We start from the raw sequence: 72,089 nt of genomic DNA on the forward strand, positions 1-72,089 counted from the left end.
CTACAGGTGGGGAGAGAGAGAGAGAGAGAGGACCTATTTGTTTATGTTCTTTTATTGAAAAGAAACTAGTCATCAAGTCCAAGCCTAGGTTTAGGCTTTACAAGTTTCAACATAATAGTGAGTTTGTGAGCAAGCTATCTAATTAGTATGAGGAATTGAGGATCAATTTAAATATGCAGAATATAATATGTTTATATGTATATTTATAATAAAACTATATACTTATAGTTGTTATTATTGATATATTTTTCTAATATTGACTTGTATATATTTAGAAAAGTAAAGTGACGTTTGTTATTTATACTATTTAAAATTGATTAATGTTTCATAGTTTTTATTGCTAACCTTCTAATTTCTAATTTTTTAATATAAATTCTTGATCTAAAATGTGTAAAGAATATTAATTATGATTAATATGATTTAAAATATAGTTCACATATTACAAACTAACAAGATATATATATATGTGTGTGTGTAAATTTTTTTTACTTTATATATTGTATCAAAAAAAAAAAAAATTGTTATATATACAAACTAGCTTATGTTTTGGATTAAATATTTTTCATATGACAGCTTAATCCTCCTAAAAAGAGTTGTGGCTTTGCTATATATGAATAATTATAGGATTATGCACTTTTACACAACTTTTGTCACAATTGTTCTATATATATGAATGACTGTAAATGGTAAAGAAAAAATTGTGGATTTATGTGAGAGTGACAGACATTCAATCACAATTTATCACATAAAACAATTATAACAAAGTGTGTGTAACCCTAGAATTATTCCTACTATATTAATATGTTTATAATTGCATCGAAAATTTCATAGAAATGTTTTACATTGTTCCTTTCTTTAAGTTGTGATATACCCGAGTGATATGAATGAGTAATTATTTTCGATGTTGATGGTGACATGGTAGGTAGACGGATGATCTTGATCAACTGGTAAGGTGGCACCCACGGCACATATTATATTAATTAGCAACATGTCAAAGAATATTTTTGTGTGTGGTGACATTAATGTATCCCTCTTTCTAGCTTAACATTTTTATTTTTTTTATATAAGATAGAAATTTTACTTTAGTCTAATCTAAGTATATATTGTGTGAAGTTTTAACCTGGAGACTTAAACCCCAGTCTTTGTCTCCTACATCCCACAAACACTTATACTTATGAAGTGACTATTGCACCAAGAATGTGTAGTGATAATCCCTTCTAGCTTATGGCTGATCGGTTAGTAGAATTGAAGTAATTAAATGTCAATTCATTGTTAGCTAACATGTGGAATTATAATTATTTTTTGTGAGGTCACATTAATGTGCCCCTCCTAGCTTATGGTTGATCGGTTAGCAGGATCAAAGTAATTAAACGTCAATTCATTGTTAGCTAACAGATCAGATGGAGTTATAGTTATTTTTTTGTGCACGTGGTGTCACCCTCTTTCTATTATGTGGGTTGCCTTAAGTGCTAAAAACAGGACACTGTTTTGACATATTTTAGTTTTGAAGATTCAAAAACTAATAAAAATAGTATCAAAAACACAGAAATCAAAATCTCAAAAATGTCACTGCCTTCAATTTCACCTGACTAAATAAGCTGAATTAGAAGAATCCATGGGAAAAGCTCTACTCTCAAACATAAGATTTCCATCCATTGTAGTATGAACTGGAACCTTCCGTTAGAGTTGTTCATTTCTATGTAACGAGCAAAAGGCTTGCTTCTTTTTCTTTTTTTGTTTTCTTTATTTATTTATATTTTTTAAGAAAACGAAAAATAGAGAAATGATAAAATATGGCAGTCTTCTCAACTCTCAAAACTCAGCATAATCCCTAAAGCCCACTTCTTCTTCACTCTTTCCCTCTCATCCTCCTCATACCCATTTCTTTCCATGTAAAGATAGCAATTTGTGTTAACAGATCATGTTCATGTTGCGTTAAGGCTATTCGAATGCAAGACTCAACCCTAACCTGACCCATTTAATAATTGTACTAAAACCCCTCAACCCTATTACGATGTGTTTATTAAGTGGGTTGACACAACACAAACAATTTCAACCCGTTTGATAAACACATATTGGGTTAGTGTTGAAATGACCCATTTCAACCCATTTAAAAATTGGCCCAAAATGATTAACATGTTTTTATCTTTTGTAAGTACATAAATTATAATAATATTATAAAAAAAAATTCTACACAAATTCTTTCATAAAAACATCAATTAAAGTATTAATAGCATACAATTAAAAGGTTCTCATTTCAAACTAATGAAGCACCACCCAAATTTAGAAATACACAACTCAAAAAAATAAATTGAAAAGAGATTTTTTTTTAAAATAATTTTTAGCTAAAAGGGTTAGGGACTTTATAATTTCAATGAAAATTTATCCATATAACCATTAAATTTTTTTAATCACTCAAATTTATTTTGGATAAAAATGAAATTTATTTATATGATTTGAGCCATTTTGGATTAATTGTAGGTTAATTAAGTCAACACGAAATTGACACGAACTCATTTGCATTAAATACTAATATGGGAAAAATTGTGTCATTTAGGGCGGAAACAAGGAGGTCGAGAGAGGCAATTGCTCTGCTGGCCCTCCAAAAAAAAAATCAAAGCTAATAGCCTGATTGGTACAAAGCGATAATAATCAAGCTAAGTAAGACAAGTAGCTAAAACTTTGAGCAAGAGAGAAAAGTTTATGACCCTAACATATTATATTTGTTAGGGTTATAATTTTATGTAATTGGCTAATCCTTTGACAAAATGTACTTTACTTGTAATTGGGTAGATCTAAGTTGGGTTTAATACATCAAGAAAAAGATCAGTGGTGGCTTCAGAAATTTTGTTTAGAGGGGTCACTAAAAAACTTAAATGAAAAAATTTTTAGTAAAAAGAGAACTTGAATATATCGAGTTATCAACAAAAAAAAAAAAAAAAAAAGAAATTTACAATTTCCTTCTACAAGTTTTCAAATTTTGAATTGTTACATTATAGTTCATTATAAGTATTTATTGCCATTGTGGGTAGCTTTGACCATTTTATTTTATTAAGTTTGGCTAACATTTTTATTTTTATTTTATACAGTTGTTATTATCTATTTGTCTTTGTTTTTATAAAAATATTTTAAACTAAATGAATAAACTCAACTCATTGGCTTTGTATTAATTATTGATGCACACAACCACACTTATTCATACATAAATAATACACTACATGTCTACTTAACCAATCAAATACTTGAACAATCACTAACTTTACAATTTTTTTTCTTGAATTTTTCTGACTTTATAACAAAAAGTTATTTATAACATGATAATAATACACACACATGCAACAAACCCTCTCTATTTCCGAATTACTAAATTATATAAATTTATATTATATTTAAGGTCATGTTAACGGATGCCCTTATGACAATTGTTATATTTCCCATGAAAGTGGTGTCAAAACATTTCCCTTATGTCTATACTGTATACACAAACTTTCACACACATCATTATTTACACAAATTACATTATAACAAAAAGTAATGCACACAATCAATATTAGACACACTCACATGTAATATAAATTTATAATAAAGAATGACGCTTTCAATTCACAAATACTTACTCTTACTTTTAAAGTTGGAAATATTTGTTGTTAGGTTCTAAGTACTTAGGAACTAATGTATTAGAACTCTAATGTATATTATTGGCAAACCATGATCAAAACAGTTCGTTTAGTTTTGTTTAGACTTGCTCAAAGTTGTGTCTTTTATGTAAAGTTGGAAACAAGCTTTTGCAAAATTAAGTGTGCATTTTGGCCTGGCTTGATCGATCGAAGCTTAGACTCGATCGATTGAATCTTGGGCAGAATGTTTTTTCTGCAGAATTTTTCCAACTCAAACCTAGCCTATTAAAACGTGTAAAGTTTTATGTTTTGCCTTAAGTATAAAAGACAAAACCTAGCCACGTTTTTGAGGTTACTCTATTTATTGTGTGTGTGAATCTCTTGTGAGATCTAGAGGTGGTTGCCTTCACCCATGCATAGGATTATCAAGAAGGAGATTTGATTGAGAGTTTGATGATCATTCAGTTGCTACACTAAAGAGCTTAAAGAAACACATGCGGGAGTGCTTGTACTTGCTGGAGAATCCAAGAAAGAAGGAGTTCGTGATCTCGGAGCTTGCACATGGTCGTGTCAGTAAGTTTCTACTGGTGGCAGGGACGAACGCAGGATTTTAAGCCGGGGGGGGGGGGGCAGAGATAAGCAAAAAAAAAATTTTCAAATACGCAGACATATAGTATTAATAAACTATCAACTAAGACAAATACCCAAAAATCATTGTTTCTTAATATATTAAGATACAATCTACTAACAAAAACAAAAGATGTGAAACACTATTGTTTCTTTATACAATCATCTATTAAAAGGGAACTCGACGCTCTTTCAAATCTTCAAAATCATCTACTATTGAATCCAAACTAAATGTCGAAGCTATATCCTTTTCAATGTATAACATCAAAGAGTCATTCAAAAAGTCATCTTCCATTTTGTTTCGAAGTTCAGTTTTGACAAGTTTCATAGCTGAAAATGCTCGCTCTGTAGTAGCAGTAGAAACTGAAAGAGTAAGCACTAGTATCACCATTCTATAAACAAGTTTGTAGTGATTTGAATTTCCAGTTCTCACTAACCATTGAGACAACTCAGATAAACTTTTCAATTTTTTGAACTCTGGATCTTGGACTACATTATGCTCAAAATGATAAAGCTCCTTCTCCAACACTTGTTTGTCATAATCTGTGAAATCTTGTGGATAGAAATTCTTTACCAACAAACAAAGATCACTAATTCTGAAAGATTTTAATGCCTCTCGAGGTTCTAAAACTGAGCTAAGCCTAAGCAACTCCATTGCATCTTCATTAAACCGATAATTTAGTTCCTGTAGTTGAGAATCTATTGTAGCATAAAAAATATTTACTCGATAATGATGCTCATTTGTAACGTTATCTGGTTGATTACGAGCTCGACCTCGCCTCGCAACATAACGAGCATTCATATCCAGGACATCAATGCGATGCTTCTCACAAAATGATATCACAGTGGTGAGTAAGCCATCCCATCCATCATCTCTAAATTTTTGGATAAGTGCTTTAGTAGATGAAACTAAATGCATGACATTTAAAATGTCTTGAGATTGGCTTTGCAAAGCTTGACAAAGTTTATCAGTGATCTTCATAGTTTCCTTCTCAAGATGCAAGATGAAAACAAATTCAAATGAAGTTAAACCTTCATAAGCTGACTCTCCTTCTGCCCGATTTTCTCCATCAATTGCACCATCAATTATATTTTGTAAAAATTCAACAATTGAACTAAACATCCTTAATAAGCTAAAAACTGATCTAAAATGTGAACTCCAACGTGTTTCTCCAGGTCGTTGTAAAGTGCCAATTTGATTAAGTCCACTTCCAGTCTCAAGCTCTTCAAGATCAATCAAACGTGCTATTTCATTAGCATTGGCAACTTTCAATTGCTCATTGCGCTTGCATGAAGCACTAACAATTTTGATCAGAAAAAGCAATGTAAGAAAAAAATAACTAATGGGAACAACTTGTTTTGATACTTTTACTAATGTCAATTGTAAGTGATGTGCAAAACAATGGATATAGTAAGCATATGGACAATCATTCAAAATCAAAGCTTGTAATCCATTCCACATACCTCGCATGTTGCTTGCTCCATCATATCCTTGCCCTCGAATATTTTGTATATCTAAGCAATATTGAGATAACAAAGAATATATCCCCTTCTTTAGAGTCAAAGCTGCAGTGTCAACAACATGAATAAGCCCAAAAAAACATTCTTTCACAAAGCCTTCTGCATCAACATATCTAAACACCACAGCCATTTGCTCTTTCATGGACTCATCACGAGCTTCATCAACCATTATGCAAAACTTTGCATCACCAATTTCTTCCTGAATGGCCTTCTTCACTTTGGCTGAGAAAACATGTAGAATTTCCTTTTGAATCCTAGGTGATGTGTAGGTTACATTTTTTGGAGCTTTTTCTATTATTTCAGCAACCTTCTCATTCCAAAAAGTCACAATACCCAATGATTCATGAAAGTTCCCACGATTTAATGAACTAAAACTTTCATCTCGACCTCTAAAAGCTATAGCTTGAAAGGCAAGATATCGCACAATAAAAATTGTGGCCTTCAATTGCAACCGATTATTTACAATTTGTTCAGTAGTGAAATGATCAACTACCCTTTGCAAATGCTGCGATTGGTTCATCAAATCCTTACACATTTGCTCAGCAACTCTATGAGCTGAGTTAGGATCTTTTCCTATATGAACTTGAAAAGAACAATCTTTGCCCCCAACCTTTTTCCAATTTCTAAATCCACCAACAATAAATGTATTTTGTCCCACAACCACATTTGGATTATGAAAGACAAAGCAGGGTAGACAATAAGCTACATCTGTTGTAGGAGAATATTCAAGCCATTTTGAATTATTTCTATACCAAGAAGCTTGAAAGCTACGATTCTGCTTTCCACTTTTTTTGAATGTCTCTAGAGGAGGTTGGTGCGGACCTTTTTTAATGTAAGCTCGTCGAATTTCATCACGTTGATTAACATGATATTCCCATATTTGTTTGCGTGTTCCGGGATCATAATCCAAAGAATCAAGGTCAATTCTTTGAAATTGTGTTTGAAAGATTGGAACATCCGCATTTTCTGGAATTGGAACATCCACATTTTCCGGAATTGGAATAGCAACATTAGTTGTTGGCAATTCCACATTGACTTCGGAAGAATTTGAAGTTGAACCTTTTCTTTTGAAAAAATCAAGCATTGTAGTTGATTTTTTCATGATCTACAAATAAAATAAAAATTATATAAGAATTACCGTTATTTTTTTAAATCTGTGTGATAATTTCTTATATTATATGATTTATTTTTTTCTTTTTGTCTTTGGTCTGCCTTTAATGTCTTTGTGTTTAAATTGCCTTTATTTATGTCTCTGTGTTGTCTCTTTATTTATTTATATCTTTTATGTTTTTTGTATCTTTGTGTTGTCTCTTGTCTTCATCTTCCTAATTTTGACCCACTAACCCAAATATCCAATGAATCCCACTACAGACAGTCAAGCACTACTAACAAAAACTTTTCTTAACTTTACCTTTTTTTGTTTTTTTTTTTCTCCCTTGTCACTTGCCTTTGCCCAACAGCAACTCCACTTTTCCCTATTCCCTATTATTATGTCCAACTAATGTCCAACTACCGGTCAACAAAGAAAAAACCATCTGACTATCACTAAAATCTCTACTCTCTCTATCTATCTCTTTTATCTATATAATGCAAGAGCCACAATACAAACACAGAGTCACAAAGCCAAAACCCCCAAAAAAAAAAAAAAAAACACAAACAGTTCAGCCGCAGCACAAAGCACCAAACCACCAAATCAGTTCAATAACTTCAGTTCATCAGTAAAAACACAAACAAGAAACACTTAAAACACCACAAGCACAGTTTCTTTGATTCTCAGAATCTCAGATCACAGATTCACAAGGTTTTGAAATTTGAAGGAAAAGATAAGAGTTAAAGAGTAAATACCTGTGATTTTGTGAAGGCTCGAAGCTGGGCTGGGCAGATCGGGAAACGGCAACCGGCGGCAGCGGCGGCAAGTGGATCTTGTCTCGCGTGGCGGCGTGGGTCTTGCTCGAAGCTGGGTTCGCACTTCGCACTTTCTCGCTCTCTGTCTCTCTCCGTCACGGCGTCACGACGACACCGCTGCGGCGCTGCCTCTCTATCTCTCTCCGTCTCGCTCGTAGCTCTCGCCTCTCGGTCTCTCACTTTCCTTTCTTTTTTTTTTCCTTTGGTTTTTGCTTTCTCTGTTTGGTTTTGGACTGCTAAGGGCTAAAATTTTTTTTTTTTTTTTTTTTTTGTTGTTGTTGTTGTTGTTGTTGTTGTTGTTGTGGATTGACATGGGTTATGGGCTCTGCTCTGAGCTGGCCGGATGATGGGCTAGGGGAAGGGGGGCCGGAGCAAAAATTTCAGGGGGGCCCAAGCCCCTTTTTTTTTTTTTGAAAAATTTTACTTGCTAAAAATTTTTTTTTTTTGGGCCCAGGGGGGGCCCGGGCCCCCTTAGCCTTGTACCTTGGTCCGTCCCTGACTGGTGGGTAGCAATAAGATGTTAGTGGTCTAAGTCGCTATTGTAAAACTTCGATTATTTCATAGTGGATTCAGGTTTACCTTGAGAATTACTAGGTTAAATCCTCCCCAGGTTTTTATCGGTGTGGTTTCCTGGGTCATCATATCATTGTGTTTTTTATTTTTCCGCTACTTTGCATGATATGATTATATGATTGTGTTAACCTAGATCTGAAACTTGGACTAAGTAATCACTTGGCTAATTTACTAGGTTAATTCAGTTGTGTTTTAAGGGGTCTAAAAACAAACATTTGTAATAAGGGTGTATAAAATTTAAGTAAGGGTGTGCAAAAATAATATTTTTAAGAATAAGTTAAAGTATTAAGCTAACAAAAAAAAAATTATATATAATATATATAATATATATATATATATATATATATATAAATTGAAGCCAGGGGTTCATTTGAACCCCTTGAACAAAGTGTAGCACCACCCTTGAGGAAGATTCAGCCAAAAAAAAAAAAATAGACAAGGAAGGTGCAAGTGAGAGAGAGTCACCTTAGGTCTTATCACTCTCTTTCTGGCTTGTTTATGTCATAATTTCCTTCATTTCAAGGACATAGTCACCTAGAGGAGGGTACCCAACAACTCGATTCGTACATTTAGCCCAAACCACTAAATTTTTGTGAACATTTTTCTCACCTTGTTCTTGTGAATTTACAATTTAGGACATGTGCAGCCCACAAATTAGCTTCTTCTTCGTCTTCTTTTTTAGTAAATGTCTGTGGGCTTCTGATATATTTGCTGACCTCTTATTTTTTTTTTTTACAAGATAGAAATTCTACTCTGACCTAATCTAAATGTATATATGTGTGAAGCTTCCTCCTAGAGACTTGAATAATTGAATTCCGGCCTTTGCCCTCCACACTCTACAAGTACTTAATATATATTGAGTGACTATTACACCAAAGGTGTGCGGTGGTTTTATTGACCACTTCTTGAAAAGGAGATGTGAACTTGAATAATTTTTTGATTGAGAAAGAAAAACTTAGAGACATTTTTGCGCATTAGAGACATTTTTGCGCATGGGCCACTCATAAATTTAGCAACTTTTTATTTTTTCCTTTTCTTATTAGAAAATTTTGTGCATGGTACCTAATCCAATAATTTACCATTGACTTCTATAATTTGAATGTTAGGTGGAGGATGTGCCATGCATTGTGGTCGGACGAATAGTTGATAACTGGTATGGTATAATTATTAGGGATTTTTTTCTATGTTTAAAAAAAATTAGTAATTTTCTTTTACCAACAAATACATTGGATTCAAAATTTGCATAACTTATAGAAAAAAAAATGCTGCTGAAATCATATGGAGGCCTAGGGGTGTGCATGAGTCGAACCGGGTCAGGTTTGTGCTCGACCAAGACTTGATCCAAATATTTCGAGTGGGTGAAAAACAAAACCAAAACTGACCTATAATAATGGTTGGATCGTCCGGTCCAAGTCCATTGGGTTTCGGGTTTATGCCAGTTGGTTTTAGGTTTGCCAATATTTTGACAGATTGGTCGAGATCTGGCCGATATTTGTCCGGATCCATCGAATCTGGACTAGATCTCAATGAGATCTTGCTAGATCTGGTGGATTTCAAGTAGCTCTTCGTCGGAAAAGCAAAAATATTGCCAATATTTGTGAATTTGTTGGAAAACATTTGAATGTCACCGGATTTTGTTGATTTTATGGTTGGGTCGGGTGGCTCGAGTTTTTGGGGAGGAAACCCACTAATTGACCCGAAAGTATCAGGTTCTATGGTTGGCGACCCACCGCCGACCGTCGGATTGGTCAGTTCGAGTGGTTGCGGTTCGGTTTCGGGCGGGTCTGACGAGTTGGTTGGGTTTCCAAGTTCAGTGTGCACCCCTATATGGAGCATTTTGTTAGTAACTGGTATGATGTAATTATTAGAGATTGTTTCTATTAAAAAAAAGGGATTTTCTTTTACTAATAAATACTTTAATAAAAATTTGCATAACTTACCACAACAAAATGATGATAAAAACATACGGAGCAAAAAAAAAAAATCAATATTGTGGGTAGAAGACATAATTATGGTCTTTTTCTAAATCAATTTGAAAAATCGGGATGATGATGTTGCTTGAGTGCAACTATTTCATGTAAAATATTAAAAGCTAAGGTAAGATAAAGGGCGTTCACACGTCAATTTAGCTTAAGAAGCAAGTCAACTCGTCACCCAATACGATCAACCAAATCAAGTCGAATAATTTCAAATCACATTGTCATTCGAAGGAATGAGTAAAACCCATGGTTCCTTAGTTTCTTCCATAGATCTTCTACTTGAATTATTGAGGGAGTTGTACTTGTAATGTTGTTTGGATGATTGTAGTGTCTGAAGAATTATTGTAGAAATGGTGCTTGAGAAAGCTAAGAATATTTAAATGAAGCTAATTGAAGAGAGTGATGTCGCATTGAAGCAATCTAATATCTTTCTCAAGAAGCTCCCCCATAATTTTCCTCTCATCCTATTATCTAGGTATTTTTGAAATTATGTCCTTGTTGTCTTTCTCATCATGTTTTCTTTTATTTGTTGTATTTTTTTTGTGCCGAAAGGAAGGAAAAAATAATATGATCAAGATTTGAATTTTCATTTTTAAAAATATATATATTTGGCATGTTAAAAAAAAAAGGAAAAAAAAAAAAAAAAAAACTCACACAAGTCGTACTAGCTAATCCAACCATCAAAAGTTTGGATAAGGGTTACAACTTATTTTTGGTGACCCCTTTATGAGCCAAACTCAATCTAACCCAAATCTAGTTTGGTAAAATTTAAATCCTATCTACTAGACCATTTGTTAGGTCTACTTGTGAGGGAGACTAAGAGGGGTGGAAAATTGAGAAAATAGAAAATGAGGAAGCGATAAAAAAATGGGAGGATAAAAAAATCTAGTTCTCTCATATGTGTTTGGTTGGGAGGATGGAAAAATAGAGAGATGAAAAACTATTGAGAAGAAATTTACAATTATATCCCTATTAATTAAAACAAAAGGTAACACCTTTTTCTATTAAAAAATTGTGTAAGGACACTTCATTTTTATTTTTGTTTTTTTATAAAGAGCATAAGTCAAATGATTCAAAACAGATGGAAAAAAAAATTAAAAAAAAAAATAATTAAGAGAAGTACATAAAAAGAAAAAGAATAAAGAAGAAAACCAAAGGGAATAAAACAGTTGGGTTTAGAAAAAGACAAAAATTAAAAGAAGGAAAAAAAGGGGAAAAAACCCAAAGAATTTATTAAGCTGCACATGGGTTTTTTTGTCTTCTTCTTCATTGAGAGTTTTTCCTCCATTTATTTTATTTTATTTATTTTGGAGAGAAAACTTTTTGATGAGATGAGGGTGAAAACACCTGAGTCCTACCAAAATTTTTTTCCACTCCTCCCTTCAACCAAATACCCACTAAAAATATTTTTTCTCCACTTTTCTCTTTTTATTTTTATTTTTTATTTTTATTTTTTTGATTTGTCTCTTTTTTTTCCTCAAAAGATTATTGTGAAGGGAGATTCTAAACTATGTGTTAATGCTTTAAATTCAAGTTTAATGTCTGTTGAGTGGTCAATTTCCACCATGTTGAGTATGTGATTGAGCTTAGCAGAGGTTTTGTTAAGTGTGTCTTTAGCTAGGTTAGGTGAGATACTAATTGTGTTGCATAAGTCCTAACTAATTTCCTGTTGTTTATAAGTTTTTTGAATTTTGTAACAAGCACCCTCTTCCTCGTGCCATTTCTAAGCAATTGAGAAAAGATATTGCTTTTCTTATTAGTTAATGAAATTTTTTTTTTTTTTTTTTTTTTTTTTTTTTTTTTTTTTTATCAAAAAGAAAAACCAAAAAAATCAACTCAACTAATAATTATCAAGCAATAAAATCCCTTAATGATGAGGGCACCCTGATTTGTTTAATTATGAAGCCTTTTTATTTATATGCCATACACAACATACTAAGTTAGAGCTTGGGGACCATGGCATGTGGTAACCTTCCTAGAATGTTTTAAGTTTATCCTGCCAAAAAAAAAAAAAAGTTTGACACTATAAATAAGATGAAATTCTCAACAAAAAAAAGTTTCTCTTGCATTCAAGGATAATTTTAGTAAAATACATGAAAAGCTCCCCCAAAAATATTTATATTACACATGATCTTATATTATAATCTTTAACTATATATATATATATATATATATATATTTTTTTTTTTTCTAATTTCACTCCCCAACTTTATAATTTATCCATTCTACTATTTAAGGGGCTTTCCAACTAACTCCAAGATGTGGACTCTTAAGTCTTGAATATTCCAAAATATCCCCTCCCTAATCACGTACAGGATTTCAATTAAGGGGATAAATTTGTAAAATAAAAGTCAACAATTTAAAACCTCCTACTAAACCCACGTTCTTTATAGTTTACCACATCCTGATCTCTTATTCTTTATATTTTTTGAAATTGAACAGACGTACTATGTTTTATGTTCAATTTAAAACTCCTAAATTTTATATAATTTTTTGAGAAATTGTTTTCAAAAATAGTTTTCTAGTGTTTTCTCAAACTACAAAGTTGCTTGGCACTCATTTTCTATTACCATTTCTGTCAAACAAACAATTTAAAAAAAAAAAAAAAAAATTGCACAACCCATTCAAACCTTGCAAGACCAAACAAATCAAAGCTACAATCCAAATTCGATCAAAATGTCCAAAAGAAAATTAAAAGAAAAAAAAAATCTAATACAGTGGATATGGATTATGCACCATCAAGTCGAATCGGACTAAAGGACATGTGCCATTCGAATCAAACTTGAGCTTGGCGCCTCAACTAACCACTTCATCCTCGTGAGACTCAGAGGATAGGGTGGTTCAAATCTCACAGAGAGAGAGAGATGGGTTTAAAGAAATTATTATTTAAATAGACAGTGACTTTGAAAAATGATTATAAAAACAAAAAACACCTCAAAAGATGTTTTGAAATAGAGAAGTGTTACGTCTATAATATTTTTACAACAAATTCTAAGTTATTAATAATATGTTGTTATTGGTTCTAATTTGAACCTACCACTGAAATTACTTTTTTTTTCTATCAATAACAACCGGTAACAACTTGTCACTTAAGATTTGTTGTGTAAGTATTGTGAAAATGTCGTAAACATAACATTTCTCTTTAAAAAAGTCTGTTGAGTTTTGGAAAACATTTTTTAGAATTCAAAAACTAAACACATCTACCATTGGTAGGTCTCACCGTTTTCGATATTTAAATTCAAAAAGAAAAAAGAAAAAAAAATTCAGCTACTAAACAGGTCCGAAGAGTTTAGAGAGTTACAATATATTGCTCTCTCTATATATATGGAGTCACTGAGTCAGTGTGGCAATTTGATTTACAAAGCCTCAAGTGAGGCTGTTGGAGCTGGAATTTGAGTGATGCTCGGTAAAAAATTAAGAGTGAAAGGAAGGATGTTGTAAATGTTCTTTTAAGTTGCATGTATACGGTTTTTTTTTTTTTTTTTTGGACACGTTATTCATAAAGAAAGTTACACCATCCTGCCCAATTTAGGCCCATCGGGCCTGATCCTCTCTCGAGTGTGCTATCCCTTAAGATTTGTTTGGTCAAAGTTTCATGTTATTCCTTACTTTGGATTGGTATGGTTTTGAATTTTACCATCAATTTGTAAGTGTTATATATAAAATTTATTTGAAAGATCAAAAGACTTGGAGTTGTTCTTAATCTAGTTCATTGTTTCCTCATTTAATTTAACTATTATATTCTGTAAGTTGGAAAAATGTTTTACTTTGTATAATTTTTTTTATTTAACATAGACCAAGGAAAGTTAAATACTTAAGAGTCAAATTCACTAGTTTTGTCTTACCTATAATCAATTAAATTCATAGTACTAGCTTTAGAAAATCAATTCTTGTATTCTTATTGCTAGATCATCTGACTAAGATCATGTTTTCCTCATCAACCAAATCATAATTCATCTTCAATTAAATTAAAATTTTTAATTTTATTTTGTCATTTGAATTACTAATCAGTACCCTTTTCAGTAGATTCAACCTCGGACTCACTAAGTCATTATTTCACAACAATCATGCATTTGGGAACGTTATTGAAGTCACAGCATGATCAACAGAATCTCTGGTCAAAGGTGAGTTCCTTTTTTTCTCTTTAGATTCTGCATTTTATAAACAACTTCTTTCTTTCAAAGTTCTAGATTTAGTTCCTTTTTGTTCTTTGCAGGCTCTTTCATTTTTAGTCCAAAAGTTTTGTTCATATAACTTATAGAAAAGGCGTATTTGCAAAACACTAGTTTTCTCAATTCTCTTTCAATACATTTGTTCACATGTGATTTAGTTCACATTAGTTTAGTTTTCATTAATTAAGAGAATTCTATGGTTAGGTCAATTTTGATTAATGAATGATTTTTTTTCTCCCTTTTTCATCATATTTGATTGGTTTTGACTTTTAAAATTTTAACTTATTTCTTTTCAAGTTGTAGTGTAATCTTTCGTAATTACTAATTTAAATTGTTGACATTCTTTGATGAATAATGCTAGAGATACAAACTATTTTACAAATTTTTTTACAAATTACTAATGTGGTGAGTGATTATTGCTAAATGAAAAAGTGATATTATGGTGGACCTAAATGAAAACTAATAAGAGTTGGTCACATCAACATTTTGTAAAAATGTTATAAAATAGTTTGTATTTGTAGCATTACTCTTCTTTGATTTAATTTGATTTGATTTTTCATTTAATTTTGAATTTTATTTTTAAATATGTTTCCTTTTTTTTTAAATATGATATTTTCTTATGTATGTGTGTATTTATTGCATCAATGCAAATAATGTAAGTTCCTATTTGACCAAGAGTACATTCTTCAAGAGGGACCCTGGTCTGTTGATGGAGCTTTACTAGTTATGGAGCGATGGACCCCTAACCTCACACTTAGCCAAATGCATCTAACCTTTGCCACTTTGTGGGTACAAATACACAACCTCCCACTAGAATACCATGATACTGATCTTGCTCATTTTCTTGGAAATTTGTTGGGAGATTTTGTGTCTATTGACTAACATCCCACCTTTCCATGAAACATACGATTTATGAGAATTCGAGTTAAGATTGACCAATGGCTTCCACTGATAGTTGGCTTCATTCTTAAAAGGGATGATGGGCAATATACTTGGGTGGAATGTAGATATGAAAGAGTCTTCAAGATTTGCAAAAGATGTGAAATCATTAGTCATGCTCGCTCACAATGCCATATGGACAAGTTTGATATAGAAGAACTTCTGAGACCAAGCTTATTGAATCCGAGTTCAATACCCCATGGAGTTTGCTCTTGATCTTATGGAAGTAATGTACACTGATGACATCAAAGCATTTTGTAGGCATCCAAGCCGTAGGACCACAAGGGCCAGGTATGATTTTAGTTCTAATCCTAGTCCTACTGAACCCAACCAACCTTAAACACAACCAATACATCAGCACTCAAATCAAACTCAATCACAACCAGCACACCAATCACACCCACCCCCAAATCAACATTCCAATACACTACCACATCCTCCAAATACCACAACAGCCCACCATTACTCTACTCTTTCTAGTGTTGATAGATTTGTGGTAACCAATTTAGATGATTTAGATGTACATCACCCAGAAGCGAGCCACATCAATCCTAATAGTCCAACAAATGATAGCTTTTGGGGAAATAATCTTTTTATGGACTCAGACAATGAACTTGACCCACCAAACACCACAATCACCCATCCCATATCAACCCCACAACTGACCAAAATGCAAATCAATCTAAATGTTGGATGCCACTGGAAGTCTCTAATCTAAGATTTGTTGATGTTGAAGAAGGTTATAGTGGATGGACTAATGTAGAAATTATTAATATGGATTGGGAATTAGCAGCACCATGCAACATGGACTGTGATGACTGCTTAAATTTCTGTGTAGAGCTATTTCTAGTGAACAACCCAGAGGCTTATAAGGATTCAAGCGGGACAAGGTGGAATAAACATTCCCATTTTCATGTGGGAGAGAGTAGTGGAACAGCAAATGATCTGGATGAAATCCAAATCACAACTAGTATTCTTACTAGGATGGAACAAGCTATTCCACAGGAGAGCACTTGGAATCAAGAAATTACTACCTGGTAGAATTCACACAACAGAATGCATAATTTGGAATCAGAAGCTAGCAGGAGCATTGACAATCCATTTTTAATAGGAATAGAGATGATGGTATATCTATCTAATACACAATCCCCTGGCTACATTCTTAGTCTGGTTCAATTGCTTTCTCAGAACACTTTACAATCAATGGACCTATTTTTTCAATAACTGGTCCCTCTATTGTTGTATAACATCTATTCTACTCAACCTATCTACGACTCAAATCCAATAACACACTCACTTCTTGGAAGGCAAACAAGAATTGCAGTTGAAGACATTGTTCCAAGTAGGACTACATCAATGGAAGGATTATCTCCTTCAGCAACACAAGCAGATTATGGCTTAAGACCATCCTCCCCTAAGAGACAGCGTGAAGAGGAAGATGGAAAGACAAGCAGAGTTAATAGGAGAAGATTAAGTTAAGAGCAATGGAATTTTACCAACAGTACTCGCAACTTAAATGAAGATGTTGATCTAATAATTACCTCACTTCAAAACATTGAGTTTGAGAATAATGAGTTTAGTCTTAGACATAGGATCACAAGGCAATCATATCAATTTCAAGAGACTGAAGTTATCTAGAGCAGACTGAATGCAAGAATTGAACATCAACAGAATATAGTTACTAATCTAATACAACTTTTGTCAAACATAAGGCTTTTGAAGGCAACCCAAGAAAGGCCTCCGTAACAACCATGAGGACATTGGTAGGGAACTGTAGAGGCCTCGGCAATACCTCTGCAGTTTAGCTCATCTCAAAAATTGCTAAAACTACCAACCCTTCTATCTTATTTTTAATGGAGACAAAGCAGAAGAAAGGAAGGGGAAAGTATTGGACCCATTAGTGGAATTTTGAACAATCTTGTGAAGTAGAAAGAGTAGGATTATCTAGGGGGGGGGGGGTGCTTTTGTTATGTTGGAAAAATATCGTTTTGACTGTATTAGATGCCACAAAAAATTTCATCCATACTAAAATGAAACATCCTACTTTTGGTTTGTGTTATTTTACTTTTGTTTATGGCCATCTAAAAACCAGCAAAAGAAAGGAAGTATGGGACCAACTTGTTTCCTTCTAGGAGAATATAAATGGACCTTGGATTTGGATTGGTGATTTCAACCCAGTGTTATCCAATGCAAATAAACAATAATCAACCTCCCAAAATTGCCTAAGAGCATCAGATTTGCATACTTATTTACAAGACACAGAAATGATACCATTACAGTCAACGGGATTCAAATACACATGGAAAAATAAAAGAGGTGGGGATGCTCTAGTCCTGGAAAAATTAGACAGAGTGTTTATTCATAATGCATGGTTCCATAGTTTTGAACATTGCACTCTTGAAGCCTGGCCTATCATGGTATCTAATCATGCACCACTAGTTTTAGACATCAACAACATTCCCATCTACCGAAGAAGGCCATTTAGATTCGAAGCTATGTGTCTAATGCGCCCAAGATGTAAACAAATAATCAAGAAGGAATGGCAGAAAAAATCTTAGGTTCCCCTACTTATATCCTTAAATCCAAAATGTGCAATGTCAAGCAAGCTTGCATCAGTTGGAATAGAAATGGATTTAGAAATTTGCACTAGAAACTTTCCAAAATAAAGGAGGAGCTTACATATATACAAAACCATAGTGACACTCCAAAAATTGGCCAACAAGAACGACAAAAACAACAAGAACTCCAACAACTTCTAAATATGGAGGAAGTGTTTTGGGGACAAAAAGCAAGGAAGGGTTGGACAAAAAAAGGTGACAGAAATACTAGATACTTCCATGCTATTGTTCGCAAGAGAAGAGCAACCAATCGCATCATAAGACTTACGAACCACTCAGATCAATGGATAGATGAAGATTAGAAGTTAAGGGAAGATATACAACAACATTTTCAAAGTATCTTCTAATCAAAATCAAACAAAAGTACAGAGAGTATTATGGAGGTCTTGAATACATACACATAATTACCAGGACTCTCGCACCTACATCAACAAATATTGGATAGGGAGTTCAATATAGAGGAGATTAAAGAGGCTGCTTTCCAATTGGGTTCCTAGAAAGCACTAGGCCTAGATGGCATTCTTGCAATGCTTTTCCAGAATTGTTGGGATACAATGGGACAAACAGTAATACAAGCAACATTATGCTTTCTCAAAATATGCTACATTCTTAAGGAACTTAACAACACGTTTATCACTTTGGTTACTAAAAGTCTCAATCCAGAGGAAATTAGTGAGTACAGACTTATTAGCATATGCAATGTGGCATACGAAATTGCTGCCAAAGTTTTAGCAAATAGATTAAAACTAATCATTAATGGTCTTATCACTCCTCATCAAAATGCATTTGTTAAGGGTAGATTGATCACTGACAATATCATCTTGACTCACGAATTACTCCACACAATTAAGAGGAAAAAAAAAAGGGAAGACTTCATTTCGCTACACTGAAGGTGGATTTGAGCAAAGCTTATGATAGACTAAATTAGAATTTTATTGAAGCCATACTTCAGAAAATGGGCTTTAGCCAACAATGGACTCAATTGGAAATGCAATGTGTCAGCATAGTGATATACAACATTCTAGTCAATGGAACTCCCACAAAAAAATTCAAACCCAATTGTGGTATAAGGCAAGGTGACCCACTATCACCATACATATTCATTATCTACACAAATATTCTTTCATGCATTCTGTAGGATTTAGAAGCTAAATGCATGCTAAAGGGAGTGGAAATAAATAAAGGGGGGCTTCCTATTTCACACTTCATGTTTGCGGATGACATTATCATATTCTTCAAAGTTGCCAATCAAACTACAGACAAGCTCAGCCACCCTTCAAAGCTTTTGTGAAATGTCGGGTCAAAAGATAAATGGCACCAAATTAGTCATGGTGGTTAGTCCTAACTGCGATGAAGCTATAAAAGAAGACTTAGCCAGAAAGTTAAAAGTAAGCATTGCAGCAAAGATTGGGAAATATTTAGGGATCCCAGTGGACCTGGGAACAACAAGGAGAGAAATTGGCAACCAAATCATTGATCGGCTACATATTAGACTTCAAACTTGGAAATGTAAACTCTTATCATCTGCAGGGAAGCTAACTCTTATAAAATCGGTCATGCAAGCCATGCCAATATATTCTATGTCAATCCATAGATTACCAAAAGATACATGCAATAGAATTGATAGAATCATTAGAGATTTTTGGTTGGGAAACATTGCAGATGTAAGGAAATTACATACCATAGCTTGGGATACAATTTGCCAACCTAAGGAAGCAGGAGGTGTAGGTATTTGGAAGACAAAACAATTCAATCAAGCCCTCCTAGCCAAACAATACTGGAGAATAACTCAAATCCTCAATCATTACTAGCCACTACTCTTAAAGGAAAGTATTTTCCAAAAGTTCCTAACCTTTAGGGTATGGAAAGATGTCCAGCTACTGCATCCCAAATATGGAAAGGAATATGGAGGACAAAAGAAACACAACTCTCAGGAGCTAAATGGAAAGTAAGAATGGGTGATAGCAATAAATCAAGGGATCCGCTATGGTATAGACCTCGTAATGAAACAACATTGTTAGAATGCCGACTTGACAAAGACATAGTTCGAGATCTTATGGATTCTGAAATAGGTACTTGGAAAGTTGAGCTCATTGCAAATATATATGGCATAAGAGTTGCATGAGAGAGTATAAATACCCCACATTCAAAGTTTGGAGTCCGGATAAAATTTTATGGTCTCAGTTAAAAAAAGGGACATACAAGGTGGATGAAGGATACAAATTGATTACTAAGGAGCAAGATGGGATAGCTAATTATGTTATGAATGGAATGAGCTGGAAAAATCTTTGGAAACTAAAAATCCCATATAAAATCTGTTTGTTCTTATGGAAATTATTACACAATGGGCTATTGACTAGAATGAAGCTAATCAGAAGACAAATTATTGCTAGCCCCAAATGTGTAATGTGTGATCAAGAAGATGAAACATTGGATCATCTTTTCCTCAAATGTCCTTTTGCTAGAGCTTTATGGTTTGCCTCGCCTCAGAACATTCGATCTGATTCTATTCCATCTATTCGACAAATACAAAGCAGGTACTGGACAGGAAGATAACATTCTTACAGATATTAGTGCCACTCTTTGGGTGATTTGGACCAACAGAAATAAGGTTATATTTGAAAATAAAATTGCTGATGTTCAACAAGCCATTTCAAGCACTAGAAACCTCCTGACAAAATGGAAAGCAGATTTAGATGATTGTATCCAAATTGGTTCAACAATTGCTGTAACTATTGGAAACCAGATTCCATGCCAAAATCAGAATTGGCAAGCAATAATAATAGTTGACACAAAAAAGTGTTTGTGCAAAGCTAATTGGAATGGAGGTGCCTTTGTGATAAAAAATCGTTTAGGTCATTTCGTTCGTAAAGGTTGTTATTCATGGCACTCCTGCAATGATGAGAACAACCTGTTATCCACAACCAGAGAAGCATTATAATTAGCTTCACTCCTTGATATAATTTTAGAAAAAGGATTACCTCCCTGACACATTGCTTGACTAGCTTAGAGAACGTCCCCATCATGGAGGATATTACGACATTAAAAAAGATGATTAATATATTCACATCCAAGTTGCTCCTCAACTGGTGCTCCAAGAAGTTCAAGAACTAGCAAACATAGTGTTAATATGTTCTACAAGGCTCTCCTAGATGTGATTTTATTTGGCGGTAACCAAAAAAAAAAAAAATGCAAATAATGTGTAATAATTAGGAAGAGGGATCCAATTTTTATTTTAAATTTGCATGCCTATAAGGAATCCAGCTTAGTGGAACCTTTCTTAGAAAATCATTATGAGATCTGAAGTGGAGGCTAATGATCAACCAAGCTTGGTTGCCAAAACACTTGTACCCTAGCTAACTCCAAACCTATGGTCTCGTTAAAGTCAGACCTCGGCATAGGGGTTCGTTCATTATGGAATCTCCTATTGCAAAGGGAAGAGAAGAGCAAATTCAAGGAATGTGAGTGAACTTGGAAGAAGAAGCGAAACTATTGAGAGTTGAAAAGACAATGGGAACTGATGATGGTTAGTTAGGCATTTATGGAGCATTAAAACCATAAACATTTTCTAGTTAAAAAAAAGAAAAAAGAAAAAAAAAAGGGTTCAACCGATCATTGTAGGGTTTTTGCCTTGGGTTTCTAGCAACTAACCTAATCATAGAATTCTCTTAATTCTAAATTGAATTCTCTTGTTTAGTTCATAGAATTCTCTAAATATGATAAAAATGGAGAAACAATCACTCATTAATCTAAATTGAGAAAAATGCTCACACACACCCCTGAACTTTGAAGTAGTGGCCAAAACACCCCCTAAACTTTTTTTTTGGCCAATTTACTCCATAAATTTTACATATCTACCAAATAAGTACCTCAGTTAGTCTACCATTAAAAATCTAATGGAATGGTCACGTATATCTCACCTGAGCTTAAAAAAAAAAAAAAAAAATCAAACCCAAACCCAAAGAAAAGCAAGGTCTCCGTGATGTAGAAACCAAGTGGTTCCAATTTATATTGAGAGTGCCTACCCCATAGATATATTGAAATTGGTGGGCCTACATAAATATATAAATTCGTAGGCAAACTAACAAAATAGTTCAAGTATATTTAACAGGAGTTTGGATTAAGTCTAGTGTCCAGTAACACTAGACATGTTTGGATTGTGACACGTGTCCATTTTTGGACACATGTCACCATCCCAACGGGTCTAGTGCACTGGAAGCACTGGATCCAAACAGCCCCCATTTAACAGTTGCTTTATGCTAGTTTAAACTAGAATGAAGTTGTTTATTTTATTTTGAGATAGAAGCTGTTAAAATGTTGAAGGGCTTACCAAAGCTTCAAGATGCAAGAACTTGGTCTGGGTATGGTTTTTCAAGAAGCAATAAGCTGCTAAAATATCGAAACTTATTCACCTAATTGTGACCTTTTTCTTTAAAAAAAAAAAAATTGGGTATGGTTTTTCGATAAGAAAAACTAAAGACTTTTAAGAAACCAGGAACTTGGTCTGGGTTAGGCTTTTTGAACCAGGAAAAGCTTAAGATTGTAAGAAATGAAGAACTGGATTTGGCTTTTAGAGACCTTGCTTTTCTTTGGGATTGAGTTTTTTTTTTTTTTTTTTTTTTAAACTCATGTGAGAGACACATGACCATTCTGTTAGTTTTTTAATAATAGACTAATTGAGGTGCTTATTTGGTAGGTATGTAAAGTTTATGGAGTAAATAAGCCAATAAAAAAGTCCAAGGGGTGTTTTGGCCACTACTTCAAAGTTTAGGGGGTGTGTGGGTATTTTTCCCATCTAAACTAGGTGAAATAAAGTGATTACTTGGTTTTTGCGGTAATTAGAAGAATGTGTTACTTGGTACTAATATTAAGAAAAAAATTAGTCTTAAGTGTTGTAAAATGGTATATAATACATCCACACACACACATAAACAACCGCCATTCTCAAAGTAATTAAAAACTTGAAAACTCATTCAACCACAAAGTTTCTCATTTTTCTTATAATGGGGGAATTAAAAACAACATTAAGTTGCCTTGCGACAGGTTTTCCTCATTTGTCAACAAATCACAATGTCAATTTATTTTTTGTTGCATTTAGTTTAATTGGTGATTTGCTGGTGCCTTCTTGGTTTGCATGCAATTAAACCAAATTAATCAACTTGGGTAATTGAATTAATCAACTGGGGTCAAGCTATCTTAAACCAACAATATTAATTAGCAGCATGTTAAAGAATACTTTTTTGAGTGGTCACATTAATGTGCCCTTCCTTCTAGCTTATGGTTGATTGATTAGCTAGATCGAAGTAATTAATCGTTAATTCATTGTTCACTAACAGGTGGAGTTATAATTATTTTTTTGTGTGGTCCATTAATGTGCCCCTCCTAGCTTATGGTTGATCGGTTAGCAGGGTCCAAGTAATTAAACGTTAATTCATTGTTAGCTAACAGATGGAGATATAATTATTTTTTGTGTGGTCAAATTAATGTGCCCCTCCTTCTAGCTTATGGTTGATTGGTTAGCGGGATCAAAGTAGTTAAAGTGTTAAACATCAATTCATTGTTAGCTAACAGATGGAGTTATAATGGGACATTTTGCTTCTTTCATTTATTTATTTTATTATTATTATTATTATTACACTTGAACTGAGTTATGAACAGTTTGGACTTGATTTCAAATATATATTTCTTTATGTTCCTACTTATTTAATATCGAGTCAAGTTTAAGCTTAGCTCAGACAATCCTTCTTTATCCACCTTTTAAGTGTCCTCCTGTACATCTTCTCAAAAAAAAAAAAGTGTCTCCCTGTACCAAATGATAAACTACACCAATCTAAAATAAGATTGATGTAATAAAAAATGCTCCAAATCCATATCATTTTAAGGCTTTTTCTTTTGCTAAACAACAAATTATATATTCTAAGTTTACTTAAACTTCAATTCAGTCGTGTTATTTTTGATTTATTCATTTAAGCCCTTCTTCTTCTTCTTCTTCTTCTTCTTCTTCTTCTTTGAGATATAAGCCCTACAACTTTGACCTTTATTTAATGTAGTCCTTTCATCTAGTTCTATTATGTGGGTTGCCTTAAGTGCTAAAAAAACGACACCGTTTTGACATATTTTAGTTTAAAAAATTCAAAAACTAATAAAAATAGTATCAAAAACACAGAAATCAAAATCTCAAAAATGTCACTACTTTCAATTTCACTTGACTAAGGGTCCGTTTGGATTGAACTTATTGTTACTGAAACTGAAAACTGAAAACACTGTAGCAAAATAATTTTTAAATGTATAAATAGTACCGTGGGACCCATTTTTAATATTTTTTAATATATAAACAGTGTATGTACAGTACATGAACAGTACATACACTGTTCATAACAGTATATTTTGTCTCTCAAAGTCAACAAATGCGGGCAAAAGAAAAAAAAAAACAAAAAAACAAAGGAAAATGCAACACGAAAACGTGGACGCAAGATTCCTTGGAATCCAAACGCCCTCTAAATAAGCTGAATTAGAAGAATCCATGGGAAAAGCTCTACTTTCAATTTTCAAACATAAGATTTCCATCGATTTTAGTATGAACTGGAACCTTCTGTTAGAGTTGTTCATTTCTATGTAACGAGCAAAATGTTGGGACCCAAATAATGTTATCAACAATATTAGCAATCCAAAATAACAATCACACATAAGAACACAAAATTTACATGGAAAACCCCTTCTCTTTGAAGGGAAAAAATCACAGGACAAACTCTAAATAATTTTACTATTATCAAATCAATTACAATAATTCTTGTGTATGTCTCATGGGTAAAGAAAAAAATCTCTCTTATTCTTCTTTGCTCTCACACACACAAATTATCTTTCTCAAAGGCGGCAACAATTTGCTCTGTCCTCGTTGGCTATCTTCTTGACTCAAATTCCATTAATTGTCCTCAACTATTTTCTTTTCTCTTGGGATAACTCCAACCTTAATCAAGTAGTCCTCTTTTCCTCTAGGAATAGCTCCACCTTAATCAAAGCAATCCCTTCTCTTCCATCTTAATTCACACAAGGAGTCACCCACTAAATCAACCAAGCTCTAATATCACTGGTGGTCTTTTCTTTCACAATATTGTGCGCAACTAATCTTAATAGAGTTAATCGAATAACTCTCAATACCTATCTATCAAGAAGGTTTCATTCTTCATCCTTCATGAAAGCTCAGATTTGTGAGAAAACACAAGAGCTTGTTTAGTCCCCCAAATTAAAATTACGGCTAGATTGCTTTTACTCTAACTTAGACTAAGTGCGAAGTAAGAGTAAATGAGCGCAAAAAACTGATAACACTACCCTAAGCCATATTCATCCATTATCAACGATATAAAGTAAAGCTTAAGAGTAGGGAAGAGAGATGCAAACACAAGATAACACCGAGACGTGTTATCGAAGAGGAAACCAAAGAATTCGGTGAAAAACCTCTCCGCCACCCTCCAAGCGATAATCGATCCACTAGAGAATAAAGTTGGAGTACACGAATAACAAAAGACCATCTAAACCTAGTCTACCCAATGTACTTGAGCCCTCCAAGCTCCTGCTACCAACTGGCTTCTCGAAACCTTGTCTTCTCTAGCTTTCCCGGATCTTGCAATACACCCAATTGCATCCGCCAATGATTGGCTCCTTCCAATGCTTAACAATAACACCAAAACCTCACTTGACACTCAGATTGAGTGTGGTAAGTGTTTGGGCTATCAACCTCTTAAGGATTTAGATATAGAGAGGTAGGAGTAGAGAAACCACAAGGAAATGTGTAGATGATTGTAGGTATAAAAATCTCTAACTCTCAAGTGTATTTTCTAGGGTTTTCTCTCTAAAAAGCACTCCTTACAATATGTGAGTAATGAAGGTATATATAATTTGGGTAAAGACTTGGTAAAACAAACATGACAAAATTAGCCAAACAGAATGTTTTGAGAGTATTTCGTGGGAAGGCCTTACCCACGAGACACTCACGAAAACTCCAAGCTGTCATAACTCTTCGCATTCCAGTCATGTGCTCTACACGTGGCTGCTTCGCGGGTTAGCTTCTCGCAAGCTTCTCGCGAAATCCACTTGTTCTTCGTTTTAAGATTGAGTCTTCACACTCTCTCACACTTATCCCTCACAATTAAAAACCACATAAATACAGGGAAAAATGATTGAATAAAATTACAATCAAATTTTACATGGAATTAAAGCCAACACAAAATAGTTGTAAATCGCAACTTTACAATCTCCCCCTTTGGCTATTCCATGACAAAACCCCTAAACAGACTCTAAACTTAAACGTGAGTTTGGGAACATAGGCAAAACTCACTCACACCTAATTCTAGAAGATGTGAAGCACTTGCACTGTATACACCTGTATCCTAAAACACTCACACATAAATAAAACTTTCATTAAGCTCATGACAAGTTGAACACAAGAAACGTATAGGAGAAAGTAAAATACGATCAAGATATTAAGCAAGATATAAACTATGAAGCGTAACTTGATCAAACATGAACAGTCATTAAGGAATGACTACAATGAACATTTATCTAGTAAATGATCATTTGGACACGTAATGAAATTAAGAGCAATGCTAAAATTAATTGCATGTCCAACAAGCATGATGCATTAAAGAAACTAAAGCTAAAAGGGATAGAAATCAATAAGCATCAAGAAGGCTATAAAAACCAAAATACACATATAGTACTAAAGATAAACTGAAATTTAAACTAAAGTACTTTAAAACTTTAAAAGAAAGTAATGTAAATATCCAGAAGTTATAAAAACTTTAAAAAGTAAACTTAAAGTAAACTACTAAACCACCTAAATGAACCAATGCTCTATGATATGCTACTTTATGCTCCCCCTCATATTTATGTGAAAACACAAGAGCTTGTTTAGACTCCTAAATTAAAATTACAGCTAGATTGCTTTTATTCTAACTTAAACTAAGTGTGGAGGAAGAGTAAATTAGCGCAAAAAACCAATAACACTACCCTAAGCTATATTCATCCATTATCAACGATATAAAGTAAAGCTTAAGAGTAGGCAAGAGAGATGCAAACATAAGATAACACCAAGATGTGTTATCGAAGAGAAAACCAAAGAACTCGATGAAAAACCTCTCCGCCGCCTTCCAAGTGGTAATCAATCGACTAAAAAATAAAGTTGGAGTACACGAATAACAAAAGACTCTCCAAGCCTAGTCTACCCAATGTACTTGAGCCCTCCAAGCTCTTACTACCAACTAGCTTCTCGGAACCTTGTCTTCTCTAGCTTTCTCGGATCCCGCAATACACCCGATTGCATCCGCCAATGATTGGCTCCTTCCAATGCTTCCCAACAGCACCAAAACCTCACTTGACACTCAGATTAGGTGTGGTAAGTGTTTGGGCTATCAACCTCTCAAGGATTTAGATATGGAGAGGTATGAGTAGAGGAAAACCACAAGAAAATGTGTAGATGATTGTGGGTATAATATCTCTAATTCTCAAGTCTATTTTCTATGGTTTTCTCTCTGAAAAACACTTCTTACAATATATGAGTAATAAGGGTATATATATAGTGTGAGTAAAGACTTGGTAAAACAAACATGACAAAATTAGATAAACAGAATGTTTCGTGAGTATTTCGCGGGAAGGCCTTACCCGCGAGACACTCATGAAAACTCCAGGCTGTCGTAACTCTTCGCATTCTAGTCATGTGCTCTACACATGGCTACTTCGCAGGTTAGCTTCTCGCAAGCTTCTCACAAAATCCACTTGTTCTTCGTTTTAAACTTGAGTCTTCACACTCTCTCACACTTATCCCTTACAATTAAAAACCACATAAATACAAGGAAAAATGATTGGATAAAATTACAATCAAATTTGACATAGAATTAAAGCCAACACAAAATAGTTGTAAATCGCAACTTTACACTTCATAGTATCAAGTTTCTTCCCTAAAAGAGGTAGATGCAACTTCTTCCCATAGAGATAATCCTCAATCTACATCCTCTAATATCCAAAATCTGTTCCATTAAATTTTTCAATTCCTAAAGCCTTGCCTTCTTCTCCGGTCATCGCTTCTACTCTAACCTTAACTCTGATACCACTTGTTGGGACCCAAATAATGATATCAACAATATTAGCAATCCAAAATAACAATCACACATAAGAACACAAAATTTACATGGAAAGCCCTTTCTCTTTGAAGGGAAAAAACCACGGGACAAACTCCGAATAATTTCACTATTATCAAATCAATTACAATAATTTTTGTGTATGTCTCACAGCTAAAGAAAAAAATTTCTCTTATTTTTCTTTTCTCTCACATACACAAATTATCTTTCTCAAAGGCAGTAACACTTTACTTTCTCCTCCTTGGCTATCTTCTCGAAGGTGGCAACCATTTGCTCTCTCCTCCTTGGTTATCTTCATGAAAGTGGCAATACCTTACTCTCTCCTTCCTCTTGCATTCCACCCAAGTGAAAATCTCTTTTCTCTCTCTTGGTTTCACGCTCTATTTTCCCTCTCCCCATAAGGAGGACCCTTGGGCCAATGCCATCAAATTCTTTGTAGCATTGTCTATTTATAAGACTCTTTTGCTATTCCCTCTTGGACTAGGAATACATTACCTCTTTAAGAAGGAATAGACTTCATTCCACACCAAGGAATAGTCTTTCCATCTATAACAAGGAAACCCAAATTATTTTTCCTTCTTCAACTAGGAAACCTAATTGACTTTCCAAGTCACAATTGGAATTTGAGGCAATTTCCCAACACAAAAGGCTCACTTCTTTTTCTTTTCTTCTTTTCTTTATTTATATTTTTAAAGAAAATGAAAAGAAAAATGATAAAATATGGCAGTTTTCTCAACTCTCAAAACTCAACAACATAATCCCTAAAGCCCACTTCTTCTTCACTCTTTTTCCCTTCTCATCCTCCTCATACCCATCTCTTTCCATGTAAAGATGGCAATTCATGTTAATAGACCACTGATGCAGCACATTTTTGTTCTACTTTTGTTATATTTAATTGCTAAATTTAGCATTTTACCTATTTGCCTCCACTAATACTAATGCTCTAAACAAAGCATCTAATGACTTAGCTCTGAGGCTCCTACTAGAAAACTACTTGGCCACATATTCCAAGAGAGTAATCATTGGCAAGATCGTTTTGGGTCAATGGTTTTTTGTGTGGATGAGATGCTTTGTGATGAAACATAATGAGGAAACCAGTCTCATATTACTTAACAATTTTCTAGTTATGTTAGAAAATCACATATTATATAGTCTGAAATAGAGTATAAAAAGTGGGATAGAGAAAATTTGTATTATATATATAAGAGCATCTGCATCAATGGATGTATAATTTTTGTCTATTTTGCCAAAAAAAAAAAAAAACTTTTTCCTATTTTACACACCTACTTTTACAAAACACCCACATCAGTTTGTCTATTCTACACCCTCTTTTATTTAAATAATATGTTTCCCTCATTTTTTAATTATTTCACACCTGCCCATGGCCCACCAACTTTAACACACACGCCAACTCCATTTTCTCTGAAAACTTTCCCTTTCTTTTTCTCATTCTTCTTCTTTCTTTTTTCACCTTTTTCTTTCTTCTCCTCCTTCTTCTTCTTCTTTATTATTCTCTCAATTCATATCTCTCTCTATCTTCCTAATTCCCTCAATCAATCTTCCTCAATTTACCGCCCCCATCAACTAAACCCAGTCAAAGGCAGAGGCTCAAATCAATACCAAAACAAAACCCACACATTCTATCATCAATTCCAACAAACCCACAAAATTCCCCAAGTTTGAACATCAATTCCAGCAAACCCACAAAAGTCCACCAAGCTTGAAGCCGAATAAGAGAAAAAATCTAGATTGTGTGGGTCTTGATTATGGGTTTGTGTAGGTGAAGTATTTGATGTTGAGATTGTGTGGGAATTTTGTGTTTGGAGGGACAGATATTTGTAACTGAGGTATTTGATGATGGGTATGTGTGGAGATTTTGTGTTTAGAAGAGAGCATGTCTGATGAGGTAGATAGAGAAGAGAGTGAAATTGTGACCAATGATGGTGGTGCTAGGCTTATCCAAAGCACAGGTCACTGTAACTTTGTCTGAGTTTCTTGAACAAAAAGGAAAAGAGAAGAAGCAGAAGCTCAGCTTGTGTTTTGGAATGATATTGATGAACATGATCCTCAGCTTGTGTTCAGGTAACTATGTTACATGATCCAGGAAAAAAAATAGTCTCATATTACTTAACAATTTTCTAGTTATGTTAGAAAAGCACATATTATATAGTTTGAAATGGAGTACAAAAAGTGGGATAGAGAAAATTTGTATTATATATATAATATGGCGTAGATTCTAAAGAGAGCTAGAGAATGGCAGTCTTAATGAAAATGGGACTCTCTCTCTTAATTTGTCTAATTTTCCAAATCCTACAAGTCACAAACTTACAAAATAGGAGGGTGTCCTATTTTGTAGGCATTTTAAATGGAATTAGAGATATATTTTTATTGGGTTGTTCTCAACTTTTTTTCCCCGTTAAATCTAAGGTTTAAGGTTATTTCTGAACTATATAAAAATCTAGTTCAAAGAAGGGAATCTTCTTTATAGATAGTGTATGTGTGTAAGTGTGTGTGTACATATATTCTCAAATTACCATCAGTGAAAAACAAAAACATCCCCCACAGAATGAGCTGGTCTATGTCTTCAAGGCTGAGATAATTCATGACCTTCTTCTAGAAAGCAAATTACAATAACCAAAAAGATGATAATTAAAAAAATAAAAATAAAAATCAAACATGTTGAATTCATGAATATCTCAAATAGATGCAGACGTCTATAAATGAAACATTTAGAAGCAAAGAAAAGAGGACATAACTCTAATTTGTAGACATCTGTAAGTGCCAGACAAAAATTAATGAGATAAGAAATATTTATTATATTTTTGTGCACTGCTCTGTCGTAATAACAGCGTCATGTTTTTAACTTAACATCAAGGACTTGCAGCCTCATCGTTTTGCCACCACTCACTGCCAATCAACATCTCCTTGTCACGGAGTGTGAGGAAGAGAAACATATGGAGTGGTGTTTACGTAGTACTGGACCAATATTCATTAAATGCCCGAATTCGGTATTTCTCCTAGTATGGCAAGAATGACCCACCCCAATATAATTAACATTTAAACCTGTATGAAATACCCATGTTTTCGTGTTGGTCTTAGCACCAATACGGCACATACAGGCCGATACAGTACAAAATTCACTCCCTTAGGTAGGTCAGACTCCTCACAATGAACTAAGGTGTAAGCTAAGTCTAAATTAAAAAATGCTTACACATAGATAACAAATAAACTAAATTAAATGAGCAAACAATGCACAAAAATTACAAACAACTCAAAAGTATTTTGATCATTCAAATACATTACTGGCTTTCATCATTCAAATACAGATCAAATAACAATTACAAATGGATGGTAAAATTAAACCCCATACCAAATCAAGCTAACGACTAACATGAAACTTTAACCAAACATATTCTTCCCCTTTCCTATAATCACATATAGAAAAAAAAATTAAAAAGAAATTCAAATTGTTCAGTTCGTCCTAGAGTTTATTCTCATTAGGAATTGTGACTAAAATGTTCACTCCAAGAGTAGCCTGATTAAGAGGAGGAATTGCAATGACAAGACCATCAAAAATTGACCCAATCCAATATGAAACATGCATTGGCCTATTCCCATCACGAAACGCTACCTCGTTGGCCCCTAAATATTCATCCCAACCTGCACAAGTGACTTGAGTCTTGAGACCCAATTGTGGATTAACATGTCCATGTTTAGAATACTTTTCTATCTTAATGACCTCGGAGTTTTCTTTCACAAACAAAGAAAACTCTGAAGCCATTGTGCTACCAAGTTTGCTCTCTGTCTCCTCAACACAAAGCAATGCAAGTGACTGGAAGAATTCACCATCCGAATTTTCATTTTCAATAGTGACCTTGAAATGCATGGTTTGGCCACAATCATTAGTTGGACTGTGGCTAATTATGTTGGCAGGGGAATAACCATTTGTTTTAAGATTAGGAAGGTAAAATACGGGCTTTTTGGATTCATTATTATTGGAAAGTATATTGTTGTGCATGTTTGCCCAACTATTGAGGAAGTTATCCTTCACCAAAATGTCTGCCAAAAGAAGGCTACAGCTAATACCAACCGAGTATCCACCACACCGGAAGTTTGTCACCTGCAGGAATTGGAAAATCAGAAAAATAAAAAATAAAAGACTGCCCCATTTTAATTCACACTTCTATCTAGCTTACTTTAGAATCTAGTTAGAACCAATGCATATATTGGACCGATAGATGAATGTTGTTGTTGACCTTGGGTTTTTGGTAGACATGACACATTTGGCAAAAAATAGAAGAAAAGTGGAAGAGACTTTTTTTTTCTCCGAAGAAAATTATTATTTTAAACTTCTCATATATAATGTTCATACAATATCCACACTTTCATATTAAGCGTCCGAATTATATTTATACATATGTTTATATATATAATGCGAAAGAAGGTAAGCATGTGTCATCAAAGATTGTATACATTACATGTTAAAGAAGACTTCGTTGGAATATTTATACATATCTTTATTCATATGATACGAAAAAAGGTAAGCTTGTGTCATCAAAGACCGTAGACATTACGAGGGCATTTGGATTCCCCGTTTTCCTGCGTCCACGTTTTGGTTTTGCGTTTTCTTTGTTTTTTTTTTTTTTTCTCTTTTGCCCACATATGTTGACTTTGGTGGACAAAAATTACTGTTTTGCACTGTAGCAGTACTGTTTATATACTGTAACAACACTGTTCATGCATTAAAAATATTAAAAATGGGTCCCACGGTACTTTTCACACATTTAAAAATTATTTTGTTACAGTGTTTTCAGTTTTCAGTTTTCAGTTTTAGTAACAATAAACTCAATCCAAACGGACCCTACATGTCAAAGAAGATTTCATTGGAATATGTAGGCACTAGTCATTGTTATGATAAATTATTATGACCGGTGCAGTAGAATACTCAAGAAGATCTCTCTTCTTCCAATGAATTCCTATTAATGCATTTAGGTTATAGATAGAGTGTCAAAGTCTTGTCAAAATTTAATTTGTGAGAGTCAATACACAACTCTGCAAGACAATGCTGTACACTTATAAAGATCTTCATCATTTGTAAGATGGATTAAGAAATAAAACGCTTAAAAAGAAAGGTTAGATTTATTGCACATAAACTATTTTATTATTAACTACTACATTGGAATCAGTGTTTTTTTTTTCCTAATAATTCACTTCTCTAACCCAACACTTTCTAACATAACTATAAAAATAGTCTAGATTTTATTTTTCCTGGATATGTAAGCTTAATTGGTTACCTGAACATAAAATAACGGAGAGAACTGTGGATTATGTTCATCAATATCATTCCAAGAAACAAGCTGAGCTTCTGCTTCTTCCTTCTCTTTCAATTCGAGAAACTCCGATAAAGTTATATTCATTTGTGCCTCCACTAGCCGAGCACCACTATCATTGGACACAATTTCTAACTCTCCATCACCATCCTCTCCACGCCGGAGCCTTCCACTAAGCAATGGCTGCTCATACAATGCTCTTGCTAGTGACTCCTTAGCCCAACCTGCAAAAAGTGACCCGGAATCCTCCTCATTCACATTCTTGTAGTAAAGAAGTACATGAAGACACCTTCGAAATATTGCTGAACCAACAGGGTCCATGGCAAAAACTCGGCGCACCAGTCTCTGATCAATCAGCTTATAAGGTGTCACTGATAACAGAGCTTCAATCGTTAACTTATGGACAATGGTGATACCATTATTCAGACTTGCCATTTTTAGAGAAAGTGAGAAACTAGTGCACAACTTCACTTCAGTTACGGTACGTATTTATAGGGGAATGTAAATAGGGGCATGATTATTTAATAAGTAGACACAAATAACGTTCGTTTCAAAACGGTGTAGTTAATGAGAGCCTGTACATATTGGTATAATAGTATATACCTAACACACTTAAAGATAAACAAGGAAGATTCAGCAAAAAAAAAGGGATAGACAAGGAATTAAGTTGTTGGCAAAAAAAGGGTAACCAACAACTGCCAACAACTTAATTCGTACATTCAGCCCAAACCACTAAATTTTTGTGAACGTCTTTCTCACCTTGTTCTTGTGAATTTACAATTTAGGACATGTGCAGCCCACAAAATTAGCTTCTTCTTCGTCTTCTATTTTAGTAAATGTCTGTGGGCTCCTGATATATTTGCTGACCACACTTTTTTTTTTTTTTATAAGATAGAAATTTTACTCTAGCCTAATCTAAGTGTATATGTTTGTGAACCTCTTTCCTAGAGACCTGAACTCCAGCCTTTACCTCCCACACCCTACAAGCACTTATACATGTAGAGTGACCGTGCGCATTAAAAGTGTACGGTGATTTTGCTGACCACTTCTTGAAAAGGAGATGTGAACTTGAATAATTTTTTGACTGAGAAAGAAAAAACTTGAGACAATTTTGTGCGTTGGCCACTCATAAATTTAGCAACATTTTTCCCTTTTTTTTTTCCCGTATTTGAAAATTTTGTGCATGGTACCTAATTCAATTATTTAGCATTGACTTCTATAATTTGTATGTTAGGTGGAGGATGTGCCATGCATTGTGGTTGGATGGAAAGTCGATAACTGTTATGGTATAATTATTAGAGATTTTTTTTCTATGTTTAAAAAAAATAGTGATTTTCTTTTACCAATAAATACATTAGAATCAAAATTTGTATAACATACAGAAAAAAAAAATTCTGCTAAAATCGTATGGAGAATTTCGTTAGTAACTGGTATGGTATAATTATTAGAGACTGTTTCTACTAATAAAAAAGGATTTTCTTTTACTAATAAATACTTTGATAAAAATTTGCATAACTTACCACAACAAAATAATGATAAAAACACGTGGAGCAATATATATATATATATATATATATTGTGGGTAGAAGACATAATTATGGTCTTTTTCTAAATCAATTTGAAAAATCAGGATGATGATGTTGCTTGAGTGCAACTATTTCACGTAAAATATTAAAAGATAAGGTAAGATAAAGGGTGTTCACACATCAGTTTAGATTAGGATGCAAGTCAACTCGTCACCCAACATGATCGACCAAATCGGGTCGAATAATTTCAAATCACATTGTCATTCGAAGGAATGGGTAAAACCCATGGCTCCTTAGTTTGATCCATAGATCTTCTACCTAAATCGTTGAGGGAGTTGTACTTGTGATGTTGTTTGGATGATTGTAGTGTTTGAAGAATTATGGTAGAAATGGTGCTTGAGAAAGCTAAGAATATTTAGATGAAGCTAATTGAAGAGAGTGATGTCGCATTGAAGCAATATAATATCTTTCTCAAGAAACTCCCTCATAATTTTCCTCTCATCCTATTATCTAGGTATTTTTGAAATTATGTCTTTGTTGTCTTTCTCATCATATTTTATTTTATTTTATTTGTTGTATTTATTTATTTATTTTTTTTTTTTTTGGGTGTTGAAAGGAAGACAAAAATAATATGATCAAGATTTGAATTTTCATTTTTTAAAATATATGTAGGGACTCAATTTGTGACGACCCCAAGATGATATTGGGCTCATATCTTGGGGTCGTCACGAATTGAGTCCCTACAATATATATTTGGCATGTAAAAAAAAACTCACACAAGTCATACTAGCTAATCCAACCCTCAAAAGTCTGGATAAGGGTTACAACTTATTTTTGGTGACCCCTTTATGAACCAAACTCAATCTAACCCAAATCTAGTTAGATAAAATTTAAATCCTATCCACTGGACCATATGTCAGGTCTACTTGTGAGGGAGACTAAGAGGGGTGAAAAATTGAGAAAATAGAAAATGGGGAAGGGATGAAAAAGTGGGAGGATAGAAAAAAATTTAGTTTTCTCTCATATGTGTTTGGTTGGGAGGATGGAAAATTAGAGGGATGGAAAACTATTGAGAAGAAATCTACAATTATATTCCTATTAAATAAAACAAAAGGTAACACCTTTTTCTGTTTAAAAATTGTGTAAGGAGACTTCATTTTTTTTTTTTTTTAAAGAACATAAGTCAAATGATTCAAAACAGATGGAAAAAAATAACAAAACAAAACAAAACCAAAAAAAAAAATTAAGAGAAGTACATAAAAAGAAAAAGACTAAAGAAGAAAACCAAAGGAAATAAAACAATTGGGTTTAGAAAAAGACAAAAATTAAAGGAAGGAAAAAAGAGGGAAAAAACACCCCCAAGAATTTATAATAAACCCATGTATATTACACATGGGTTTTTTTTTTTGTCTTTTTCTTCATTTAGAGTTTTCCCTCTAGTTTTCTCTCAATTTTGGAGAGAAAACATTTTGATGGGTTAGGGGTGAAAACACTTGGGTTCTACCATTTTTTTTTTCCACTCCCTCGAACCAAACACCCACTAAAAATATTTTTTTCTCCACTTTTCTCTTCTTTTTTAAATTTTTTTTTTTTTTTTTATATCCTCCCTTTTCCACCTCCAACCAAATAGACTCTAATAGGTGCACAATACAAACTTGGGGACTAAAATAATCAAATTCAATACCCTTTTCAGTAGATTCAACCTCGAACTCACTAAGTCATTATTTCATGACAATCATGCATTTGGTAACATTATTGAAGTCACAACATGATCAAGAGAATATGTGGTCAAAGGTGAGCTCCTTTTTTTCTCTTTAGATTCTGCATTTTATTTTCAACTTCTTTCTTTCAAAGTTCTAGACTTAGTTCCTTTTTGTTCTTTGCATGCTCTTTCATTTCTAGTTCAAAAGTTTTGTTCATGTAACTTATAGAAAAGTAGAATTGGGGTTTCTTCCTTCAAGGCGCATTTGCAAAACTCTAGTTTTCTCAACTCTCTTTCAATACATTTGTTCACATGTGATTTAGTTCACATTAGTTTAGTTTTCATTAATTAAGAGAATTCTATGATTAGGTCAATTTAGATTAATGAATAATTATTTTTTCTCCCTTTTTCATCATATTTGATTGGTTTTGACTTTTAAAATTTTAACTTATTTCTTTTCAAGTTGTGGTTTGACCTCAATTAATTGGATTTCATTAACTAGTATAATCTTTCGTAATTACTAATTTAAATTGTTGACATTCTTTGATTTGATTTTTCATTTAATTATGAATTTTAATTTTAAATATGTTTCCTTTTTTTTAATATGATCTTTTTTTATGTATGTGTGTATTTATTGCATCAATGCAAATAATGTGTAATAATTAGGAAGAGGGATCCGATTTTTATTTTATATCTGCATGCCTATAAGGAATCCAGCTTAGTGGAGCCTTTCTTAGAAAATCATTATGAGATCTAAAGTTGAAGTGGAGGCTGATGATTAACCAAGCTTGGTTGCCAAAACACTTGTACCCTAGCTAACTCCAAACCTATGATCTTGTTAAAGTTAGACCTCTGCATAGGGGTCAGTTCATTATGGAATCTCCTATTGCAAAGGGAAGAGAAGAGCAAATTCAAAGAATGTGAGAGAACTTGGAAGAAGAAGCAAAACTATTGAGAGTTGAGAAAATAATGGGAACTGATGATGGTTAGTTAGGCTTTTATGGAGCATAATAACCATAAACATTTTTTAGTTAAAAAACAAAATATCAACCGATCATTGTAGGGTTCTTGCCTTGGGTTTCTAGCAACTAACCTAATCATAGAATTCTCTTAATTCTACATTGAATTCTCTTGTTTAGTTCATAGAATTCTCTAAATACAATGAAAAAGGGAGAAATAAGCACTCATTAATCTAAACTAGTTTGTAACCCGTACTTACGCACACGGAAGCATTCAACAATAATGATGATGAGGTGGTCTTATCTAGGTGAAATAAAGTGTTTACTTGGTTTTTACGGTAAGTAGATGAATGTGTTACTTGGTACTAATATTAATAAAATTAGTCTTAAGTGTTGTAAAATGGTATATAATACATCCACACATACATAAACAACCGCCATTCTCAAAGTAATTAAAAATTTGAAAATTTATTCAACCAAAAAGTTTATAATTTTTCTTATAATGGGGGAATTAAAAACAACATTACGTTGCAGTAAACAACATTTGTATTATATTTGGTTTTAAAAAGTTTGGCATCAATTGTTTTTTTCCCCTAAAGTTCTATAAGGTATATTATACCTGGAAATAACCATTACATGGAATCAGTTCCAGCCACAAAGGACTAATTACAAAATTTTCTTTCACATTGCTATGATGCTTTTTTAATAGCGAAAAAAAAAAAAGTATATACATAAATGAAACTCCTTTTTGAGTTTTTACATTCAAGTATTTAACTTATCAATGTATCAAATAAAATATATATTCCAAATGGCTAAACAAAGTACAAATGTAAAACTAAAATAGCAAACCATAAAGCCTTAAATTTACACACATACCATCTTAATCTTAACCTTCCATTCCCACTTCACTATGATCCAACAGCTAACATAAAGTCACCGACTGTATTTACACATTTATTATCTTAATCTCATCCTCCATTTCCACTACACTTTCATCGAATGGTAAAAACACGATGACTTTGATTCATTTCTAATTTTTGAAAGCCTTCATTATCATCTTCCATTCCCACTTTACTCTCTCATCCAACGACAAACATTAATTTTGATTCATTTTTGTAATTTTCAAAGCTGGTTTTAGCCTTTTCAAAGCAATGGTAAACACTTTTAACAATTAGGGGGTTTGTCACTGCGCACATATAGAGTGTAATACTTTATGAAACATACAGGAAAGCCACCATAGCCACGCCTTGTATCATCACAATCACAGATGCCCACCTCAACCTCAACCTCCTCGAGCCACCACCAACACTCAAGCAAATCATTCTTTTTATTTCTTCTTTGCCTACGACTCTCTTCCTCTCAATGCCTTACGAATCTCTCTCCTTCCCTTGATTTCAATATATATATATATATATATATTAAAAAAAAGATAGTGAGACGGTGCATTTGATCCTTCTACAAATATGAGTGTTATTATTACAGTCTCTTTGGTTTTAAAGCTTGACACATAAATCTCTTTGGTTTTCATGCTTGCCACAATTATTGTGGTTTTCTTAACTTTCGTGTTAGGTGTTAATGTATGTACAAAATTTTTAAATTTTAGATAGGAGACATGGCGCAAAATTAGTTATCCAATTTAAAATTTAAATTAGTTCTTCTCTCAGCTTTAAATCTTTGCTCCCATAATAATATTATTGATTCTTTTAAGAATAATGCTACTACAAATTTTTCTACAACAATTTTATAAATTGTTGAGAAAGCAAATTCTTATTGGTTCGCATCTGGACCCATACTTACATCAATTTTTTATTTACAAATAACCACTCGTCACATCAGCAATTTATAGAAAAAAAGTTTGTAATTCTAACATTTTCCTTCTTTTAAATGCCATAAAAATATTTATAGATCTAAAATATATAAGCCCCAAAAAATTAGTCCAACAACAAAAATTACCAATAGCAAAACTAAAAATAATTAAGCCATCTAACAAATTTTACCAAAAACAAACAACTTGGCCCTTTAAAAAATTTAACAAAATAATTGTCTTTACCAAAAAAAAAAAAAAAAAAAAAACTCTTAGCAACTAAGCACAGAGTCGGAGGGGCTAAGTCACCGCACGCAGCCAATAACAGAGCTGCCTCCTCTAATTTCACTTCATCTTTATAGACACATCATGTCTAGACAAAAAGTTAGCCCTTATCAATTCTATTTTTTCTCTTCCACCGTTTGTCTCCTTAGTCTCAACCTTAAATTTTCTTTTCTTTTCTTTTCTTTGCTCCACATGCGTAATAGCCAGTGCTTCCAAGTTCCAAGATTATCTTATCCTTCACACTGTTTTTGATAGAGATCTCTTTACACGTTTCTCACACTCAGTTTCAACCCCAGTTCTCAACATCAAGGACTTGCAGCCTCATTATTTCGCCAGCGGTTTCACTGCTCACTTCCAATCAATATCTCTTTATCGCAGAGTGTGAGGAGGAGAAAGATATGGAGAGAGAGGTGTTTACGTAGTACTGGACCAATATCCATTAAATGGCCGAATCCAGTATTAGATTACGCCGATATAACTAATATTTAAACTGGCATGAAATTGCCATGTTTTTGTTGGGTGCAAGCTGTCACCAAGGTCCAGCCCACGTGAAGCTCCTTAATGAGCTAAGCCCAACTGATGAGGACTTCTATTTCAACTTGAAATAGGAGACACGTGGAAAGTCAACACTCCATCTGTTCCTAGGAGTGTGAGGCAGCAAAATTCAATATAAAAAAGGCATGCGTGTGGTGTGCTAAAAGGTAGAAACACAAACAAGAAGAAAAAGGAGGTGCCGCACAGTGAAGAAATAAAAAAAAAGAGGGTGGGTGCCGCATAGTGAAAAAGAAAAGAAGAAAGATTGTCGAATGTGAAAAAGATAATTTGTGTGTATGTGAGAAAAGAAAAATATGGGAGATTTTTTTTCTTTAGTCATGAGGCATATACAAGAATTACTGTAATTGATTTAATAATAATAAAATTATTCGGAGTTTGTCCTGTGGTATTTCCCTTCAAAGAGAAAAGGTTTTTCACGTAAATTTTGTGTTCTTGTGTGTGATTGCTATTTTGGATTACTAATATTTGTGATAATATAATTTGGGACTCAACAGTTTTTGTATCGGTCTAAGTAGGGGTGGCTCTAGGTTTTTTGTTCGAAAGTCAATAAAAAACATAAATTATATAAAATCTAAAACAAAAGAGACATGAATATATCAATATTACCCAAAAAAAAAAACAAAAAAACAAATACATGAAAAAATTTGTTTATAGTACTAGTAAAAGAATAAAAAATAAATTATAAGTTGATTTAACATATTTTTTTCTAATACAATAAACATATTAATTATTGTTGTTAAGTGATTTTTTTGCAATTTTTAAATTTGTTTACAATTCTTTAATTTATAAGTTTACAATTCTTTAAATGTTTTATATTTTTATTGTTCTTTAGTGTTAATGTACTGGCCCACAAAACTTTATATCAAAATAATACAAACGCTATTATAGTAACATTGAAGAGTAAAGACACAGGAAAAAAAAAGTCAATTTGTCAAAGACTCAAAACTCAAAAAAAAAAAAAAAAAAAAAAATCAAAACACTATAACACCCCCCCCCCCCACCACACACAGTCAGAGACTCAAAACTCAACAACAAAAAATCAAAAAACTATAACCCCACACACACACGCGGTGATTTAGTGAAAGAGTATATCAAAACACTATAAATACACACTCTCACAATGAAAGAAAGAGAAAGATAAAAAACCAGATCAAGTGGCGACAAATTAAGTGGCGATAGCGGCAGATTGTTTGTGTGAAGTAGAGACAGCCTTTTTCCTTTGGGTTTGGAGAATGAAGAAGGATAGTGGGAGATTCTAGAGGCTACGCAGCGGTAGATTCTTAGGTTTATTTGTCCCTTTTTTTAATTTATGATTTTTCAAATTTTGATTTATGGGCTTCTTATTTCTGAGATTAAAGACCAAAAAATTTTCGTTAGACTTTTTTTTTCAGAGTTTAAGCTAGGCTTTAAAAAAAAGGGTCAGGTTCAAGGTGAGGGTGTGCAAATTTGTATTGAAGGGGGTTCAAAACAATTTTTTTTTTTAAATTATATAAAAAAAAAAAAAAATTGGGTTAGGGGGTTCATTTGAACCACCTGACTACAACGTAGCACCACCCCAAAGTCTAAGTACCAATACGGCACATACAAGCAGGTACTGTACAAAATTCACTCCCTTAAGTAAGTCAAATTCCACACAATGAACCAAGGCATAAGCTAAGTCTAAATTAAAAAATGCTTACACGTAGATAACAAATAAGCTAAATTAAATGAGCAAACAATGCACAAAAATTACAAACAACTCAAAAGTCTTTTGATCATTCAAATACATAATTGGCTTTCATCATTCAAAATAACAATTACAGATGGATGATAAAATTAAACCCCATACCAAATCAAGCTAACGACTAACATGAAACTTTAACCAAACAATTCTTCCCCTTTCCTAGATCACATATAGAAAAAAATTAAAAAAAAAAAAAAAAGAAATTCAAACTGTCTAGCTCGTCCTAGAGTTTGTTCTAATTAGGAATTGTGACTAATATGTTCACTCCAAGAGTAGCCTGATTAAGAGGTGGAATTGCAATGACAAGACCATTAAAAATTGACCCAATCCAATATGAAACATGCATAGGCTTATTCCCATCACGAAAAGCTACCTCGTTGGCCCCTAAATATTCATCCCAACCTACACAAGTGACTTGAGTCTTGAGACTCAATTGTGCATTAACATGTCCAGGTTTAGAATACTTTTCTATCTCAATGACCTCGGAGTTTTCTTTCACAAACAAGGAGAACTCTAAAGTCGTTGTTCTACCAAGTTTGCTCTCTGTCTTCTCAATGCAAAGCAATGCAAGTGACTTGCAGAATTTATCATAATCCAAATTTGTGTTTTCATAAGTAGTGACCTTGAATTGCATGGTTTGGCCACAATCATTTCTTGGACTATGGCTAATTATGTTGGCAAGGGAAGGACCATTTTTTTTTAAGATTAGGAAGGTAAAATACGGGTTTTTTGGATTCGTTATTATTGGAAAGTATATTGTTGTGCATGTTTGCCCAATTATTGAGGAAGCTATCCTTCACCAAAATGTCTACCAAAAGAAGGTTACAGCTAATACCAACCGAGTATCCACCACACCGAAAATTTGTCACCTGTAAGAATTAGAAAATCAGAAAAATAAAAAAATAAAAGACTGCCCCATTTTAATTCACACTTCTATCTAAGTGTGAATTATGTTATTATTATTATTTATTTATTTCAACATTTCATCTTTGAACATTGGGGGGATTAAGTTTTTTTATTTATTTATTTTTATTACTATTATTTTTTTAATGCAAGGGGACCTTGTTAATTTGTACTTCCACTATGGGGTCCGATCTATCCATTTGCACAAAGTAGAAACACCCCCACCGCCCACCCCACCCTCCCCCCCCCCCCTACGGGCCGCCGCAGCCCCAAAAAAAAAAAAAAAAAAGCATTCGCAGACTACTCTTGCATTAGTGACAACCCAAGTCCTAAGGTTCTCCAACCTTATAACGGCATGCATGAATACACTAATTAATATTCTTTCACCTAGTAGGTGACAAGCAACCAGGGTTTTGCAAAGGAGTAAAGCAAGGAGCTATCAAAGAGTCCAAATTTTCTCACAACCAAAATTTTACCTTCACATGTGTAACAGGAATGTTGCGACACACATTTTTTTAGGGACCAAATCAAACCACTCGTATATTTATGAGACCAAAATCAAAGTAACCCCATGTTTAAGAGATAAAAATCAAATCAACCCCATATTTCAGGGACTATAATCAAATTCCCCTATAGACAAAGATGAAATGTTGACTTTTTTTAAATTTAGATTGAATTTGAACTTTTAAAATTTGAAGTACCAAAATCGAACTTCAAATTTAAGGACCAAAAAAAAATTACCTTTAAAAAAAAAAATTCTTCAAAAAAGCTAATTGTGGGCTACATATGCTTCAATTTACCCAATCAAGGTGAGAAGCGTACTACAGGTGGAAACTAGAAGAGAGAGAGAGAGAGAGAGAGATGACCTACTTGTTTATGTTTTTTATTGAAAAAAAAACTAGTCAAGTTATGATTTGTGAGCAAGCTAATTAGTTTGAGGACCAATTTAAATATGCAGAATACAATATGTTTATATGTATATTTATAATAAATCTATATAGTTATAGTCGTTATTATTTATATATTTTTCTAATATTGACTTGTATATATTTAGAGAAGTAAAGTGACACTTGTTATTTATACTATTTAAAATTGATTAATGTTTCAAAGTTTTTATTGCTAACCGTCTAATTTCTAATTTTTTAATATAAATTCTTGATTTAAAATGTGTAAAGAATATTAATTATGATTAATATGATTTAAAATATAGTTCACATATTACTAACAAGATATATGTGTGAAATTTTTTGTTTTATATACAAACTAGCTTATGTTTTGGATTAGTAATTTTTCATCTGACAACTTAATCCTCCTAAAAAGAGTTGTGGCTTTGCCATTTATGAATAATGAATAATTATAGGACTATATACTTTCACACAACTTTTGACACAACTGTCTTATATATATGGCTGGTTGTAAGTGGTGGAGAAAAAATTGTGTGTCGATGTGAAAGTGACAAACATTCAATTACAGTTTATCACATAAAAAAATTATAACAAAGTGTGTGTGGCCCTAGAATTATTCCTAATATAAGGAGTTCTTTGGTTTAATATGTTTATAATAACTCTAAATGCATCGAAAATTTCATAGAAATGTTTTACATTGTTCCTTTCTTTAAGTTGTGATATGCCCAAGTGATATGAATGAGTAATTGTTTTCGATGTTGATGGTGACATAGTAGGTAGATAGATGATCTTGATCAACTAGTAAGGTGGCACCCACGGCACATATTATATTTGTTAAGGTCATAATTTTATATAATTGGCTAATCTTTTAACAAAATACACTTTACTTGTAATTGGGTAGATCTAAGTTAGATTTAATACATCAAGAAATATGTTGTTCAAGCATATCAAGTGTTCATATTAAAGACATGAAGATTGATTCAAGAAACAAGTGAAGAAAAGTTGTTTCATTAAGTCTCAACAGATACTTCTATCAAGACTAAATGAGAAGCTTGATCCATTGAGAATTACGATTTTCAGTTTTCCAGATCTGAAATTCAACCCAACTTATGTATTTGTTTAGGGTTTCTGCTCTCACAACCCTAGACATATATAAGACTTATTTTAAGAGCCATCGCATACGGATACAAAGACAAAGAGATTATTTTTTCTCTAGGAGAAGTTACCATATTTGTATGCCAAAGGGTTTTGTAATCAAGTGCTTCCTAATCTTAATTGTTGATGAAGTGAAGAACTTTGCAGTCAACAATATCTGTTCAAGTTGCTGGAGTTAGTCACGTACTGGGATCCGTGCAAAGGGTTAGTCACAGATTGGAGATTAGTGCATTAAGGGAAAGAAGGCTACTACAAGATTAAGTCCAATTGGGTATTGGAGCGAAGGTTCAACTGTAGATTGGTATTTTGGGATAGGTCAGGGTAGTGGTGAGATTCTTTATACTTGTAACCGCTTGATTGTTGATTAGTAGATTCTTAGGAGTGGTGATCTTAAAATCACCTGGTGGGGTTTTTGCCTTACGGGAAGTTTTCCTCATTTATCGACAAATCACTATGTCAATTTATTTTTAACTGCATTTAGTTTAATTGGTGATTTGCTGATGCCTTCACGGTTTGCATGCAATTGAACCTAATTAATCAACTTAGGTAATTGAATTAATTAACTGGGGTCAAGCAATCTTAACCCAACAATATTAATTAGCAACATGTCAAAGAATACTTTTTTGAGTGGTCACATTAATGTGCCCTTCCTTCTAGCTTATGGTTGGTTGATTAGCTAGATCGAAGTAATTAAACATTAATTCATTGTTCGCTAACAGGTGGAGTTATAATTATTTTTTTGTGTGGTCACATTAATGTGCCCCTCCTTCTAGCTTATGGTTGATCGGTTAGCAGGGTCCAAGTAATTAAACGTTAATTCATTGTTAGCTAATAGATGGAGTTATAATTATTTTTTTGTGTGTTCAAATTAATGTGCCCCTCCTTCCAGCTTATGGTTGATTGGTTAGCAGGATCAAAGTAGTTAAAGTGTTAAACATCAATTCATTGTTAGCTAACAGATGGAGTTATAATTGGACATTTTGCTTCTTTTATTTATTTATTTTTTATTATTATTACACTTGAACTGAGTTATGAACATTTTGGACTTGATTTCAAATATATATTTCTATATGTTCCTACTTATTTAATATCGAGTCAAGTTTAAGCTTAGCTCAGGCAATCCTTCTTTATCCACCTTTTAAGTGTCTTCCTGTACATCTTCTCAAAAAAAAAGTGTCTCCCTGTACCAAATGATAAACTACACGAATCTAAAATAAGATTGATGTAATAAAAAATGCTCCAAATACATATCATTTTAAGGTTTTTCCTTTTGCTAAACAACAAATTATATATTCCAAGTTTACTTAAACTTCAATTCAGTCGTGTTATTTTTTATTTATTCATTTAAGCCCTACAACTTCTTTTTTTTCTTTTTCTTTTTCTTTGAGATATAAGCCCTACAACTTTGACCTTTATTTAGTGTAGTCCTTTCATCTAGTTCTATTATGTGGGTCGCCTTAAGTGCTAAAACAAGGACACCGTTTTGACATATTTTAGTTTAAAAAATTCAAAAACTAATAAAAATAGTATCAAAAACACAGAAATCAAAATCTCAAAAATGTCACTGCTTTCAATTTCACCTTACTAAATAAGCTGAATTAGAAGAATCCATGGGAAAAGCTCTACTTTCAATTTTCAAACATAAGATTTCCATCGATTGTAGTATGAATTGGAACCTTCGGTTAGAGTTGTTCATTTCTATGCAATGAGCAATATGTTGGGACCCAAATAATGTTATCAACAATATTAGCAATCCAAAATAATAATCACACATAAGAACACAAAATTTACGTGGAAAACCCTTTTCTCTTTGAAGGGAAAAAATCACGGGACAAACTCCGAATAATTTCACTTTTATCAAATCAATTACAATAATTATTATATATGTCTCACGGCTAAAGAAAAAAATATCTCTTATTTTTCTCTACTCTCACATACACAAATTATCTTTCTCAAAGGCGGCAACACTTTGCTCTCTCCTCCTTAGCTATCTTCTTGAAGGCAACGACCCTTTGCTCTCTCCTCCTTGGCTATTTTCTTGAAGGTGGCAATACCTTACTCTCTCCTTCCTCTTGCGTTCCTACCAAGCAAAAATCTTTTTTCTCTCTCTTGATTTCACACTCTATTTTCCCTCTCCTCATAGGGAAGACCCTTGGGCCAAAGCTATCAAATTCTTTGTACTATTGTCTATTTATAAGACTCTTTTGCTATTCCCTCTGGTACTATGAATACATTACTTCTTTAAAAAGGAATAGACCATAGTTGTCAAATCGTGAATCGTATCGTGAATCGTTTTTTTCATTTTTATGTATCGTGTATCGTATCGTATCGTGTATCGTAAGATATACAAACACTATATAAAATTTATAAAACATTATACATATACATATATTTATTATAAAATTGAAACATATGCAAATAATGACTACTTTAATTATCACTTATGTTAAAGTATTTGACTAAGCTAACCAAATAAACCAAATGGAAATATATTTTTAACATCCATATCCAAAAGATAAAAATATCCATATCCAAATTCATTAGAGTTCAAAGTCACTACATATTATATTAGTCAAAATATTTTTTTTCCTAATCATATTCATCACTGCCTAATCAAAATCATCTCCATAGTCCAAGTCAATGAAGTTATCATCTTCATCATCTTGCAAAATCATTTCCTCATTGGCATCTTTTTGTACATCTTCTTCATCATCTCCAACATCCACTATCTCTTCTGATTCTTCAACTTCAATAACTTTTTCTTTACTTTTTTTTTTGGCATTCAAATTTCTTGGACCTATAAAAATAAGCATTCAAATTTCTTGGACCTATAAAAATAATAACAAAAAATATATATTGTCAAAATTAGCATTTTATTCATAATATAGAAAATAGAATTTCAATTTAATATAAATTTATACCTCTCTTTCTTTTTCTACTACATCCTTCCTCATTAACTTCAAAGCATTCATGAATGTCCATCCATGAAGTATCTTCTGGCAAGCAAGGTTCTTCCTTTTCGGTAATCCATTCATCATCAGATTCCATATCCGATAGACAAATTGGATCATATGAGTCACCATTCTTTTCTCTCTTTATTTGTCTCAACTCCAAATTAATATTATAGTTTACAAACACCAAAGCATTCACTCTTTGTTGCTCAAGACAATTTCTTTTTTTAGTGTGTACATGATCAAAAGTACTCCAATTTCTTTCACATCCCGTTGCACTACAAGTTAGGCTTAAGACACATATAGCTAAGTTTTGAAACTCTTTGCAATGTACTCCATAACTTTCCCACCACAATGCTATATTACCAACAAAAGAAATTGTAAAGGGCTACAATATAATTATGATAACAACAAATAAAAAGCTACATTAAGATGATAATGATAATCAATAATAATGATAATAACAATAGCACATACCTGGCTGCTTCTTTGTTCTTGTAAGTATAGCCATTTCTTTTCCAAACAAACCCTCAGCTTTATCAAATTTCTCCAATTGTAGATCAATCCTACACCTCTCCAAAGTTGTAGGACACATCCTTTCAATCACTTCATAAAGTCCAACTCTCACTTCTTCATTTGCAACAAAGTTGGGATCATAATGAAACCTATCACAGTTTTATATCTTATAAATAAATATGCATACAAAATATAAAGATAAAGATTAAAATATATAACAATTCAAATAATGAACTTACTTAGGATTGAGAAAATAAGCTGCTGCATGTAAAGGCCTATGAAGCTGAAGCTCCCATCTAGTTTCAATAATTCTCAATATAGGTCTATATCTCCTTTGCACATCATTCAATTTTTTCCGGATTTGCTCTTTTGCTCTATCCATAGCTTCATATATGTAGCCCATTGCTGGTTTTGCATCACCATCTACAAGCCTTAAAACTTTTACTAAAGGGATCACACATTTCAAGCAAAATTTAATAGCAGGCCAAAACTTTGGATCACTCAAGGCAATTAATTGGACATTAATGTCATCACTTTTCTTTGCATAGGGACTCTTAGCCCATTCCTCAGATGCAAACATAGACCTTAATCCAATCTTTTGTTGATATATACTCTTCAAAGTGAAGTAGGCAGTGGCAAATCTTGTGACACCTTGTCTTGCCAATTCCCTCCCTTTTGTATATTTTCTCATCAAATCAAGCACCCAAATATGACGGTAAATAAAAAAAGTGATCTTCTTTGCTTTTTTTATAGTATTTGCATGCACAGGCAAGTCACCTATGTCATGAAGCATCAAATCAATACAGTGGGCAACACAAGGATTCCAAAAGATCTTACGTTTTTTTTCCATTAATTTTTCACCAGCTGAAACATAAGCCAAAGCACTATCTGTCACTACTTGTACCACATTCTTCTCTCCAATTTCTTGCACCAAAGAATCAAGCAATTGAAATAAATTTTCAACGTTCTTGGAAATATCGGAGGTGTCAATAGATTTAAGAAAAGTTGTTCCCTTTTGACTATTGACAAGGAAGTTTGTGATAGACCTCTCTCTATTATCCGTCCATCCATCTGACATTAAAGTGCAACCTGTTTTTTTCCACTCATTTTTATACCTATCCAATGTGAAGTGCATATTTTCTACCTCTTTTTTCAAGAAAGTCACCCTTGTTTCATGATAAGTAGGGAGTTTCAATCTCTTGCCATAATTAGCAACTGAATCCATCATTTTTTTAAACAAAGGGCTCTTAACTAAATGAAAAGGTATAGCATGAGCATAAAAAAATCTACAAATAGCCAAACAAGTTGCAGTACGATCTGTCACCAAGGAAGGTAAAGTCACTTGTTTAGAATTTGATTTCCTTTTTAAGTTGCATCCATGGTTCCCTTTTTTGCATTATCACCACCAATCTTTTGTAATTCATCTTCTTGAAGACATTCAACATCAAACTCATCATCAAGTTGCTCATTTTTTTTTTTTTTAAATGTTTTCCAAAAGTTTGGCAAAATAATTTTTAACATCTTCGGGCACCTTCAAGCATGGTTTAACATCCTTATGTGTATGTGCCAAATGGTTTTTCATTCTTATGACTCCACCCCAATATTCATTTGAGCAATAATTACATTTAAGCTTGAGCCTACTTGTCTTATCATCATTAATACGTAGACAATGATCCCAAGTGGGATCTTTCTCCTTATTTCTTTTCCTCCTATCACCCATTTTTTTTATATACCCAAAAGCAAATATGAACACATGAATTTATAGTCAATCAACAATTTTTATGTACACAAATTAAGCATCACAGTTACACTATCACAAATTCACAGTATTAATATTAACATTACAAAATACATATATATATATATATAATATTTATATATAAACACTCATATACATACATTGATACATATTTAGTTATACTAAACTAATTTTTTATAAGCCACTCGGTCATATTAAACTAAATTAACTAATATAATATGTTAATAACAATAAATAATTACAATAATTTTTTAGTATAAAGAATTAATCAAAAAAATTTATTAAGAAAAAAGAAAAACTAACCTTACACACACAGTGGACCCAACGTGAGGCAGCACTTGTTGTTGTTGTTGTCTTGCTCTAATAGCATGTCAAAGTGTGGGACTTTTGGATTAGGAAAAGGAATAGAAGAAAAAGACAAGATTGTGGTCCTTTGGAGCTTGTGGTCCCTTGATGAGAGATCTCCTGAAACTTGATGATCTAAAAGGTAAAAAGATGAAAACAAATAGAGAGGAAGCCAAAGGGGTTTTGGGAAAGTTGAGAGCTTGAGAATTGAGATACAAAGGAAAAAACATGTGGGTGACTACTGACTGGTGCGGCTATGTGGTGGGTAAATTAATTTAATTGTGGTTCAATTTTTTTTGGGCTAAAAAAAAAAAAAATTAAGAAGGCTTTTGTATTGGGCCAAACCACCAAAATAGCCCAACTTGCTTTTAAAAAAATGGAAAAACGTTTTAGGCTAAACTTGGGCTGAAATTTTGGTTAAAAAAGCCTATTTAAGCCAATTGTTTATGTATCGTCCGATACAACTGATACGTACGATACGCACGATACGTACGATACATACAACTATATCGTCCAATTCATATGCACCTATGATACATATCAATGATATAGCACTTTTTTCAAACGATATGATATGCATCGCGTATCGTACGATACTGACAACTATGGAATAGATTTCATTCCACACCAAGGAATAGTCTTTCCTTTCATAACAAGGAAACCCAAACTAATTTTTCCTTCTTCAACTAGGAAACCTAATTGACTTTGCTATTGGGATAACTCCTACCTTAATCAAGTAGTCCTCTTTTCCTCTTGGAATAGCTCCACCTTAATCAAAGCAATCCCTTCTCTTCCATCCTAATTCACACAAAGAGTCATCCACTAAATCAACCAAGCTCTAATACCACTGTTGGTCTTTTCTTTCCCAGCATTGTGCGCAACTAATCTTAATAGAGTTAATTGAATAACTCCCAATACTTGTCTATCAAGAATGTTTCATTCTTCATCCTTCATAGTAGCAAGTTTCTTCCCCAAAAGAGGCAGATGCAACTTCTTCCCATAGAGATAATCTTCAATCTACATCCTCTAATATTCAAAATCTGTTCCATCAAACTTTTCAATTCCTAAAGCCTTGCCTTCGTCTCCGGCCATCGCTTCTACTCTAACCTTAGCTCTGATACCAATTGTTAGGACCCAAATAATGTTATCAACAATATTAGCAATCCAAAATAACAATCACACATAAGAATATAAAATTGACATGGAAAACTCTTTCTCTTTTAAGGGAAAAAACCACGGGACAAACTCTGAATAATTTCACTTTTATCAAATCAATTACAATAATTGTTGTGTATGTCTCATGGTTAAAGAAAAAAATCTCTCTTATTTTTCTTTACTCTCACATGCACAAATTATCTTTCTCAAAGGCGGCAACACTCTTCTCTCTCCTCCTTGGCTATCTTCTCAAAGGTGGCAACCCTTTGCTCTCTCTCCCTTGGCTATCTTCTTGAAAGCGGCAATACCTTACTCTCTCTTTCCTCTTGCATTCCTCCCAAGTGAAAATCTCTTTTTTCTCTCTTGGTTTCACGCTCTATTTTCCCTCTCCCCATAGGGAGGACCCTTGGGCCGAAACCATCAAATTCTTTGCAGCATTATCTATTTATAAGAATTTTTTGCTATTCCCTCTTGGACTAGGAATACATTACCTCTTTAACAAGGAATAGACTTCATTCCACACCAAGGAATAGTCTTTCCTTCTATAACAAGGAAACCTAAATTAATTTTTCCTTTTTCAACTAGGAAACCTAATTGACTTTCCAAGTCACAATTGGAATTTGAGGCAATTTCCCAACACAAAAGGCTTGCTTCTTTTTCTTTTTTTCTTTCCTTTATTTATATTTTTAAAGAAAACGAAAAACAGAGAAATGATAAAATATGGTAGTTTTCTCAACTCTCAAAATTCAACAACATAATCCCTAAGGCCCACTTCTTCTTCACTCTTTTTGTCTTCTCATCCTCCTCATACCCATCTCTTTCCATGTAAAGATGGCAATTCGTGTTAACAAACCACTGATGCAGTACACTTTTGTTCCACTTTTGTTATATTTAATTGCTAAATTTAGCATTTTACCTATTTGCCTCCACTAATACTAATGCTCTAAACAAAGCATCTGATGACTTAGCTCTAAGGCTCCTACTAGAAAAATACTTGGTCACAGATTCCAAGAGAGTAATCATCAGCAAAATCGTTTTGGGTCAATGGTTTTTTGTGTGGATGAGATGCTTTGTGATGAAACATAATGAGAAAACCAGTCTCATATTACTTAACAATTTTCTAGTTATGTTAGAAAAGCACATATTATATAGTTTGAAATGGAGTATAAAAAGTGGGATAGAGAAAATTTGTATTATATATATAAGAGCATCCGCACCAATGGATGTAAAAAAAATTTCTATTTTGCAAAAAAAAAAAACATACTTTTTCTATTTTACACACCCACTTTTACAAAACACCCACATCAGTTTGGCCACTTTTCCCTCATTTTTTAATTATTTCACACCTACCCATGGCCCACCAACTTTAACACACATGTCAACTCCATTTTCTCTGAACATTTTTCCTTTCTTTTTCTCATTCTTCTTCTTTCATTTTTCATCTTTTTCTTTCTTTTCCTACTTCTTCTTCTTCTTTATCATTCTCTCAATTCATATCTCTCTCTCTATCTTCCCAATTCCCTCAATCAATCTTCCTCAATTAACCGCCCCCATCAACCAAACCCAGTCAAAGGCAAAGGCTCAAATCAATACCAAAACAAAACCCACACATTCTATCATCAATTCCAACAAACCCACAAAATTCCCCAAGTTTGAACATCAATTCTAGCGAACCCACAAAAGTCCACCAAGCTTGAAGCCAAATAAGAGAAAAAACCTAGATTGTGTGAGTCTTGATTATGGGTTTGTGTAGGTGAAGTATTTGATGTTGAGATTGTGTGGGAATTTTGTGTTTGGGGGGACAGATTTCTGTAGTTAAAGTATTTGATGATGGGTATGTGTGGAGATTTTGTGTTTAGAAGAGAGCATGTCTGATGAGGTAGATAGAGAAGAGAGTGAGGGGAAGAGAGTGAAATTCTGTCCAATGATGTTGGCACTAGGCTTATCCAAGCACAGGTCACTGTAACTTTGTCTGAGTTTCTTGAACATAAAGGAAAGGAGAAGAAGCAGAAGCTTAGCTTGTGTTTTGGAATGATATTGATGAACATGATCCTTAGTTCTCACCATTATTCTATGTTCAAGTAACTATGTTACATAATCCAGGAAAAAATAGTCTCGTATTACTTAACAATTTTCTAGTTATGTTAAAAAAGCACATATTATAGAGTTTGAAATGGAGTACAAAATGTGGGATAGAGAGAATTTGTATTATATATATATAATATGGCTTAGATTCTAAAGTGAGCTAGAGAATGGCAGTCTTAATGAAAATGGGACTCTCTCTCTTAATTTGTCTAATTTTCCGATTCCTACAAGTCACAAACTTACAAAACAGGAGAGTGTCCTATTTTGTAGGCATTTTAAATGGAGTTAGAGATATATTTTCATCGGGTCGTTCTCAAAAAAAAAATTCCCTGTTAAACCTAAGGTTTAGGGGCATTTTCTAAACTATGTAAAAGTCCACCAAAGAAGGGAATCTTCTTTATAGATAGTGTGTGTGTGTGTTCTCAAATTACCATTAGGGAAAAACAAAAACGTCCCCCACAGAATGAGCTAGTCCATGTCTTCAAGGATTGGCTGCGGTGAAGTTTACGAAGGAGTTCAAACAGCATATAAGGTCTCCTTGGTATAAATCTCTGATAGTGAAGGTCTATGGTAGAACTATAGGATTCAATATCCTGCATGAAAAAATTCATAGCCTGTGGAGACCTGTGGGCCGCCTAGATTGCGTCGGACTTGGCTACGATTTCTTCCTCATTAGATTCGCTCAAAAGGAGGATTACGAGGCTGTGTTAAAAAAGGGTGGTGGTTCATAGGAGGGCACTTTTTGTCCATCAGACCGTGGGAGCCATATTTTAAACCGTCTTCAGCTAATGTCTCCTCGGTGGCGGTATGGATTAGGCTCAATGAGCTTCCTATTGAGTTCTATAATGCTGAGGCCTTGGTTCACATTGGAAAAGCTATTGGTAATGTGCTCAGAGTGGACACCCACACAGCATCTGAAACCAGAGGTAGATTCGCTCGTCTGTGTGTGCAAGTCGACGTGGATAAGCCTCTCATTGATACGGTATTGATTGGGAGATTTGAACAGGTAGTAACTTACGAAGGCATTCACAAGATGTGTTTCTCGTGTGGTAGGTTGGGACACCGGCGGGAGAGTTGCCCATATACCGTTAGGACTGAGAAAGTTCAGATGGACAAGGAAGAAGGTGACAGCGTGGAACGAGCTGGACAGCCATGCAATGTTCATGCCTCTGAAGGTGACAGAGTGGAACGTGCTGGACAGTCATGCGAACAACATGTACCTAATAATCCTGAGCGGGCTAGTGGGACCACTGATGAGGCGCTAGAGGACAACTATGGTCCGTGGCTCTTGGTGTCACGTAAAAAAGCTGGGACAAAAGGACGGGGAGGGAGAGTGTCTAGATATGGACGTGGTTATGCTCAAGGGCAAGAGGGTGACGGTGTGCATGCTGCTAGTACTAAGGCAGGTATGGACAATGATCCTAAGTCAGATTCCCGGTTGGCTCTGCGTGAAGGGAAGCGCAAGCTTTCTCCGCCAAAGAATAATACGGCCCAGTTGAGGAAAGAAGGCAACAAAGGCTTTAGTGGTGAAAGCCCCATTTCGGCTCAAGGCCCATCTCATTCGGGCCCATTGAGTAAGTTCCATCCCGGGGCGGAAGAGAGTCCAGAGAATACTAAGCTGAGTTTTAGTGTGTCCATTAAGGGTAAAAAGGACATTGCAAGGGCTAGGGCGCATCAAACAGGAATTAGGATGTTGGAGAGACCAAAATCCACGCCTCTTCCTCAGTCTAACACAAACACTGGTACTCCGATACACAGTGAGCCCATTCACCCTACCTTGAGTGAGATGCAGATTGCTTCCGGCAGTGGATTAGGCAGTGGATTCCAATTTAGAGGGGGTGAGATGAGCAATAATTGCCTAGGAAATGGGGCGGGCAAGAATCAGAGTGGCGAAGGTGCAGGGGGCGCTCTGTCCGCTAATGGTGAAGAACGGCGGAGAGCAAAGGGCATGTTAGGCAGAAGCGGCGGTGAGGCGAGAGTGCCGATTCACATGGGAGGAGTTGCTGAAGGTGAGCGAGGTATTGTAGGAGTGGAAGTGCCCCTTGGGGAAAAGGGCGATCATAACTTCGACTCCAATAACCCAGCTATCCATGGGGATCATTTTGCTCATGGCCGATCAGATATGAATATGGGGAATGACACAAATTCTTGTGACATTGATGTTGGGCAGGGTGATCAGATGCTATTGGAGGATGAGGGAGAAGGCTCTGTTGCCTTTTGAAGTTTTTATGCTCCGGTTTTGTGTTATCATGAATCTTATTGCATGGAATTGTAGAGGGGCCTTGGAGGCCTCATTTCAGAATTATGTGAGGGACCTTGTCAATATTTACAATCCTGCTATTTTGATTGTCATGGAAACAAAAATTGGTGGTGAGCGGGCTTGGGATATTACTGCTAGATTACCGTTTGATGGTGCTTTCCATTCGGATACCATAGGATACGCAGGGGGTCTCTGGTTGTTGTGGGACTCGAGCAGGGTGGAGGTTACAACTCTTTCAAGCACAGAGCAGGAAATCCATGCTACTGTCCAGGTTCGGAATTCTAATTTTTCCTGGTTACTTTCAGCAATTTATGCTAGTCCTAGGTATGCCGAGAGGCAAATGTTATGGAATAATTTAATTAAAGTGGCTGAGCTCCACAATATGCCTTGGGTGTTAGCTGGGGATTTTAACGAGCCTATTATGGGAGAGGATAAGTATGGGGGGAGGCCGGTGAGTGTGAATAGATCTTTAATGCTTAAGGAGTGCCTGGACTTATGTAACATGATCGATTTAGGCTTCACTGGTCCCCGATTCACCTGGACAAACCGGAGAGATATTCAGGGGCTTATTCAGGAGAGAATAGATCGGTTTTTCGTTAACCCTAGTTGGTGTCTCCTTTACCCGGAGGCGAGGGTTTCCCATCTTACTAGATGCCACTCGGACCATTGTCCAGTTCTGTTGGAATTGCAGCCCACAGTCAGGAATCACCGGGTTAGGCCTTTCAAATTCCAACGTTTCTGGCTGTCTGATGTTTCTTTTCCGAAGGTGGTGGAGAATGTGTGGGGGCGGATTTCAGGTTTAACTGAAGCAATTGACACATTCCAGCATGAAGCTACAGTTTGGAATAAACTGCATTTTGGGAATATTTTTGCTAAGAAGAGGAAGATTATGGCTAGGCTGAATGGTATTCAAAGGGTTGTAGCAGTAAAACCGTCGAGCTCTCTGTTGGATCTTGAGAATAAGCTCCTGAAGGAGCTGGATGTGGTGCTTGGGCAAGAGCAAGAGTTGTGGGCCCTTAAATCAAGAATCAATTGGATGGTGCAAGGAGATAGAAACACGGCTTTTTTCCATGTTTCAACTTTGGTTAGACGGAAGAGAAACCAAATTCTGGCCATTAAAAATGGGGTTGGAGAATGGCTGCATGCAGAAGCAGAGGTTATGGACTATATTAGGAAGGGATTTAGTGACATTTATACATCTTCCTCAATCTCATCGGGCAGGATTCAGTCGGGTTTCTCTCAATGGCAAGCCCGGCTGACTGAAGAGGAAAAAGAGAGCTTGGGTAGCCCGGTGACGGAAGATGAAATCAAGGCTGGTCTCTGGTCTCTGGTCCTTTAAGGCCTTTAAGGCTCCGGGGCCGGATCGGTTGCATGCGGGGTTTTTTCAGCATTTTTGGCCTTCAGTTGGGCTTTCCGTGGTGGAGGAGGTGAAGAAAATTTTTAGGGAAAGGAGAATGTCGGATAAACTTAATCAAACTCACATTGTCCTTATTCCTAAAAACCAAGGGCCGGAGACTCTTGGAAACTATCGGCCGATTAGTTTATGTAATACTACCTATAAGATAGTCACTAAAATCATAGTGGCTAGGCTTAGGCCATATTTGGAAAACCTTATCTCTCCTCTCCAATCCGCCTTTGTGCCGGGGCGTAAAGGGATTGACAATGCCGTTATAGTTCAGGAGCTTGTCCATACCATTAGCAAGAAGAAGGGGAAGGTGGGCTATATGGCTATCAAGATAGACTTGGAGAAGGCTTACGATAAGCTAGAATGGAGTTTTATTAGAAGTATGCTGATTAGAATCAATCTTCCCGCCAACCTTGTGGAGCTCATTATGAGTTGTGTGTCTTCAGTCACTACCTCAATTCTGTTTAATGGCAGCCCGCTGGATCCTATTCTGCCCTCCCGGGGAATAAGACAAGGAGATCCTCTTTCTCCGTATATCTTCATTCTTTGTGTGGATTATCTCAGCCAAATCATAGAAGAGAAGTGTCATAACAAGCTGTGGAGTCCAATTAAGGCGTCTAGAAGTGGGCCGACTTTTTCTCACTTAATGTTTGCGGATGATCTTGTGCTGTTTGCAAAAGCAGATTCTTCAAATTGTTCCATTATTAGAGATGTTTTGGATGAGTTTTGCGCCTTGTCGGGGCAAACTATCAGTGATTCTAAATCTAAGGTCTACTTTTCTCCTAATGTGGATCAAGACTCTAGAGAGTCGTTGAGTGATATTCTTGGCTTTGTTTCTACCCCAAATCTGGGGAAGTATCTTGGTATTCCTATAAAGCATCCAAATTCTTCTTCTCAGGACTTCAATTTTATCTTGGATAGGGTAAAGGGGAAATTAGCGGGCTGGAAGGCTAATCTGTTATCTTTGGCAGGAAGGGCGGTTTTAGTCCAATCTTCAACTTCAACCGTCCCATCTTACGCTATGCAATGCTCCTATCTTCCTGACCGGATTCTCCAAGGAGTAGATCGTGTGAACAGAAATTTTCTTTGGGGGTCAACAGATTCAGTGAAAAAGATGCATTGGGTGGGTTGGCACAAAATCACTAAACCGAAATCTGAAGGAGGTCTGGGGTTGCAAACTGCTAAGGGAAGGAATGTTGCATTACTTTCTAAGTTGAATTGGCGGCTCCATACTGAAAGGGAGTCTCTTTGGGCACGGGTGCTGAGAGCTAAATATTGCACGCCCCAAAGAATTCAATCTAGGAATGGGAGGAACCTTCCATGCTCTAGGGTATGGTCAGTAGTCAAGAAAGGGGCAGATACGTTCAACCAGGGAGTTAAGTGGGTGGTGGGGAGTAATAGTAACCTCAGATTTTGGTTTGATAATTGGACTTCAAATGGCCCGGTGCGTAATATGATTCAAGGCCCTTTGTCATTAGCAGATCAGCAGCTAAGAATTAGAGACATCTTCAAGGATGGGTATTGGGATTGGGGATGCCTCTCCTTTGAGATCCCGCAACATATCAAATACATTATTCAAGCCACCCCTTGTGCCCTCACTTCTACGGGTAGGGACAAATTAGCCTGGTCTGCTTCGGCTCAAGGTAGTTTTGACCTTAGAAGTGCTTATAAAATTGCTATGGGGGAATTGCAAGCTGTGGAGTTTACAGGGAAGTGGATTTGGAAAATAGATATTCTTCCAAGAATCAAAACATTTGTTTGGCAGTGTGGTCATAATAGTATTGGGGTCAAGGAGTGTTTAGCGAGAAGGGGAATGCTGGTAGATGATGCTTGTCCCCTTTGTGGTAGGGCTCCTGAAACAATTATACATGCTCTGAGGGACTGCACGAGTATTAAACCTATGTGGATCCAGCTGGGAGTGCGATGGGCTGATGGAAGATTCTGGACAGATGAGCTGCATGAGTGGCTTGAATTTAACGGAAAACAAGGGAATCTTCGAGAGGCTTGTGTTTCCCCTTGGAGAACTATTTTCCTCTTCGCTATTTGGCTCATATGGAAGAGCAGAAACCAAGTGGTGTTCAACGGGAAAACCCAAAATCCCAGGTTAGCGACGGAAATTGTTAATAGAGCCATGGAATTCACCTTTTGTGCTTCTACTTGTGCCAAGACCAGCAGCAGGATTATTTTGCAGATTAGATGGGAAAAGCCGCCAGCTGGATGGGTTAGCCTGTGGACATTGTTACCTTCCTTGAGGAGGATGCTAGTGGGATGTTACGCTCCAGGTTTTGCTCTGTGAGCTATGTCTCTTAGTTTTTTGTAATCCCTCTGTTTACCAAAAAAAAAAAAAGTCCGTGTCTTCAAGGCTGAGGTAATTCATGACCTTCTAGAAAACAAGTCAAAATAACCAAAAAGATGATAATTAAAATTTAAAAAAAAAAAAAAAAAAATCAAACATGTTGAATTCATGAATATCACAAATAGATGCAAACGTCTATAAATGGAACTTTCAAAAGCAAAGAAAAGAGGACATAACTCTAATTTGTAGATATCTGCAACTGCCAGACAAAAATTAATGAGATAAGAAATATTTATTATATTTTTGTGCACTACTCCGTCACAATAACAACGTCATGTTTTTAACTCAACATCAAGGACTTGCAGCCTCTTTATTTTGCCATCACTCACTGCCAATCAACATTTCCTTATCACAGAATGTGATGAGGAGAAAGATATGGAATGCTGTTTACATAGTATTGGACCAATATTCATTAAATGCCCGAATCCGATATTGGTCCTAGTACGGGCAAAATAACCCACCTCAATATAATTAACATTTAAACCGGTATGAAATACCCATGTTTTTGTGTCGGTCTTAGTACCGATGCGGCACATACAGGCCAATACAGTACAAAATTCACTTCCTTAGGTAGGTCAGACTCTTCACAATGAACCAAGGCGTAAGCTAAATCTAAATTAACAAATGCTTACACATAGATAACAAATAAGCTAAACTAAATGAGCAAACAATGCACAAAAATTACAAACAACTCAAAAGTCTTTTGATCATTCAAATACATTACTGGCTTTCATCATTCAAATACAGATCAAATAACAATTACAAATGGATGCTAAAATTAAACCCCATACCAAATCAAGCTAACGACTAACATGAAACTTTAACTAAACATACTCTTCCCCTTTCCTAGAATCACATATAGAAAAAAAAATTTAAAAAGAAATTCAAACTGTCCAGTTCGTCCCAGAATTTGTTCTCATTAGGAATTGTGACTAAAATGTTCACTCCAAGAGTAGCCTGATTAAGAGGTGGAATTGCAATGACAAGACCATCAAAAATTGACCCAATCCAAAACGAAACATGCATTGGCCTATTCACATCATGAAACGCTATCTCGTTGGCCCATAAATATTCATCCCAACCTGCACAAGTGACTTGAGTCTTGAGACCCAATTGTGGATTAACATGTCCATGTCTAAAATACTTTTCCATCTTAATGACCTCGAAATTTTCTTTCACAAACAAAGAAAACTTTGAAGCCATTTTGCTACCAAGTTTGCTCTCAGTCTACTCAATGCAAAGCAATGCAAGTGACTTAAAGAATTCACCATCCAAAATTTCATTTTCAGTAGTGACCTTGAAATGCATGGTTTGGCCACAATCATTTCTTGGACTATGGCCAATTATGTTGGCAGGGGAAGAACCATTTCTTTTAAGATTAGGAAGGTAAAATACAAGTTTTGTAGATTCATTATTATTGGAAAGTATATTGTTGTGCATTTTTGCCCAATTATTGAGGAAGTTATCCTTCACCAAAATGTCTGCCAAAAGAAAGGCTACAACTAATCCCAACCGAGTATCCAGCACACCGGAAGTTTGTCACCTGTAGGAATTGGAAAATCATAAAAAATAACAAACAAAAAATAAAAGAGTGCTCCATTTTAATTCACACCTCTTTCTAGATTACTTTAGAATCCAGTTAGAACCAATGCATATATTGGACTGATAGAAGAATGTTGTTGTTGACCTTGGGTTTTTGGTAGACATGACACATTCGGCAAAAAAATAGAAGAAAAGTGGAAGAGACCTTTTCTTTTCCGAAGAAAATTATTATTTCAAACTTCTCATATATAATGTTCACACAATATCCACACTTTCATATTAAGCATCCGCATTATATTTATACATATGTTTATACATATAATGTAAAAGAAGGTAAGCATGTGTCATCAAAGACTGTAGACATTACATGTCAAAGAAGACTTCGTTGGAATATTTATACATATGTTTATACATATGATACAAAAGAAGGTAAGCATGTGTCATCGTAGACATTACATGTCAAAGAAGACTTCGTTGGAATATGTAGGCACTAAAAGTCATTGTTATGATAAATTATTATGACCGGTGCTGTAGAATACTCAAGAAGATCTCTCTTCTTCCAATGAATTCCTATTAATGCATTTAGGTTATAGATATAGTGTCAAAATCTTGTCAAAATTTAATTTGTGAGAGTCAATACACAACTCTACAAGACAATGTTGTACACTGTTTTATTATTAACTGCTACATTGGAATCGGTGTTTTTTTTCCTAATAATTCACTTCTCTAACCCAGCACTTTCTAACAGAACTATAAAATAGTGCTGAGACATATGGGAGGCGTCTCTCCCCGATGTGGGATTGAGCAAATTCATGCGGGTGGGACGAAAGTCGATCCTTGCCCATCCCAAAGCAAACAATACCTGATTGAGGGTTGAGACGAAAGTCCTCCCACAGTTAATGTGATACTCTTTAAATCTTTATGATCTGTCATCTTTCAGGTCAATTGTGATGGGTCTTTTTGGGAAGGCAATTCCAAAAACCGTAGGTATGATTGTGTATTATCTATTTTGAAAACACTGGATTAGATGATAGTTACAATACATCATCCTTTCAAACTTAATACATTATATGATTATTGACTTTTGCACCCTTCATTTTGGATTGCAAATGCCTAAAAGAGGTATTGTATCATGTTTGAAATTTCACCTCAGTATCAGAGGATGTAGCTTACCAGTGCCTATAATCTCTCTCTAATTTGTTTCATTTGTTTCTCTTTTATTTTCTCAAGCCTCAAAATCAGACCCTATCCTCTCTCTCTAATCTCAGCCAAATCCATCAACACTCTCAATTTGCTTCTGTTGTTGATGTTGCATAAGGTAATGTTTTGTATTCAATTCTTTATTATATAATATTTTCTCAAATTTAGTTAGTGTTTTGAGACTTAGACCAGTTATTTTCTTAATGCTATTTGATTACAATTTAGATGTCATGGAGTCAAACTTAATTTGTGTTGATAAAATTGTTGATTGATTGATTACAATTATGCTTGATGCTCTATTCATTCTCTAACATAACAAAAGCCGTAAACTATACTTATAAAAGTTGCGTCAATGAATTTATGGTTGCAGGGCTTCTTAGTTGGCGTTCTTTGAATTGTGGTTAGCCTATGATAGGAAACATGATGGGATCTGGAATATGAATGATTAATTTTTGGGTTTGCGGTTTCATTGTTGCTTTAGTTAAATTTATATCCCACAAATTTTCTGGCCAAAATTTAATGCAAATTGGATTTTGGGTTTTGGGTTTTTATATGGTCTTTTAATATTGTGAGTGATTCCAGGCACATACAACCTACAAAAAAGATCAACCTCAGGCAGCCTGTTGAGGTAAAAACAAAAAGCTATGTTGTTGGGGGCATAACCACATAAATAAATTGTTGTATTTGTTATGTTTGTTTTCATATTTAGTGTCACAGTTCTTTTTTATTTTTTCCTTTTTTTGAGAAAGAAACTGAATAATATTATTAAAAAAGATTGGCTAAATCAGCCTGAAATATAGAAAAAAGTTGTGGTGGAACATCCTCCATTCACACTAAAAGTTTGGAATATTAATAGCGTGTCTAGCCAAACTATGAGCAACAGAGTTCGGTTTTGCTATATCGGTAGTTCTAGCAATAATAAGTTGTGCAATGTGATATTGGCATCACTATTTTTTACTTTTTTTGATACCCTTGCAACTTCTTGAAACATACAAATATATATGCATTATTTAATCACACATTCATACATTGTGCAAGAAAATTTCATTTTTGGGGTTATACCATCCTCCTTTCCTCTCATCCTCATAGTTCCAATTCTCCAACACTACCAACCATGAACAATTAAATAAAAGCAAATCTCAAGAAAAACCCAAAACCTAAATTATAATGTCCAAATTTTTAAAACAAAAAATAATTACTAGCAGCAGTCTAACAGTGGCGAAATGCATGCCTGACAGTACTGGGTGGTGGCTCTTTGCCTTACGAACTTGCTTCTCTCGATCTCTCTTTACGCAATGACTCTCACTCTCAGAATTTGAGTTTTGGGTTTTGATTTTGGAGGAAGGAAATGGTGAGTTTCAGGTTTAGGGGAAGGAGATGTTAGCATCTGAGGAGAGAAGAGACATTTTTTGGTCTTTTGGTTTTAAAGAGGTATCGGGTTTTGTAACGTGTATTTGGTGGGGGAAAAATGAGATTTATTTTTTATCTTTAATAATGCTGACATGAGTAAATGGGTTGGAAAAAATCAAAACATATAAATCAAATTTAAAAAGTAGACCAGAATTTGTGACTTTTTAAAAATAAATGGCATATATAGTAGGCAAGATCACCATTGAGCAATTGCAGGCAATGAGAGTTTTAGTAGGGATGGCATTAATAGAACAAGATCCTTGATCCCTTTGTAAGTGTTTGTACTAGTATTTTATTTATAACTTGGATATATTGAAGTTTTTTTGTGTGTGAATAATCTATTTTGTTATTTATTTCTGAATTTCATGGTGAAAACCAATGGAATACTTATTTTCATGACGATTGTAGAAATGTTGAACTTTTTTAATAATTCAATAGTTGGGGTGGGGTTATTATGAAATTTGTTGACATTAAGAGAGTTTAGTTTTACATTGTAAATCTTTGATGAATTGGTATAATTTGGTGTTATACTTGATACTAATTTGGCAAAAAATAAGTAGCTTGAAGAAGTTGAGAAAAGAGAAGAGCCTAAGAAAGGGAGGAAATACATTCTTGAATAGTATTGGATAAAACTTGAAAATATAAGCACAATTGTATATTTATTCTATTCACTAGTTCTTTTATAATACTTATTAAACCAAATGTAAGAGCACATTATGATTATTGTAATATATTACTTCATAATATTTGTATTTATCTCATTTTTAATATTACTTCATAATATTACATGTTTCATCTTATATTAGAGCCAATTTAGCTTTCAATAATTGAAATTTGAGAAATGTTTAAACCTGTACATGTTAACATTTGATTTAAAACAATCTCGTGCATCGCACGGGTTAGCGACTAGTTTGTTTAATTATGAAACCTTTTAATTTTTATGTCATGCACAACATGCTAAGTTAGAGCTTGGGGACCATGGAATTTGGTAACATTCCTAGAATGTTTTAAGTTTCTCTTACAATCAAGGATAATTTTAGAAAAATACATGAATAGCTCCCCCAAAAATATTTATATTACACATGATCTTATATTATAATCTTTAACTATAAATATTTTTTTTTCTAATTCACTCCCCAATTTTATAATTTATCAATTTTACTATTTTCTCCCTTGTGTGTGTTTGTTTCTCAAAAAAAAAAAAAAAAAACTATTCTACTATTTAAGAGGATTCCAAGTTGGTTTCAAGCCGTGGACTCTAAGTCTTGAATATTCCAAAATATCTCCTCCCTAATTACTTACAGGTTTTCAATTAAAGGTATAAATTAAAAAAATAAAAGTATACAATTTAAAACCTCTCACTAAACTCAAGTTCTTCGTAGTTTACAATATCCTAATCTCTTATTCTTTATCTTTTTGAAATTGATATAGACGTACTCTGTTTTATGTTCAATTTCAAACCCCTAAATTTTAGATAAATTTTTGAGAAATTGTTATGAAAAACAGTTTTCTAGTGTTTTCTCAACCCACAAAATTGCTTGGCACTCATTTTCTATTACTATTTCTCTCAAACAAACAATTTTAAAAAAATAATAATTGCACAACCCATTCAAACCTTGCAAGGCCAAACAAAATCAAATCTGCAATCCAAATTCAATCAAAAAAGTCCAAAAAGAAATTAAAAGAAAAAAAAAAATCTCATACAAAGGATCTGGATTATGCACCATCAAGTCAAATTGGACTAAGGACATGTGCCATTCGAATCAAACATGAGCTTAGCGCCTAGACTAACCAGTAAGCACCACATCCTTGTGAGACTCGAAGGATGGGGTGGTTTAGATCTCAGAGAGAGAGAGATGGGTTTAAAGAAATTATTATTTAAATAAATAGTGACTTTGAAAATTGATTCTAAAACAAAAACAAAAAACACCTCAAAAGATGTTTTCAAAAAGAGAAGTATTACATCCATAATATTTTCCCAATAAATCCTAGGTAATAACTAATAAGTTGTTATTGGTTCTAATTTGAACCTACCACTAAAATTACCTTTTTGTCCACCAATAACAACCAGTAACAATTTATTACTTAAAATTTGTTGTATAAGTATTGTGAAAATGTCGTGAACATAACATTTTTTTTTTTAAATCCGCTAATTTTTGGAAAACAATTTTTAGAATTCAGAAACTAAACACATCTACCATTTGTAGATCCCATCGTTTTCGATATTTAAATTCCAAAAAAAAAAAAAAATCAAATTCAGCTACTAAACAACTCCGAAGAGTTTAGAGAGTTACAATTGCTCTCTATATATAGATGGAGTCACTGAGTCAGTGTGGCAATTTGATTACAAAGCCTCAAGTGAGGCTGTTGGAGCTGGAATTTGGGTGATGCTCCGCAAAAAATGAAGAGTGAAAGGAAGGATGTTGTAAATGTTCCTTTTTTTGACAGAAGTGATAGAAGTTGTAAATGTTCTTATAAGTTGCATGTATACATTTTTTTGTGAGGACACGTTTTTGATAAAGAAAGCTACACCATCCTGCCCAACAATTTTGGCCCATCGGGCCTGCTCCTCTCTCGAGTATGCTATCCCTTAAGATTTGTTTGGTCAAAGTTTCATGTCATTCCTTACCTTGGATTGGTATGGGTTTAAATTTTACCATCAATTTGTAAGTGTTATATATAATATGTGTAGGGACACGATTTTTAACGACCCAAGAATAATGTTGGTCTTGTATGTAAAAAGGCCCGAACAATATAATTCATAGAGAGTGGGATAGAAAGGCTAGACCTTGGTCATTGGACGGCGGTTTAGTCATGATTTTCGTGGAGGCCCATACGAAGGTGGGTTTGGCCTATATAGCTAAGCCTTACACGGATGTGGTTTGAAAGAGTTGACTCCTCGGACTTAGTCCGAGAAGCGTCTCATTCTCACCATTCTCTTTTTTCCTAGCCCCCTCGCCTTTGTCTCCGCTTTCCTTCCCTTTTATACTAGTATTTTCTTCCCGTTCTTTACCTACGTGTCAGTTTTTCCTTTTTTGGGGTAAGTACTCGTCCTATCAATCCATACGTCAGAGTGGTTAGGGATGGTTGGGGGAAAGTTGAATAGCAGGGTCTGGAGTATGAGCTTGTCAGGTGCTGGACTCCACATTACAGCGTGGGCAGCTTCCTCCCTTGTAATGCTCTTGTAGTGAGTTGGTCCTTTACTTCAAGTGTTTTGTGAGGTGTTGAGCGTGAGGTCGTCCTCGGCCACATCCTTGGGCCTTTAAGGGACTTTCATCATACGTCCTTGGTTGTAAGGCTCCTCGGCCTGGACTTTGGGCCCTTAATACAAGGTGGGCGGGGATCGCAGATTTTGGGCCCCACAATATGTATTTGAATGATCAAAGTCTGTATTTAAATGATCAAAAGACTTTGAGTTGTTTCCCCATTTAATTTAACTACTATATTCTATAAGTTGGAAAAATGTTTTATTTTGTATAATTTTTTTATTTAACATAGACCAAGGAAAGTTAAACACTTAAGAGTCAAATTCACTAATTTTGTCTTACCTAAAATCAATTAAATTCATAGTACTACCTTTAGAAAATCAATTCTTGAATTCTTATTGCTAGATCATCCGACTAAGATCATGTTTTGTATGAATTTAATTGATTTACAATATAGAATTTTCTAAACTACCATTATATGTGTTGCGTATGAATTCTTAAAACAAGTTATAAGATTTTTTTTTTCCCTATATTAAATTTTTCCTCATCAACCAAATAATAATTCATCTTCAATTAAATTTTTTTTTTTTAATTTTATTTTGTCATTTGGATTAATAATCAATACCCTTTTTAGAAGATTCAACCTCGGACTCACTAAGTCATTATTTCACGACAATCATATTTGGGAACGTTATTGAAGTCACAGCATGATCAAGAGAATCTGTGGTCAAAGGTGAGTTCCTTTTTTTCTCTTTAGATTCTGCATTTTATTTTCAACTTCGTTCTTTTAAAGTTCTAGATTTAGTTCCTTTTTGTTCTTTGCACGCTCTTTCATTTTTAGTTGAAAAGTTTTGTTCATATAGAATTGGGGTTTCTTCCTTCAAGGCGCATTTGCAAAACACTAGTTTTCTCGACTCTCTTTCAATACATTTGTTCACGTACATGTGATTTAGCTCACATTAGTTTAGTTTTCATTAATTAAGAGAATTCTATGATTAGGTCAATTTAGATTAATGAATGATTTTTTTTTCTCCCTTTTTCATCATATTTGATTGGTTTTGACTTTTAAAATTTTAACTTATTTCTTTTCAAGTTGTAGTTTGACCTCAATTAATTGGATTTCACTAATTAGTATAATCTTTTGTAATTATTGGTAAATGAAAAAATGATATTAATGAAGAGCCTAAATGAAAACTAATAAGAGTTGGCCGCATCAACATTTTGTAAAACAATTTGTGTCTGTAGCATTACTCATTCTTTGATAAATAATACTAGAGATACAAACTGTTTTACAAAAAATTTTACAAACTGCTGATATGGTAAGTAATTATTGGTAAATAAAAAAAGTGATATTAGTGATGGGCCTAAATGAAAACTGATAAGAGTTGGCCACATCAGCATTTTATAAAAATATTGTTAAATAGTTTGTATCTGTAGCATTACTCTTCTTTGATTTGATTTGGTTTGGTTTGGTTTTTCATTTAATTTTGAATTTTATTTTTAAATATGTTTCCTTTTTTTTTTAATATGATCTTTTCTTATGTATGTGCGTATTTATTGCATCAATGCAAATAATGTGTAATAATTAGGAAGAGTGATCCAATTTTTATTTTAAATCTGCATGCCTATAAGGAATCTAGCTTAGTGGAACCTTTCTTAGAAAATCATTATGAGATTTGAAGAGGCTGATGATCAAGCAAGCTTGGTTGCCAAAACACTTGTACCCTAGCTAACTCCAAACCTATGGTCTCGTTAAAGTTAGACCTTTGCATAGGGGTCAGTTCATTATGGAATCACCTATTGCAAAGGGAAGAGAAGAGCAAATTCAAGGAATGTGAGAGAACTTGGAAGAAGAGGCGAAACTATTGAGAGTTGAGAACACAATGGGAATTGATGATGGTTAGTTAGGCGTTTATGGAGCATTAAAACCATAAACCTTTTTTAGTTCAAAAAAAGGAAAATGCTAACGAATGCCCTTAGAGTATTGGTTAACAATCCATTTAAAGAAAATTTTATGTGAAAAAAAAAAATTAATGTTTTGACAGCTTTTTTCATTTCCCATAAAAGTGGTGTCAAAACTTTCCTAAAATGGATTGTTAACCAATGCCCTAAAGACACTCGTTAATTCAACCAATCATTGTAGGGTTTTTGCCTTGAGTTTCTAGCAACTAACCTAATCATAGAATTCTAAATTGAATTCTCTTGTTTAATTCATAGAATTAAACTAGTTTGTAACTCGTGCTTACGCACACAGGAGTAATCAACAACAATGATGATGAGGTGATCTTATCTAGGTGAAATAAAGTGATTACTTAGTTTTTGCGGTAAGTAAAAAAAAATGTGTTACTTGGTACTAATATTAAGAAAATTAGTCTTTAGTGTTGTAAAATGGTATATAATACATCCACACACACATAAACAACCGCTATTCTCAAAGTAATTAAAAACTTGAAAACTCATTCAACCAAAAAGTTTCTAATTTTTCTTATAATGGGGGAATTAAAAACAACATTACGTTGCAGTAAACAACATTTGTATTACATTTGGTTTTAAAAAGTTTGGCACTAATTGTTTTTTTCCCCTAAAGTTCTATAAGGTATATTATACTTGGAAATAACCATTACATGGAATCACTTCTAGACACAAAGGACTAATTACAAAATTTTCTTTCATATTGCTATGATCCTTTTTTAATAGTGAAAAAAACAAGTATATACATAAATGAAACTCCTTTTAAATTTTTGCATTCAATTATTTAACTTATCAATGTATCAAATAAAAGATATATTCCAAATGGCTAAACAAAGTACAAATGTAAAACTAAAATAGCAAACTATAAAGCTTTGCACACTTACCATATTAATCTTAACCCTCCATTCCCACTTCATTATGATCCAATGGCAAACATAATTACATAAAGCCACTAACTATATTTACACATTTATTATCTTAATCTCATCCTCCATTTCCACTACACTTTCATCGAATGGTAAAAACACGATGGCTTTGATTCATTTCAATTTTCTGAAAGCCTTCATTATCATCTTCCATTCCCACTTCACTCTCTCATCCAACAAAAAACATTAACTTTGATTCATTTTTGTAATTTCAAAGCCTTTTAAAAGTAAAGGTAACACTTTTAACAATTAGGGGGTTTGGTCATTGTGCATATATATACTCACAGTGTAATACTTTATGAAACATACAGGAAAGCCGCCATAGCCACACCTTGTATCATCATAATCGCAAATGCCCACCTCAGCCTCAACCTCCTCAAGCCACCACCGACACTCAAGCAGATCATTCTCTTCATTTTTGCTTCACCTATGACTCTCTTCCTCTGCCTTACGAATCTATCTCCTTCCCTTGATTTCAATATATATATATATATATATATATATTTAAAAGATAGTGAGACGGTGCATTTGATCCTTCTACAGATGTGAATCCAAGTTCAATGAATTATGAGTATTATTATTGCGGTCTCTTTGGTTTTCATGCTTGCCACAATTATTGTGGTTTTCTTAACTTCCATGTTAGGCATTAATGCATGTACAAAAATTTTAAATTTTAAATAGGACACATGGCGCAAAATTAAGTATCCAGTTTAGAATTTAAATTAGTTCTTCTCTCAACTTTACCTATCTATATATATATATATATATATAGGGAAATGCTAACGAGTGCCCTAGGGGTACTGATTAATAATCCATTTAAAGAAAGTTTTTATGGGAAATGAAAAAAAAAAAGTAATTAATATTTTGACAGCTTTTTGCATTTTCCATAAAAATGATATTAAAATTTTCCTAAAATAGATTATTAATGAGTGCCCTAAGGGCACTCGTTAGCATGACCCATATATATATATATATATATATAAATTTACCCATCATTCTTAAAAAAAACAAATGTGGAAGGTGAAGTTTGTCATTGTCATTCTAAAAAATCACTCATTAAAAATTAATCCATTATTCTAATATTTTCTTTTAATGATTATTGGACCAATTAATAAAGTTTGTTTATATTTTTGTCCATACCCTACATAATTCGTTAGCCCAAGCCCAAAATTTTTTTCTAACCTTTTATAAAAGAAAAAAAAAAATTCTTGTCAATGTATAAGTCTTTGCTTCCATAACAATATCATTGATTCTTTTAAGAGTAATGCTACCACAAACTTTTCTACAATATTTTTACAAATTGTTAAGATAGCAAATTTTTATTGGTTCGCATCTGGACCCACGCTTATATCAATTTTTTACTTATAAATAACTACTTATCACATCTGCAATTTATAAAAAAGTTTGTAATTCTAACATTTTCCTTCTTTTAAATGCCTTAAAAAATATTTGTAGATCTAAAATATATAAGCCCCTAAAAATTAGTCCAACAACAAAAATTACCAATAGCAAAACTAAAAATAATAAAGCCAACGAACAAATTTCACCCAAAACAAAAAACTCGGTCCTTTAAAAATTTTTAACAAAATAATTTTGTCTTTACCTAACAACAGACCAAAAAATATATATATATATACCTTAGCAGCTAAGCAGTAGAGTCACCGCACACAGCCAATAACAAAGCTGCCTCCCCTAATTTTAAGTTCGAACTCCATCTTTATAGACACATCATATCTAGTGCACAAATACACTGAACAGAAACTTCGCCCTTATCCAGTCTATTTTTTCTCTTCCACCGTTTGTCTCTTTAGTCCCAACCCTAATTTTTATTTTACTTTCTTTTGTTTGCTCCAGATGTGTAATAGCCTATGCTTCCAAGTTCCAAGACTATCTTATCCTTCACACGGTTTTTGAAAGAGATCTCTTTACACGTTTCTCTCCCTCAGTTTCGAGAAATTATAGAATCCTCTGGTGGACCACGTTACTTGTCCACCATTCCACTAAAAAACTTCCATTTGTTTAAAATTACTGAGTCAGTAATTAATTTCTGTTTAAAAAAATTTTCTAACTA

General features: G+C 33.9%; 5 protein-coding genes across 5 annotated transcripts; 1 reads left to right on the top strand and 4 right to left on the bottom strand.

Moving 5' to 3' along the window:
* Positions 1–4,413: 4,413 nt before the first annotated feature.
* On the bottom strand, positions 4,414–10,079 carry LOC115970193. The gene is made up of 3 exons (XM_031089854.1): positions 9,626–10,079; positions 5,291–6,824; positions 4,414–5,119 (listed from the first exon to the last, which is right to left on the bottom strand). Exons 1-3 carry the CDS (start codon positions 10,077–10,079, stop codon positions 4,414–4,416), a joined length of 2,694 nt encoding a protein of 897 aa, XP_030945714.1.
* A 21,274-nt stretch (positions 10,080–31,353) lies between these two features.
* LOC115970826 (protein ECERIFERUM 2-like) lies at positions 31,354–33,930 on the bottom strand. The gene is made up of 2 exons (XM_031090445.1): positions 33,379–33,930; positions 31,354–32,204 (listed from the first exon to the last, which is right to left on the bottom strand). Exons 1-2 carry the CDS (start codon positions 33,847–33,849, stop codon positions 31,566–31,568), a joined length of 1,110 nt encoding a protein of 369 aa, XP_030946305.1. The 5' UTR covers positions 33,850–33,930; the 3' UTR covers positions 31,354–31,565.
* An 8,273-nt stretch (positions 33,931–42,203) lies between these two features.
* Positions 42,204–42,602, bottom strand: LOC115970194. Its single transcript, XM_031089855.1, has one exon. It carries the CDS (start codon positions 42,600–42,602, stop codon positions 42,204–42,206), a length of 399 nt encoding a protein of 132 aa, XP_030945715.1.
* Positions 42,603–47,540: 4,938 nt separating this feature from the next.
* LOC115970195 lies at positions 47,541–49,626 on the bottom strand. The gene is made up of 4 exons (XM_031089856.1): positions 48,638–49,626; positions 48,360–48,547; positions 47,853–48,239; positions 47,541–47,728 (listed from the first exon to the last, which is right to left on the bottom strand). Exons 1-4 carry the CDS (start codon positions 49,624–49,626, stop codon positions 47,541–47,543), a joined length of 1,752 nt encoding a protein of 583 aa, XP_030945716.1.
* A 6,365-nt stretch (positions 49,627–55,991) lies between these two features.
* LOC115970196 lies at positions 55,992–57,341 on the top strand. The gene has a single exon (XM_031089857.1). The coding sequence runs from the start codon at positions 55,992–55,994 to the stop codon at positions 57,339–57,341; it is 1,350 nt and encodes a 449-aa protein (XP_030945717.1).
* Positions 57,342–72,089: the final 14,748 nt, after the last annotated feature.

This window comes from Quercus lobata, chromosome 12 (assembly GCF_001633185.2).
Source record: "Quercus lobata isolate SW786 chromosome 12, ValleyOak3.0 Primary Assembly, whole genome shotgun sequence".
NCBI lineage: Eukaryota > Viridiplantae > Streptophyta > Magnoliopsida > Fagales > Fagaceae > Quercus > Quercus lobata.

Excerpts from the sequence above, each read along its gene's own strand:
- LOC115970196 (XM_031089857.1), top strand. The coding sequence starts at position 55,992 with ATGAATCTTATTGCATGGAATTGTAGAGGGGCCTTGGAGGCCTCATTT.
- LOC115970826 (XM_031090445.1), bottom strand. The coding sequence starts at position 33,849 with ATGGCAAGTCTGAATAATGGTATCACCATTGTCCATAAGTTAACGATT. Across the intron at positions 32,205-33,378 it reads CTCCGTTATTTTATGTTCAG|GTGACAAACTTCCGGTGTGG; the intron begins GTAACCAATTAA and ends CAATTCCTGCAG.
- LOC115970195 (XM_031089856.1), bottom strand. The coding sequence starts at position 49,626 with ATGATGGATTCAGTTGCTAATTATGGCAAGAGATTGAAACTCCCTACT. Across the intron at positions 48,548-48,637 it reads GCTTATTTTCTCAATCCTAA|GTTTCATTATGATCCCAACT; the intron begins GTAAGTTCATTA and ends AAACTGTGATAG. Across the intron at positions 47,729-47,852 it reads TAGTAGAAAAAGAAAGAGAG|GTCCAAGAAATTTGAATGCC; the intron begins GTATAAATTTAT and ends TTATTTTTATAG.
- LOC115970193 (XM_031089854.1), bottom strand. The coding sequence starts at position 10,079 with ATGCTCCATATAGGGGTGCACACTGAACTTGGAAACCCAACCAACTCG. Across the intron at positions 6,825-9,625 it reads CGATCCAACCATTATTATAG|GTTCAACTTCAAATTCTTCC; the intron begins GTCAGTTTTGGT and ends TCAAAAGAAAAG. Across the intron at positions 5,120-5,290 it reads GAAAATCGGGCAGAAGGAGA|AGATGATGGATGGGATGGCT; the intron begins GTCAGCTTATGA and ends CCAAAAATTTAG.
- LOC115970194 (XM_031089855.1), bottom strand. The coding sequence starts at position 42,602 with ATGCAATTCAAGGTCACTACTTATGAAAACACAAATTTGGATTATGAT.